The sequence below is a fragment of the Camelus dromedarius genome, chromosome 20 (genome assembly GCF_036321535.1).
Source record: "Camelus dromedarius isolate mCamDro1 chromosome 20, mCamDro1.pat, whole genome shotgun sequence".
NCBI classification, from domain to species: Eukaryota; Metazoa; Chordata; class Mammalia; order Artiodactyla; family Camelidae; genus Camelus; species Camelus dromedarius.
Window position 1 is genome coordinate 32,541,715 of NC_087455.1, and position 71,312 is coordinate 32,613,026.

At 46.4% G+C, this 71,312-nt stretch overlaps 1 protein-coding gene and 1 long non-coding RNA gene across 6 annotated transcripts; one reads left to right on the forward strand and one right to left on the reverse strand.

Moving 5' to 3' along the window:
* Nucleotides 1–16,933: 16,933 nt before the first annotated feature.
* On the forward strand, nucleotides 16,934–56,880 carry TSPYL5 (TSPY like 5). Of its 4 annotated transcripts, XM_064476945.1 has the most exons (3): nucleotides 16,934–19,173; nucleotides 55,830–55,907; nucleotides 56,489–56,880. In XM_064476945.1, the coding sequence occupies exon 1, from the start codon at nucleotides 17,015–17,017 to the stop codon at nucleotides 18,260–18,262; it is 1,248 nt and encodes a 415-aa protein (XP_064333015.1). In that variant the 5' UTR covers nucleotides 16,934–17,014; the 3' UTR covers nucleotides 18,263–19,173; nucleotides 55,830–55,907; nucleotides 56,489–56,880. The 4 variants fall into 4 exon arrangements, with proteins under 4 accessions (XP_064333015.1, XP_064333016.1, XP_010980214.3 ...); XM_064476946.1 differs by lacking the exons at nucleotides 55,830–55,907; nucleotides 56,489–56,880 and adding an exon at nucleotides 40,743–41,084; XM_010981912.3 differs by lacking the exons at nucleotides 55,830–55,907; nucleotides 56,489–56,880 and adding an exon at nucleotides 20,663–25,341.
* Nucleotides 28,026–34,949, reverse strand: LOC105090556 (uncharacterized). Of its 2 annotated transcripts, XR_837272.3 has the most exons (4): nucleotides 34,706–34,948; nucleotides 30,901–31,251; nucleotides 29,046–29,200; nucleotides 28,385–28,866 (listed from the first exon to the last, which is right to left on the reverse strand). It is a non-coding gene; the product is annotated as an uncharacterized LOC105090556 (long non-coding RNA). The 2 variants fall into 2 exon arrangements; XR_010377055.1 differs by having other exon boundaries at nucleotides 28,026–28,866; nucleotides 29,046–31,251; nucleotides 34,706–34,949.
* Nucleotides 56,881–71,312: the final 14,432 nt, after the last annotated feature.

A 71,312-nucleotide genomic window follows, 5' to 3' on the forward strand; every position in this document is an offset into this window, starting at 1 on the left:
TAAAACCTTTTCGTCCTCTTGCCAAGAAATTAATCAAGCCAGGTCAGAAGGAATTGTTATTGGACGACCTAACGTCTACTATTTAAGCTAAAAATAAAGCAGAAAAGGAAGATCTCCAAAGTCATGAAGGATAACAGTTTAAGCTAGAGAGGGAAAGCTAAAGCAGATTGTGTAAACCTTGATTTTCAACCCTGTTACCAGTGCAGATGGGCTTGTGGAACTTTTGAAATTTATCGCTCTTCCAAGCAAGTTTGAACCGAGCAAATCTGAAGTTGTGTCATGTGAAAATAATGGTAACGTTTCCCTTTAGGTACAACATTTGAGAGAATGTAAATCCCCCTTATTTGTCCTGGTCCCAGCAGCACATAGTTGGGGCACTTAAATTGGAGGAAAGAGCTGTTTACAAAGTAGGGGCAGGGTGTAGGGAAACTGCAAGGAATCGTACAAAACCCCCTCCAGACCCGAAGGGAAGAGGGGGAGGAGCTATTACTGAGCCCCTAGGAGGGCAGCGGTGTGGAGAGGGCCGGCTGACGGGGGCTGGGGCCTTTGGCAGAGGGACACAGCTGACCTGCGGTGGCCTGGCAGTGAGAAGGCAGGCAGAGGATTCTGGGAATGGAGACCCCAACCTCTCTCCTCCAACCCCCTGGTTTCAATGGGTGCTGCCCATTGATGGAACCTGGCTGGAAACCAGAGAGCAAGGAGACTTGTTAGTGTAGTCCATAGAGATCGACTCCATAGGGGGAGCAGGATGGAGAAAAAATCTGGAAGGGCCCCAAACTAAACCAAACAATGAGCCAAGGATCATATAATTTCAAACCAGCAGCAGCAGGACAAACTGTCAACAGTGTTCCTGCTAGTGCTACATGGCGATGTCATTTCAGCTGGTGAACTTACACCCCCGAGGCCCCCAGACTTGCTATCTGTGGTCAGGATTGCTTTCTGAATTGTGTGGATTTTGAGTTTATGAGATGCTTTTAGGAAACATGCCTTCCATCAACTTCCCTAATTCATCTTCTTCCCCCAAATACCACTTTGGTTTGGGGTCTCTTATAGGAGTTTTTAAGCCACAAATTAATTACCAGGCTATAGAAAGAATTCTGGCTTGCTTCCCTTTATACAATTTCTGTGTTCTTGAAATATCACAAAATTAAGATTTTTCTAAATTACAATTCTATTTTCATTCTGAGGCAGGGGATATTTTCAGTGCAAAATTCTTTTCTCTTACTGTAGCATTGATTGATGCGCCAAGAAATTAATTTGAACGAATGAACAGCTGTGTTTTCACTGTCACCAATGGTTGCAGGAACTCTGGTCACTAGACTCTCAGCTCCCTGAGAACAGGGGCTGTGTCTCATTCAGTGACTTATCTCCAGCTTCCAGCATAATGCCTGGTTCTCAGAAGGTACTCAATAAATATTTCTGGAATGAATGAACAGAGGTTTTTAAATTATGCATAGATCTGTAACTGAATCATAACAACTTCCAACCATATTCCCTAAATATGTGTTATCATGAGAGTTCAGAATCACGATAAATGACATTGTGAAAGTAGATGGGTTCTGCCCTTCACTGGAATGCTGTGAACCTACAAGCTAAGAATTAGCATCCAAGATTAGTCCTTCTGCTATGGCTGAATCATTCTGAGAGTTCTTCAAAGTACAGTCACTGCCAATTAGAAACTTTCCCAAACGGAGACCCAAAGAAAATCATTTATCCTTTCAGATTCCTTGTGACTGCAGAAAACCTGGGATTGCAAACAGACCAAGTGTAATAGTTGCCGTGGGCTCCATTTTGTTTAGGCATCTGCTTTCCTTAAAAGACAGCCAGTCTGCATCTTTTGGCCATCAAAGTTCAGCACCGAGTAGGTTGGAAGGAGCCTCTGACCTGCTCTAGGACAGGAGGATTTACCTGGTATGACCTGCTATGAGACGAGGATGAAGTGGGAGGGGCTGGAAGGATCTCGAAAAGCTTTTGCTTGTGCTTTAATTCGAAAGCCTGCATCCTAACATCTCTTCACGATGGCTTCATTTGGGGGTGTTTTTAATCCAGGGGATTAAATCAAGCCGTCATTAAGAAGGTAATCCGCGCATTTGATTTCCATTAAGAGGGAGAGGAACGGATTTTTTTCTCCCCTTTTTGTTGTAATTTTCCTTTTACTTAAATGTCCTCTCCTCTGCTTGGTGATATGACTGGAGCTTCCAGTCTCTGGCCGGGTTGTGGGTGTGCGGCCCCCTCTGCAACCACCGCTGATTCATCTTAGTGAATCATCTGCCCAGGCCTCTAGGCTGGGAGCGAGTGATGTCACTGACCACCTCCTTCTCCTCTCCAGCCTCCTCTTTAATTCTCTGCATGTTCACAACAAGCTTGCTCAGCTGAGGCTGCCCTGGAGTCTGGGAACTCACTGAGCTTCCCAAATGCCCGCTGACCCTGGGCAGGGAGCCCTGGGGTGCTCATTGGTGCAGCACTGAACTCCTTCACCCTGCTCACCACGAAGCCGTTTATAGATTCAAATAGCTAGGAGGTGACCAAACTGACACATCCAAGGCAGCCAGACGTCCAGGAGTCAAGTTTCCCGGCTCAGTCTCTCTGCTTTGAGGTCAATTATTGTAAACTATCATCTTGTAGGAATGCTCTTAATTCAACTGTTGTATAAACCGTGGGTCTGTTTCTCAGCAATTATAATTCAGAGCCTTCAGACAACAGTAATCCCTGGTTTGATCCTTTCCCCTCCCTTTCCAATTCTTTCTTCTCTCTCCTTCAACTGCTCCCCCACCTCACTCCTAACGTAACTGTTTCCAGCTGTGTATCACTTGGCTCTGTTTCCACCCCAGTTTTTTTTTTTTTTTTTTATCATAGGCAGCTGGACTCCTTCCAGGTCCCAGATGTGCTGTTTATTTGTGCTGAAGCATCTGGGCCTCGACATCGTCCTGTCCCTGCAACGTGGCAAACTTGCAAAAACTGGGACTGGCCGCCAGCTCCCAGGCGGCACCATCCCAAGACAGGGCAGAGTTGCCCTGGAGCGTGAGGAGGCCAAGGGAAGGGATGTGGGGGGCGAGGCGAACCCGGGTGATGCCAGAGCCTCACACCCCCACTGTGGCTTTTAGAGGAGCCTAGTAACACTGGAAGATGAACGTTTGGTTCCTTTTAAAGCAGCGGGTTTTGCTGCAAATCCAAATAACTCACTCTCCTCCATCAGTGAGCTGGTAGCGAGATTACTCAGTTAAAGCAAACTGTTGTCACCTTTAAGTGACAGGGCTGTAAGCACCAAAGATGGGCGCCCAGGATTTGAGGAACACCCGGCCATCTTCCAGGGTCATTGGATTGGGAGTCAAAGTCCTGGTTCTGGTGCCGACTTTCTATTGGACGAGCCTTTTTTAAAAAGTAATTTACTTACTTTTGTTAATGTTATTTTGAACCCAAGACCTTGTGCATGCTAAGCACACGCTCGACCACCTCCCTGAACAAGCCTTTTAATCTGGGCTCCTATTTCCTTTTCCATGAAATTAGAAGATTGAGTTAAATTGTAGGATTTTAAGCTTTTGTTTTAAACATTCAAACTAAATCTTAAGTGGAAGCCTTCTATGTGTGTGCGCTCAAATACAACAGTGAGGGGAAGTGGTTCTCACAGTGTCTTGTTACGTGGCTTCACTGGCAGCCGTCGCAGGGCGCGCTGGACCTCACAGAGCTCCGAGGGAGGCGGTGGCATCAGGGGTCCTCCGGCCCTCACAGCCTCGCCTTGACACCCAGTGGCACAGGGAACAAGCCTCCCCCTTCGACGCTCTCTCCTCCTTGTTCCTCCCCACCCTGTCTCCTTAACGTCCTCCACCCTGTCCTCCCTGTTATCACCCTCTTCTCCTTAGCTCCCTGCAGGGCTGGCCAGCCACTCAGGTCCCTCCTCTCTGAATGCGCCCCACGGAGTAGGGGTGGGCAGAACATTTCTAACCTCAGGTGAAACAGATCGGGCAGACAAACCTTCCAGACTAAGACGGAGCCTTTCTGCAGATTTTCTATATTGTTGTATCAAAAGGATCTCTCTTCTCTCTTCTACCTTGAGTCTCATTACTGAAAGCCCCATTTTTTCATCCTAGCTCTAATCTGTGTGGCAAGCCCTGGGAATGAGGGTAAGGAATGAGTGTGTGTCCCTCTGCCTGGACATTTCTGAGACAACAGGGGCTTCTTGGAGCACAGTCTGAAGACCACTGCACAAGCAGCAACCATCACTCCCAACCTTTGGGTCCTGAGAACTGTCCTCAGAGAAGAGCCTTCTTCTCCACCGGGATTAGAATCCTAGGACATCTCTGCACTAACAAGGACCTCTGGAGACCCCACTCTCTCACTTGCACTTTGAGGGAGGTCTGCATCCATCTAGAAGCTACTCGTTGGGAGAAAGTTCCTTAGAAGAACAGTCCCTAACTCCTAGCACGACACAGCTATCCTCACGTGGCATCACTTGCTCCCTATTGGTGGATTGACACTCTGGGCACACAGATGAAGGAAAATTTCAGTACTGAGAATCTCCCTCCATACAGGTGACTTCTTGTGTAGACCCAGGAGTCCAGCCGGTCTAGAGATGTGTGCTGTGCCACAAGGGAGGTCCCGAGTCATCCTGACCCTGTGGGATAAATGATCACTTCTCCTCTCATCTTCCACGAGCCGTACAGCACCACACCTAAAGCTGTCAGAGACTGTGTTATCCTTTCCTTGACAACAGATGAAATCTCCTTGCCACATGGGGTGTGGCTTGGCTGCTGATTTGCTTTGGCCAATGAAGTGATTATGTCACCTCCAAGGTAACCCTCAAAAAGCCTATGTGAGGTTCCGACACCTCTCCCCTAACAAAGGGCAGTATCTGAGAAGGCCAATATCGTTCTGAAACCCCGGCTGCTTCATCCCGGGTCTCAGAATGAAGAGGATATGAAAGATGCAGCAGACCCAAGACAGACACGTAACGGATGTGGAATATGAGCGAGAAATACGCCTCTGCTGTTATGAGCCTCAATCTACTTGAGTTGTTTCCTTAGGGTTAGGAGCCAGCCAGACCTAACCTTGAACTTCAGCTGTACAATCTTAGACAAATTACTTAACCTTGCTAAGCCTCAGTCTTTTCAGTCATAAAATGGGGATGATAATGGCCCTTAATGTCCCTGGGTTGTTGAGAGGATTAAATGAAAACACAAGTAAATTCCTTTGTACAGTATCTGGTACTTAGAAAACACTCAATAAATGTTACCTATTATTATTGTAAAATAGACTTAAGGCACAGAAATAAAAACATGAGTGTGTATGAAAATGATGAATAAACGAAGCAGGACAATTGATCACAAATCTTCTTTTAACATCCAGCCTTTAAAAACAACCCTTGATATTTATGGCCTTATGTTAGGAAGCATAACGGCCCCCAAAGCTGTCCAAATCCTAATCCTCAGAACCTACTCACACGGCAAAAGGGACTTCGCAAATGTGATCAGGTCAAGGCATGTGAGATGGGAATTCACCCCCGCAAGTGGAGTAGGACTGCTGTAGACATCAGGGACCTTACAGGTGAAAGAGGGAGGCTGGCGAGGTGGAGATGTGAGTCTGGGAGGGCTGAGGAACTCGGACAGTCTCTAGAAGCAGGGAAACACCGGAGTGGATTCTCCTCTGGAGCCTCCATCAGGAACACATATCTGCCGACACCTGGATTTCTGTCCACTGTGACCATTTAAAATTTTTGACTTCCAGAACTGTCAAATAATAGCTTCTGTTGCATTAAGCCATGAAGTTTGTGGTGACTTGTTACAGAAGCAACGGGAAATGAGCTCAGGCCTCAGTGCCTTTTTTCTCATTTCAGCTCTGCTGCTTCTTGTCAACAAGCAGCCTCATTTATCTGAGTTCAGACTCATAAAGGTCTGGGTAGGATTTCGTTGGATCCTAACGCACGATGACTCACAATTAAGCCCCTGCCCGTGGACACCTTTCCCTGCCATCTCCCTCCCCCATCCGACATGATCCCCCCTCGTCCCATCCCATGTACACAAACTCAAAATCATAAAAGGGATTTTCTGTTTTAATTTTAAAATGACACATTACCTTGTTCACCGTGTGTAGTTTTAGGGGGGGTGGTTTGGAGTATTTTCCAGTCATGGCTGAAGCATAAAAATTAAGGCCAGAAGGCCAGGCCCTTGGATAAACCTGAGTTGTGCCAACATGATTCTTCACATGGCTTTTTCCAGGATTTTCTTCTAGCAAATAAATTCTTGCATTATCAAGAGAATGTCGTATAAATTTTCTTGATGATGAAAGAACTGATTTACTAGAGTAACACATAAGGCATATGGTGGTAATTTTTGTAACATCATTGGTTGCGGAAATCTTGTTTGATGATGAACTGGGAGAACTGGTTGTTATTTGCTTCTTGTAGGTGCTTTTGTTTTACTTTTCAGTTGGTCTGAGTGCTGCAAGGCAAGAGGTAAGAGGGATGTTTGTCATCTCTTCCCAGAGGCACTGTCCGCTTGTTTCAGCTCTCCCCGGGCAGGGGCGGGCCGCCTCGGTACTTCAGGGCTCTCTCTCATGCCTGTAAACCTTCTGCAAGAAACCTGCGTGGGGCCTGAGGTCATTCCCAGAACCACCCCTGCTGCGGGGGCTCTCGGGTCCTCCACTGCTCCTGCTTGCAGTGGGGGTGGGGTTAGGAGGACACATCACATAGGGAAACCTAAATCTGCTGGCCAGTAGGTCCTGTTTAGCCACAGAAAGGTCAATGTTCTCTTTCTGTTCTAAATAAAACAATAATTCTGTGTTCAAACGGCTACTTGTTTTGCTTCCCATTGGCTTCCGACTCACAGATCCCATGATGCTGGGGGTGGCTAACTTTTCAGAAATCTCCTCGACTACGACCTGCCGTGTGGCTTTAGTCATTTTTCTCTTATTAAAAGAGGGATGCAGTGTGGGAGCGTTTCCCTCTGTAAGAGCCAGTGCCAGAAAACAGGTCTGTTATCTTTCCCCGTACTCGGCCTTGTAATTTCTACGCCTCCCCCACCCCCATCACGTCAGAGCCCATCGCTGTGGGATCCCCCCACGCTGCTCCCTCTGATATGTGGTCCCAGAATAGAGGAGTCTGCTTCCTCTGCAGCATCTCCCTCTCCGCGCGTGCGTAAAATCCTAGTGTACACGACATACTCCTTCTTCTCGACTTTGGATTTTTACTGTCACATTTCAGTCAGGATTCCGCAAGGGGGAAACTTACTGCCACACAATTCACTTTTATCTAACATTTTTGTCTAAATGTGGTTACACTCCTTTTTAGCTAGTGATGGTCTGAATTAGTACTGAACCACACCCAAGACCAGACGGAGCTGGCTTTTTCTGAGGAAGACAAAGCTTTAGGTTTTCTTGTCTTAGTGATGAAAAATGACCGCTTGAGTAAGGACCTGGCTGGTGTCCTAATTGTCTTTATGTGTGAATCAGAGGGGCCATATGGTCCACCTGATCCATCACGTGGGTACTGATTCACAGGGAGGGAAAAAATAACCCAGAGAGCCACAGCCACTCGAGTCTACTGTTTGTGTCAGAACTGGGGACAGCTGCTCAGTTGAGATCTGTGTGCAGAGAGCACCCAAACTGGGAGAAGTTGCTCAGATCAGGCTGCTGGGTGCAGAGAGCAGCAGGGATGTTTCTCTGAGCTGGTCTTGCAAAGCCTTCATGTTGCAGGAAGATGAAAATGTTTTTGGAGTCTAAGTTACACACGTTAAGAAATGCAAGGTGGCACTGAGTCCTATGTGTGAAAAAAATAAAACCAACGAAAAACAACGATCAGCATCTTTGAAGCTTAAAAAGGCTACAAACCTTGACAGAAATATAATCCTTTCCTTGTGTTCACCTCAAGGGACAGCCATCAATTCGTCACCTGCGTCAGCAGCACAAGGTGGAGTCCAGTGTGAGTCACACCAGCCCTCCTGACGGTCAGTGGTTTTTCTTGAGTGACAGTCACAAAACTCGCTCTTCTTCAGAGGAATTCAAATAATTTCCAGACACTCCTTCATGATTTCATTTAAAAACTGAGTTGCTGTTGTTTTGTTTGCTTGTTTGTTTTTAAAAACCAAAGGTGCAGAACGGGGATGGCACAGCAGAGCCTACAAGCACAATTGTCTTGTTTAGCTCTCCTGGGATTTTTTTTTTTTTTTATAAGACTTTACTTTCTTAGGGCAGTTTTTGATTCACAACAAAATTGGGAGAGGTACAGATATTTCCCATTTATCCCCGTCCCCACAGATGCATAGCCTCCAGCATTATTAACCTCATTCACCAGAATGGAAGATTTTTTTTTACCAAGGACAAACCTAAATTAACATATCATAATCCCCCAAAGTCCACAATTTACCTTACAGGTTCACGCGTCTCATGGGATTTTTCAAGTGAGAAATTTCACATAAAAACATGGATTTCTCCATGGCTAGAGTCAGCGGAACTGGGATGGCAGCTGCCAGCCTGAGACGGGGCACAGCGGCCTCGTCAAGTCCCCTAGACACGTGCACTGAGCCTGCTAACTCACTTACTCCACCTGCCTGGTCCTGGACGGAACCCTGACCCGAGCCACCGCCTCTGACACTGTGGAGACGCTGAGGGACCAAGTCCCTCCGGGAAACACGGCTTAACTCCACGGGGACTCGGCGTAGTCTGCGTGTGAATGGGGAGGGGCTGGAGCAGGAAAACAGTTTTTGAAGCAACCAGAATGGCGTCTGTAAACACAGCGATGTACAGGGGAAGCAAAGAAAGGAAAGAGGGGAGACAGAAAAACAAGGTGAAGGAACGCGAGAGGAGGGTGTGGTTCTCGGGAAAGGTCTGGACCCACTTGGCAGCAGGGAACAGAATGAAATTCACTAATCCACTCCTCGTGCGGCGCCCTCCACAGACAGTACCCAGGCTCCAGCCCGCTGCCAGTCACACACGCAGAGGCTGACTTCAAGATGTATGTCCACCCTCTCCTCTAAATTCTACCAACTGTTTCCTTGCATTAAGCCATTCTAGCTTCGGACCTGAACCTCCCTGGAATGGCCTTTACATCGTGGCTCTCTGTCCTGCTGCTCACCAGCCTGTAAGGTGGTGCCGTGAGTACCACGGGGCTGGACTCCGTGTCAGGATGCTGCTGGGACTCTCAATTCTGATGTTTCCTCTCTGGATTCAGTATTGCAAATCTATGTATTTTCTCTGTGAATCCGTTTTTTTGTTTGCTATTTTTTTTGTTGTTGTTGTTGTTAAACATGACAAACATTATGAATGTTTCACCACATCTGATTTTTCTCTTTGCTCTGGTGGAGAAAAGGTCAGATTCAACTCTGTGGCCAGCCTCTAGCAAGTGTAGGGGACACAATGGACTGGGATGCATTTGGGAACAGCCCTCTATACCTGCAGGTTCTGCCTCTGTGGATTCAACCAACTCGGGTGGAAACTATTCTTAAAAATTCCAGAAAATGTCAAAAGCAAAACTTGAATTTGTTGCACACCAGCAACTATTTATGTAGCACTTAAGTTGTCTTAGATATTATAAATAATTTAGAGATGATTTAAAGTATACGGGAGGATGTGCATAGGTTATATGTATTTACTACACCATCTTATCCCTTTTATTTATTGTTACTACTATTATTTTGGTGGGGAGAGGTAATTAGGTTTGTTTATTTATTTTTAATGGAGGTACTGGGGATTGAACCCAGGGCTTCAAGCATGCTAGGCTGACACTCTACCACTGAGCTATCCCCTCCCCACTCTTACTACACCATTTTATATAAGGCACTGAAGCATCTTTGGATTTTCTTATCAAGGTGGGGTCCTGAAACAAATTCCCTGCAGATACTGAGGGATGACGGTACTTCACTCTGTTTTGTTTTTTCTTAATTTTCGAGTTCTTTGTTTTCCTTTATTCTTTTTCTTGACTTAATTAGTTAATTTTAAGTGCTTTTAAAAAATCTCATTGCTACCAGATATTACACAAATACAGAATGAATAACCAAAGCAGGCGTTCCAGAAGGTAAGGAGTATCTTCAGTTAAATTAGTCCAGGTAAAAGGAAATGGAACAATGAAATCTCATGCTTATGGGCCCTAGCTGATTGCAACATATAATTGAACAATTTAACTGCACAATGCTTGATCATTAACTTAAAATTCCATTTAATTTTATCTTTGTTCATTTCCTCCATGTCTTCATAAAATTCCTAGCTTCATAACAACTGATGGCTTGTTTGATAAGGGGCAGGGGGCAGGGGTCTTCTCACCAACACAGCTACCTGGCTGGTGTATGAGATGTGCTGGGTGATGTGAGAGGATTCACTGCCCCACCCCCTTCCCAAGACCCCAAGTCCCTGCAGGTTCTGGTCACCTTCCATGAAGACCCTGGTCTTCCTCAATCTCAGAACCCTGGGTAACCCACGTAGGAGCTTAGATTATAGGAAGTGAGGATGATCGATTCCAGTTTCTGTTTTCCATGTTGTCCTTTATCAATGATCTTTTCTTCTTTTCTTTTTTTTTTTTTTCCTGGGATATCCCAAGATTCATATCCAAGTCCTATTGAGACCTTTTCTTCCCAATTAATCTTCCAAGTGAAAATCTATCAACTGTACTTCTCTTTTTAGAATATTTCTGTACTATTAATGTGTTATTGGGAAGAAAGAGAAGGTGTAAGGATGCTAAGAGTGTGTGTATACATACAGGGAGGGGAATAATAAAAGATAATAAAAATTATGGATATAATACGAGCAAAACATTCCTGAGTGGCATAAAGAGATGGTCAGGAAGAGAGAGATCTTGCATCCTACTGTTCTCTGCACTAGACAACACGTGGAGGTGCTGACTGAGGACAGCTTATTTTTGGTTTGGAAACTGACTAGGGCTGTGTGGTACAGCAATGGCTGTGGGGTAATTCAGAGAAGGCACTGTACAGCTTACATATAAGGCAAGATCAGTAAATTATGAAGGTAAATCACAAAGCTTCTGATCTGGCTGGAGACAAGGCTTCCATATGTAACCCAACTAGAGAGGAATTCAAGTGTATGATAAATTACTAAACTACATATTAAAAGTAATAACTGCTATAAATGGCGTGCACCCATGGGTCTGAGTTCAACCCATAATGGATTCATGGAAGATTTTCTTGGACAGCACGTAGTTTTGCTTTAGGGTCCCTCCCTAAATTGTAGTGAAAATGTTCATATTTGGTGATTAGAGTTTCATAAATTTCACAAAATCATAAAATGATTTTTGCAATCATAACCATATTTTATGAGGCCTTCTTTTAATAACTTCTGTTCTCTTCTAAAATTATCAATGTCATTTATTTTCTAAAGCATTCTGAAGTCACCTGTCTCTTAAGTTTCTTCAGCTTTGGAGCTGCATGGCTTAAAGCCATTAGGTACTGGGTCTGGTCTAGGTAATACTATTGCAGCGAGTATGAATTTATAAAATTCAGATAAACTTAAACATGGCAATTCAAGTGACTAGGTAACTTAACACTTACAACATTTAAAATTCAGAGAACTTCCTTAGGTAACGCTTACCCTGTATAAACTCTCCTGGCTGCCCTGAGATGGAATGAAATCCTCTGAGAGGATTTCTTGTCTGAGTTGCAGTTTTCAAGTTGGGAATTCATCCTCCCGACTCTCAGATCTCTATCTTTTCCAGGGAGGATGGTCTCTACCAGCTCCCTAAGAGTTCTGACCCCTGGAGGGGTACCTGTGAGAATGGCTTTCTCCAGATCCTGCACCAACAATGCATTCTCTAAATTTTCCCCAAGCTCCTCAACCCCAGCTCAGGAAAGGTTCCAGTCTCCTCTTTGTGTGGTGGAGATACGGCTTGTGTATCGTCACATGTTTTTCATATGGTTTATATTATAAACTCTGTGCTCTCAATCCTCCAAAGTTTGCCTTTGCAGAGCTAACATTTTTTTTTTCTTTCAGTGCTGTTGTATCTTCCCTTCTCAAGAACCAATTTTGCAATTCAAAGCGAAGAATGTGAGTTGCTGACTTCTGCTCTTGCTGGGTTGTTTGGTATTTTCCCTTCTCTAGAACAAAAGTCTTCGCCTAAAGATCTAATTTTTACGGTGAGAATTTTGTAGGGTTAAAAAGGAAATGCCAAGAAGGAAGAATACGCCGGTCAATTATTTTAAAATATTTTACGGCACTTACATGACATCAAGTGAATGACTTAGGTGGCCTACTATAAAATTTTGCTCTTTTGCGGGGAACTGGAAAGAAGCTAGGTATGTTTTTCAAGATGTTAAGTTCAGACAGTTTTTGAAATTTATGATAAGAGGCAGATTTTTCTCTCCCTCCTTGGCTTTGAAAATTCCCTATGTTGCCTTCTTCTTTTCTATGATTCTCCACAATCTGGAAGGGCTAGTTGGCAAAATTCCATACAGCAAGCGATACTCACTGTTTGATCTAACAGACTCAAACTGTCTCCTTAGGGAAAGAGAAAACTCCTGTGGCTAAAAATGTCATCCTGGATCTTAAAGCTCTACATCAGGGAAACTGGGGGGAGAGTAATTCTTGTGGCTGGGGAATAGGTTGGGTGACTGGAATGTCTTTTCCCTGGCTTGCTAATGTCTATGATTCGAGGCAATCAGACCTTGCAGTGTACTGTGTATATGTATTTGCATGCAATATAGTGTGTGTGTGCAGTCGAACTGTAATAATTCTACCTAATAAAACTGGTAAAGGGAAAAAAATTTCAAACAGGGAACTACATTCAATATCTTATAGTAACTTGTAATGAGGAAGAATGTAAAAAGGAATATATGTATGTATATGAATGACTGAAACATTATGCTGTACACCAGAAATTGACACAGCACTGACTATACTTCAATAATATTTAGAAATTTTAAAAAAAAACCTCAAATACACAGTCTTCATTTCTCCATGTTTTCTTCAAAACTTAATCTCCATTTGGAAATTGCATTAAAATGATTCATTATTAAGAAGCTGACAACAACACTAAAGAAATTCTAAAGATACATTTTAAAATATAAAATAAACCACCCAAATAAACTAGCAGTTTCATTTCTCCACATTGCCTTCCAACTTTTATTCAGAAATTTTTACTTCATTGGAATCAGAATGATTGTCTTTGTGTCACTCTTTTTCTTTAACATTTTATTTAATTTTTTACTTCAAATTATTTATATAAAATTGTTCAGGAACTTTAAAAAAGGAATAGACGAAGTACAGTGTTCAGAGAATAAAAGTGAAGAGTGGTTGTTTTAATATTTTGAAAAGTGTTTTTATGAGTTTCTAATAAATATTTGCTAACGATGACATATTTAAAAGAACCAACTAAATGCTTGTATTTTCATGGATGTAAGCCCCTAACGATTGGGGAAAGGTCAAAACACTTCCAGATTTCAGAGTTCATGACAATATATTTGTATTTCTTTTCTGATATTCACAGAATGCTTATGACAAATACAGGGCAGATGACATTGCTTTATTCCCAGACTGGGCTGTTGAAATTCACTTCTGTTGAATGCAGTCATGCCATGTATGCACCCCATAGAAAATGATTCATGACTAACTGATATACATATAATGTATTAGTTTTATGTGTATATATGTGCATATTTGTGTATGTGTAATTATATTAAATACATACATAATTTTTGAAAGTTGAAAGGTATTTTTACCCACTAGAGATAGATATTTCAATCTATCAAATCATAATTTTACACCATGGAGTAATGGTTAAGAGCATGAGTACAGGAGTTGGATTGCCTTGGCTAAAACTATTTATTCATTTTTCTATTTTTATTGAAGTATAGTCAGTTTACAACGTTGTGGAAACTATTGATTAACTGTGTGACCTTGGGCAAGGTACAGAACCTTTTTGTACAGTAATAACCTCATCCCTAAGATGGGAGAAATAACTCCCACGGAGTGGCTGGGGATTCAGTGAATCAGAACATGGTACGGTAAAAAGAATAAAATAAAAGTGAACTTCCATTATAATCACTATATGTGCAAGGCCCATGCGAGGTGCTTTGACGGATGAAAAAGAGACACAGTCTTTACCCTTACACAGTTTACTATCTAATTGGGAAACCAAGATATAGTCTCAGATGAAGGTAAATATTAATACCTGAGAAGAAGAAAAACCAACAGTTCAGTTCAGTAGCACAGGCTGGCCTCTTAAATACAGAAGCTATAGTGGCGGGGTGCCTGGGGCAGAGAAGTATCTTAAATAAGGTGTTAGCCTCACATCTGTCTCCCTTTACTCGATGCTAATCTCTTCGATATGATGAAAACACGCTCAAGCACACTGCTAAACACCGTTGGCAGTGGCCAGCCTACCTTAATCCTGCAGTGGTTCAGTCACGGGGGAGCGCAACATGACGCACATGCTGATGCCAGGTCAAGGCTCTTGACAACACTCTGAGTGCTCCGAGAAGTGGGCCAACCCATCCATTTCTGCAGGGTATAGCGGGACGGTGACTGCTTCAGCTGACTTTTTTTTCCCCCTGAGATTTACAGAGAAATCCAGACTGTGGTTATCTAGCTTGAGAGGTACATCTGTACAAGGACTGGTGCAAAACTGCATGTCTAGCTGCCAAGTGAATATTACAGTTAACAATGTCTCTCTGAGATTGTGGTCTGGGGTGATCACGGAAGGCCTTGGGGAGAAGTGATAATGAAAGGCCCTTCAACAAGAATATAAGGCTTACTCCCTTTTAAGTCAAATGTTAATTCTCCCAACTTAATTTTTAAATGCATCAGTCTATTTCACTACAGACTGTCCCTGAATGATGCTCATATCAAAAGATACTTTTTGGCTAAATTATGAGCTTAATAGATTTCCATGTATTGATTTGAGTATATAACCTTCATCTATAAACTTACTTCTGTGGGGAAAACAGGGGTATCCTGATTTCAGACAATCAATTTACAAACTTATTTTAAGAAATCTGCTTTGATTATTGGTTCTTTCACTCAAAAATTATGTATCCAGTGCTTTTCATGTATCAGACACTGGTATAGGCACATGTGAACAAAACAAAGATCCCTGCCCTCATGGTGCTGACATTCTAGAAAGGAGAGACAGTTAAATAAACCTAATAAATAATTGGTATAGTATGTTGGAAGGTGATAAGTGCTAAGGAATTAAAAAAAAGTAGTGAGGGTTAGAAAGGATAGGGATGTGTGGCAATTTTAAACAGGATGGTCATTGAGAAGGTTACAATTAAGCAAAGTGTGAAGGGAGCCAGCCAAAATGGCCAACCGTATCTAGGGAAAGTGCATTTAAAGTAGCAGGAAGAGCCAGTGCAAAGGCCCTGGGGCAGGAGCCTACCTAGTGAGTTGGAAGAATAGGAGGTCAGTGGAGTTGGAAGGGGGTGAGAGAGAAAAGAGGATGCGGGCAGGGAGATAAGTTGGGTAGTGGCAGGGAGGGAACTTGACAGATCATGTGGAACCTTGTAGGACATTGTAGTCATTGAGAAAGTTAGCAGTCATTTGTACCAGGCTGGTTTAAAGTAAGATCTGCCTGAATCAGAACAATTCCTCTTTCCCTTTGTCTCCTATATGTCAATTTTAATGTGAACACAAATCAACTGAAATCTTGTTAGAATTCAAATTCTGATTTAGCAGGTCTGGGGTGGGGCCTGAAGTTCTGCATTTTTAACAAGCTTCCAAGTGATGCCAGTCCGCAATCACACACCGAGTAATGAGAACAAAGAGGTATTGAGCACCCAGCGTTTGGGGGCTTACTTCTCCATTAGCTGGTTGCAAGGGCCTTCTTGTTCCCTTTCAGCCTAAAAGGACAACCTGGAAACTTTCATATTGGTCATAATTTCGTCACTGGCCTCACTATTTCCTGGTCCTATCCCCTGGCTAGTAAGAGCATGGTTCAGGGCTCTCTTGGAAACACAGGATAGGTTGTCTGGCTGTTTCCATGCAAGGTCTAAGAAGTTTGTAGGGCCTCCTCACTGCCCTCACTGTGGAGGCTCTGCTTCTGAACCTTCACCTGAAAAGACCCGCTCCACTCCTTGAGTGATAGTCACATAATTCTTTGACCACATCCCTGACCTATAGGAGTTCTGATTTGTAGCCTTCACTCCCGGCCCTGTACCTTGAGTGATAGCCCAGCTCTGTAAACTACGCCTGAGGCAGCGAGAGGACTCGGGTGCTGGTCCTGGGAGGAAGAGGTGCCCTGCTGATGCTGGTGTAACAGGCGAGACTAGCCGTCTTAAGAGCTAGCTCAGTAACTTACAGCTGAGGCAGGCTAGCCACTGGTGAATATAAAATAAAGGTTATGAGTCAGATAGACTTGGATTAGGATTGTGCTTCCAGTCCTTATTGTGTTATCTTAGGAATGTTCCTTGGCATCTCTGAGCCAGTTTTCTCTGGAAAATGTGAATGATAACACCTCCTTCATATACTGAGATAACGCATAATAAGCACTTGGTAAGATGACTGGTACATAATGACACTCACAAAATACTAGCTGCTATTACTTTTTATAATTACTATTAACATCCCACCACGTATAAAATCGCTTTGTGGCCTGGCTTTATAGTGCCCACCTTTACAGTCCCTGGAGTTAAGGCACCAGAGCACATCTCTCAGCAAAGGCTTTCAAAGATGAGACATACAGACCAGTAGCAGTTTCATTGTAACAGATGTCACGGGAGATAACTTTAGGCACTGAAGATATTTAATTTAGAAAGCAAATGATGGGGGGACTGACGTGATGGCTGTCTTGAGGACCCGGAGGGCACAACTGAGACCAAGAGGGAGAAAATAATCCGCAGCACATCCCCCTCGCCCAGAGAAAGTGAGTTGGGGTGAGACGGGGCTGGGGGCGCCCGCGAGGATCGGCTGGTGCGCAGCTGCGGCGGCGGAGCCAATCACCGGGCGCAGCCCGTCCTCGCGCGACGGTACAGTCGTGCAGTCGTGACGTCAGCGGTTGCCATGGAGAGGCCCGCTTGGTAGGGACCGCGAGCCGACGCCAGGGGCCGCAGGGTCGCAGCGTGGCTTTGAAGTCGAGTCCGCTACCACCATGAGCGGCCGAAGTCGCGGTAGAAAGTCCTCCCGCGCCAAAAGCCGGGGCAAAGGCCGTGCCAAAGGCCGAGTCCGCGCCGCTCCTGACGACGCCCCACGCGACCCGGACCCTCCACAGTGCCAGAGGCTCGGGGAGGAGACCCAGGCGGCACAGGTGCAGGCTGGCGCGGGTTGGGGTGGCCTGGAAACCGCTGCGCCCGCGCCGCCCCGCCGGCCCGGGGAAGAGAGTGCCTGCCAGCTCCCCCTGGACTGTGGCCTCGCGCTCCGCGCCCGGGCTGCGGGGGATCGCGGGCAGGCCCCGACCAGGCCCGGCCCAGGAAAGGCCACATCCCTCTCGGAGCGCCTGGTAACAGACACTGTCTTCGTGGGGACCGTGGGGACCGTGGGAAGGCCGAAAAATGGCCCCCGCGTTGGAAATCGGCGTGGCCTCGCTGGGAAGAAGGCCCCAGATACCTGTAGCGCAGTAGGGAGGGGATCTCCAGCCATAGCCGGTGGGAAGCCTAAGAAGGGGACCACTGGGGAGTCCGCCTCCGTTCCAGTGGTAGAGGAAAATAAGGCGGAGAAGGAGGCAGGGTCGGGGCCCCCGGCTACAGATGGCAGCATGGATACGCTGGAGAATGTCCAGCTGAAGCTGGAGACCATGAACGCCCAGGCGGACAGGGCCTACCTGCGGCTCTCACGCAAGTTTGGGCAGTTGCGACTGCACCACTTAGAGCGTAGGAACCTCCTCATCCAGAATATCCCCGGCTTCTGGGGACAGGCTTTCCAGAACCATCCCCAGCTCTCGTCCTTTCTGAACAACCAAGATAAAGAGGTACTCAGCTACTTGAATAGCTTGGAGGTGGAAGAGCTTGGCCTCGCCAGATTGGGCTACAAAATCAAGTTCTACTTTGGGCGTAACCCCTACTTCCAGAATAAGGTGCTCATCAAGGAGTACGGGTGTGGGCCCTCCGGTCAGGTGGTGTCCCGGTCTACTCCAATCCAGTGGCTCCCGGGGCATGATCTCCAGTCCCTAAGCCAGGGGAGCCCAGACAACAGCCGCAGCTTCTTCGGGTGGTTTTCAAACCACAGCTCCATCGAGTCTGACAAGATTGTGGAGATAATCAACGAGGAATTGTGGCCCAATCCCTTGCAGTACTACCTTATGAGCGAAGGGGCCCGGGTGGAGAAAGGAAAGGAGGGCAAGCCAGTTCCAGCAAGGCCGCCAGGGGAGACCAGCGAGCCTGCAGACAACAAGTCCAACTGAATCTGCATACCTCTCCCTACTACCTCCTGCTGGACCCGTGCCTGGCTGACCCCCCGTGTTTGGCTGTCTGCCTTTTCTTCATGTCAGCCTCCTTGCACTGTATTCCCTTTGGACTTCAGTTACAAGAATATGGCATTTACGATCATGTTCTTTTTGTCTCCCCATGGCTTTCTTGCTTTTTGACATTAGTGTCACACGTTACGTGATCTCACCCTGACTGTTTATACGTTAAGCAGACATGCTTCCATTGTTTGCTGCCTTTTTCTACATTGCCTGGACCCTGTTCTTGGCTCTGGCCTTCCCCACCTGTTTTTTAACAGGGATGCTCATGAGTCATCCAGCCAGAGGACTGGTGCCTCTTCAAGCTCTGCTCCTCCAGGGCCCGTGACTTGCTGAGCTTCGTGTTCCTCCTACCCATGCATGCCATCTGTGGCATTTCTCTTGCCACTGCAGAATGAAGCTAATGTACTTGGTATTAGCCATCAGCCAAAACTGTTCCATGGCTCTGGGGTTGCCAGCCAACGTGCCACCAACAGGATCTCTGCCTTTGGCCAGGGGCTCATGCTGCCCTCCTAGACATGGATGAGGTTATGGGTGAGAAGCAGTATGCCGTGTGTTCTGAACCATCGGGCGTCTCTTCCTGCCTCTGGGCCTCTCTCCTGAACCTTCATCAAGGTCTGCACCATGCCTCATCACTCTCAGGCCACTGAGTTTTGTCTAGGTTGCTACTGGCCCCAGTTGGCTTCCTGGCCAACAAGGACCTCAAGAACTGCCTGTGGACCCAGGCCTCCTGCCAGTGCATGAGACACACTTACTCTCCTCAGCCTTCTAGGAACCCTACTGGCTGCCAGACTGATGGGTGGGCTGGTATGTGTGGACACATGCTCACTGTCATCAAGCTGTGGCTGCAGGTGAGGGTGGGGACTGAACTTGCCAAGAACCTAGGTACCTTTGTTAAGTCCCTTATCCCTTCCTTACACATGACCAAAGTGCTGTCGTGGGGTTGATGGGGAAGAGAGATTTCTGATCTATGGGCCTGCATCTCCTTCTCAAGCCTCCACACCTTCCTTGCTCTTCCTTCTCACCCGCTCCCTCCTTTCCCTCTCTTCCTCTCCCGCCCTGTCCTGTCCCCTACCCCCCCACCCCTCCTTCCTTTAATTTTTGGTTTCTGTAGTACCACAGCTCAGAGAAAACAGAACGACTGTAAAACCAGGGTTTTCACACAGCTAGTGAGACAGCTGGGGCTCTGCACGCGCGCACACACACACACACACACACACACACACACACACACACACGGCTGCACGCTGGTGGAGGAGGCCAGAAGGGTCTGTGGGTCTGTGGTCAGACCCTGCTGCCAACTCCTGGGTTCACCCTGTAACTGACGTTGAAATTTCTTTGCGTGGTTGTGCATCTGCAGGAATGATAAAGCCCGAGGCAGCAGTGTTGCAGACTCGTGTTAACTCTGTTCCGACCTTTTTTTGTGCCCCTTAAGACCCAGTTGCTTCCTGCTGTTCCCTCCTCTGTGGTAGCCTCTGGCCCTCTGGACCCTCCTTCCTCGGCTTCCCCACCTTCCGCAGCCCTTTGTTCTCTTTGCTTCTACCTTGCATACCCATAGGAATAAGCTCTAGTCTCCAGTATGGGGGATCCCAAGGCCCTCTCCTGGAGCGTGAGGATGGGGGTGGGCAGAGTCTGTTCTGGATCTCCAAGGCTTATTTCCGATGGGTGTAAAAGCTGAGCTGCGCCCTCTTTCCTCCTCTCATCGCTGAGTGTGGGGAAGTAGGGCTGTGTCTACACTTGCCCTCCCCCAACTTCCCTTTCCTTATGGAAGACCTTGTTCTGAGTTCCCCAGGGGCTGGGGAGGTCTTGACTCAGAGATGTAGAGAGGGTGTTGGGCAGGGAAGTTGGAGCAAAAAGCAGAGCAAGAACGAGCCTGGTGGGGAGTGGGCCTGGAAAATCAGATGGAAATGGCTTGAGAAACCTCAGGGAGAATACGCGTGTCTCTCGGTGATGGAGGGCGGGGGTGGAGGGGGGAGGTAACTTCCCGGGGAGAGGTTGGGAGAATTAAAGGGGTTGTGGGTAAGTGCGATGCCTAGGCGAGGACATGCCCGAAGTTTTGTCCAATCTCTGTGTCATTAGTAGCCTTCATAAATCACAGAAGCAAACCCGAAACAGAATAATGTTACTTCGGATGCTCTCTCTTTTGTTCTAGGTATGGCCTTGTGTATGTGGAAGATTAATGCTATATGCTGCTTCTTTTGTCTCTAAGTAAATCTTACCACTTACCCCATTTTTGCATAATGGGAAAATAGAGCTGTACAGGTTGCTTTTTTTTTTTTTTTTTGCTATTTAAAAAAATTTTTTTTAAAACTTTTCCCTCTTTATTACGGACCTTTTCAGAAATGCACAGAAATGGAGAGGATGGTCCCAGGACCCCGTGTGCCCATCACCTAGCTACTGCAGTTATCAATTGTGATCCACCTGATTTCATCTGTATCTCGCTCTCCCCGCCTGTATTTCTTATCGAAAGTCCAAGATACTGTGCCAGTTCAACCCGGACTGCTTTGGGAGAATGGGACTCCCTTTGGTGGTGATGGTGGTGGGGTGCGCTGTCATTATCACATCAGGTCTGCTTTTTGCTTTTCATGTTAATTAATGAAGTTCCAGAGACGGGTCTTAGAATTGAAAGTCTTCAGAATTAACAAGTCTCAAAAGGAGCTGTCGGGGGTGCCGCCTTTTCCCTGCAGCCACAAAAGGAGAGAGAGACCGTTCTGTTGTACACTCTTTCAGAGACTTACCAGTCTTTGATAAGGTGCTTACTTGAGACCTTTCACCAGAATATCAGCCTTTTTTCCTGTGTAAGGTGGAGACTTGTGTGACTATTAGAATTGTCATCAGCTTGTCCTGGTCTCATAGTATAACTCTGGGCTTTAATACTCTGGAAGTATAATTCGGAAATTATTGCTATGTTCTGTGAAAATAACCTCCCAAAAGTGATCAGTAACTGGTTGTCTTACTTGGTAATTTGACACCCTGGTAATAATGCAATTATTTCTTTGTTCCAAAACAGTATAAATAGTTGTAAGCTTGCATGCATGATGGAAAAATAAAAGCCTGTATCTGTTATATTTTTTATTTTCAAAAAAGAATTGGAAGGTTAAGGAGAGGCTGGATAGTTGAGGGGACGTATACTGTGGCCTATGTGAGTGATTCTGAAGCCTCAGGCCCTTGTGTGACTAGCTGCACAACAATATATAAAATTCTGATCTGATTCCCAGGCCTTACCAGAGATTGAGATTCTTTGGTTCTGGGAAGAAGCCAGGTAGTCTTGGTTATAAAAAGCTTTCCAGGTAATTCTAGTGGAAATCCAGTGCTTCTCAAATTTTAGAGTGCCTCTGAATTGTGTGGGGCATCCTGTTAGAATATGAATTCTGCTCCAGGAGTCTGGAGTGGAATCTGAGATTCTGCATTTTGAACAAACTTCCTGGTGATGCCAGTGTTGGTGGTTTGCAAACTGTACTTTGAGTAGCAAAGGAGGTGACCTTCAAGGACCTTGCACACTAGAGTAACAGTGCCCTAGTTGTGATGTGATGGTTGCACATCAGAATTATTTGGGAAGCTTAAAGAAATATACATATACTGGCAGAATTCCACACAAATACCGACTAAACGAGAATCGGATGGATCCAGGTTTCGGTGTTTTAAAAACATCCCAGGTGATTCTGATATCCAGCCAGCGCTGAGAACTAGGGTTTCTGGTGCTGTTTATAAGATTCATAACAAGGACCATTTTCCATTCACCAGGAGAAGCAGCAGAAGACAACCAAATGCCACATAAAGCTACCAGCAAAAAATGGTTGGAAAAATATAGAAGGCAGTTGTTAAATGACAAGAAAATAAAATTAGTTTATATGATGTTGGGCTTGAATCAGTAAATGTGCAGGATTCAGGGCGTAACAGGTGCTCAAGTGTTGAATGAAAGAATGAATTTAAACCATGGTTTATATTCAAATGGCTTAGGGCTCGGCTGGTAATTGGGTTTGTGAAGGAGCCCGTGCTTGATTCAGAAGGCCGTCTGTGTTAGTTTGTTAGGGCTTCCATAGCAAAGCACCGCAGACTGGTTGGCTTAAAACAACAGGAATTTATTTCCAGTTCTGGAGGCTAGACATCTGAGATCAAGGTGTCGGCAGGTTTGGTTTCTTCTGAAGGCCTCTTTTCTTGCTTAGAAAGGGTTGTCTTCTGTCCGTGTCTTTGCGTGGCCTTACCTGTGTGTGTGTGTCCGGAAGCAGCGGGAGGAGGCGGAGTCTGTGTGTGAATTCGGGCAGCTGTTCTGCAGTGCCTGAGTGTTCACCTGGGGGCCCTGCAGGCCAGGTGTCGCTCCATCTTCAAAAAGGAGTGGCGGGGGATGAGGAACTTCATGTAGAATCTCCCGATTTTGAATGTTTTCAACCGAGCCTCCCTCCCTGCCCCCGCCCCAGCCTCTCTCTTCGTGATACGTGGGGTGCAAAAGGATGTGGAGGGCAGCCTGGCTTTCAGGCGTGAGCACCCCATGAGTCCCCCCGGGGTTACGGACTGGAGCTCTCTGCCCTACTCTGGCTCTGCTCGTACACTTGCTTCCTCGCTGGTGCGGAGCCTCCGTCTCCCAGGCCCCCTTTCACACCCCACTCTTGAGCTCCTAGGAGAACCCCACTGATTGGGATTTTCCACTGCCCCACCTGCTCATTCACTCATTGCCTCCTACGCGTGCCTGCCTCTGTCGTAGACATTAGAGACCCAGCTGTGGACAAATGCAGCTTTGAATTCTGCCCTCCTCCTAGGTTTCAGCCTCCTCTCAGCCTTTGCCTGGGGTCTTCAGTCAGTCTTTCTTTTTTCCCCTTTCCTACATGGGGCTGGCGCATGTTTTAGATCCATGTGGGGGCTAAAGGAAGCCTCCTTTCACTCTCTGGCCTCTAGGTCAGACTTCACGAGGTAGTTGAGGCTTTTAGTAACCTGGAGAGTGAGAGAGTAATTCTTGTTATGCTAAGTGTCCCTTGTCCCTTTCTCACCTTCTGGTTTTATTACAAAAGGCCTTCTGATTTCTTAACTCGTTACTTGCTGGGCTTTTTAGGAAGTGTTGTAGGTCTGTGCCACCCTGTAGGGGAGGGAGAGGGAAAAATCAACAGGCTTGCTCCCCTTAGCTCACTCTATCAACTTCTGACTGTCTCTCCATGCGCTTTTGGCTTCCCCTCTGGTCTGCTCCACTGATTTGCTACAAGGGAAGCAGGCTCGTAGCCCTGGGTGGCCTCATCTAGGGAGGGGACTTCACCCTCCTTTGCCCCTCTGAAGATTTTGGAAGCTCCTTCTGCCCTGTCACCCCTTGAGATCTCAGCCTTGGCGATCCTCCCTTACTACTGGGTAGGGCCATATCCCACCGGTGTCAAGGCAGTTAAAAAATAAAAAAGGAGACCCCACATCCAGTCTGTGGTTTCTGTCTCTGTCATTAGCATCACTTCTAATCTTCTCCAACTCTGTTTCACGATCCACTCTCACAGCTCACTTCTGCTGATTGTCTTTTCCCTGAAACTGACCTCATGTTAGTCCCGCTTCTGTACTCCAGACTAGCACCTGGTCAGGTGCTCAGTTACAGACTATCCAAGGCTGGAACCTTGAATTCCTTCCTCCTCTCCCTGCCTCCTATTAACCTGGTCCTCAGCTGAAGTTTGACAGATATAAGACAAAATACCTCCCACCTGTGTGACACTTCATAGTTTACAAAGCACATTTACTTACATGATTTCAGTTATAACAGTGATCCCATAAGGCTCAGAGAGGTTAAATGACTTGACCAAAATCACAAAACCAGTAAACAATTGAGCCAGGACCCAAACTCAGGTCTTCCGACTCCAGGCTCCTCCCACACGTGTGTGCGATGGTAAACACGGGCCCAAGCAGTTAGCTGGAACGAGGAAACTAGGCGCTTTGCACAGAACCTGTATTTAACTCCCTACACAATGGATCAGAACCCTCCGCACGGCTCATCAGACAGTCACGGCTGACCAGTCAGAGTCAACGAGCGAGCATGAAGCTTCCTGAGCATCCTACACCGCAGCTGCTGTCGGAGCTCGACTGGGGGCAGGGCTGACCCGATGGGCTGGGTGACGCAGAACGTGGCCACGACTTCCTCTGACTGCTCTGTTCTAGGGTCAGGATTGGTTCTAGACACACCTGACTGCACGTGGAGGCGGGATGAGGAGGTTGGGGGCTATAGCATCGATCTTAGAATCTGAATGATTTGGAGAAAGGGTGACAAAAAGTTCTCCCACATCAAGAAGTCTGGTGATAGAAGGTTCCAGGCTTGCTCCAGTGGCACAGTGATGTTAGGACTCTGGGTCCCCCTCTCCTGTCCCTTGAGTTTCCCCTCATGGTTCCCCAGCTCCAGGCACCACGTCCTCAACCAGCTGCACTTAAAGGCAGGCAGGAAGAAGGGGAAGGGGGTCTTCTCATGGGTCTCTGTCTTGGGGGAAAAATCTTTGCCTGGAGTCCCTGGTGGATTTCAGGGGAACTGAGTCTGGTCCCTTGGGCCTGAAATGGGGGACACTCCTACACTCTGCTTCAAGGAATCTAACACTTGTCAGCCTCTCACGGGAGTGGGGTTCTGCCATCAGGGAATAAGGAGAGATCAGGGGCCAGAACTGATGGGAGACCTGTCGCCTGCGGGTTCATCCTTTCTGGGGTGATGCTGTGGCCGTATTGCTGACCTGGAACCCCATGTAGTACCTGGAGGCACGTGCACCTGCGCTTTCCCCAGCTCTCCCCTTCACTGCTTCTGACAAGAACGCTCTACCTGTGCTCTGTGTTTTGGGTCTCACCTCCTCGATTACATGGTAAATGCTTTTCAGCCAGCAGCGCCTTTCCCCCACAGCACCTAGCTCAGGGTTCACTCAACATTTGGTGGAGGAGGTCAGTAAATGCTAGTTGAGTGACTGCATTAAGCCAATAATCTTTCTAAGATGTAAATTTGATCTTGTTAACCACCCATTCAAAACCTTCAGGAGTAAGGTCCAAAATCCTAAGAAACACATAACAAATCCTCTGTTATCTGACCCTACACTTTTTTTCTTTCAAAATTCTTTATTATGGAAGTTTTAAATAAAAGTTGATAGAAAAGTACAATGATCACACATTTAAATTCAATGATCGTTAACTTTTTGCCATAATATTTTGCCTCTGCATATGTGTGTATATACATTTTGCTGAACCATTTAAAAATAAGTTGTTTGATGTTTCATCCTAAATGCTCAGCATGTATCTCATAAAAACAAAAAATAAGGATACTCTCCTACGTAATCCCAAAACTATTGTCAGAAAATTACAGTTCCCAAATATCATCTGGTATCCAGTCCATATTTAGATTCTTCCACGGTTCCCAAGGTTATCTTATAGTATTAGTTTTAAAATCAAGATCTAATGATGTTCAGATACTGTATTTTGTTATCTTTTTAGTCTTTTTAAAACAAGAATAAACTCACTTTTTTCCCCCATGACATTGAATTTCTAAACAGGTTAGGCTAGTTGTCACATAGGCCGTCCCACATTCTGGATTTGTCTGATTGCTTCTTCCTGGTGTAATTTACCTTTTCCTTTGTCTTCTGTACTTCTTGTACTTCTTTTCTCTTTACCATCACTGTGGACTTGTGCGGTTTTACTTATTTAATGTTTTACCATCAATTACCATCATCTTTTTTTGGCTGCTCCGTTGACCTGTATTTTGCTCCAAACTAACTTGCACCAGACTCTCGTCCTTGCCCCTGATTTCCTCCCATTGCCCTGTGCACCCGCCAGCTGGTGTGAATCGCTCTGGGTTCTCTGGACCCCGGAGCTCGTTCACACACCCCTACCGGCGCACAGCGTTTGCTCAGGGGGAATACCCTGGCAGTCCTTGGGTGCTCAGATAAGTACAGATCAGATATTTTTGTGCTGTGGTTTTTAATCTCTCAAGGCTGAATTAGTCCCTCCCTTCTCTTTATTTCCAGATTTTTGTTCATACTTCAATTCGTAGGACCTAATATTGTGACTTGTTCTTGTTGGTTTACTAGTCTGCTCCCAACTGAGACTGAGATCCTTGAGACCACAGAATAGTAACTAGCGCTGTGTCTTAGTCATTTTTGCATTCCCATAGCTCAGGGGCTTGCACATAGTAGGTGCTCATTAAGCACTGAACAAGTGAGCAAATGAATGGTCCCTCAGGACCACTCATGAAGGCCTCGGTGACAAACTACAGAGACGTTGGAGTGCCCAGGAGCAGAGATTGGGAATAATTCCAAATGAAGAAGAAGCATGAACCTAATACAAATGGATTAAAGGACGGTGGGAGAGGGGAGCTATTACCTGCACAAAGCCTCAGGCGAAAAACACAGTTGCACCAAATTACCCTCACAGCATATTGGAATTCAAGTAGGGAAATGGAAGTGGGCAGGAAAGCAGGTGAAGAGTGTTGGAAATGTACCATGTGTGCTGTGGTTTAGTAATATTCCACAGCACACACGTCTGTAATCGAAAACGAGAAAGCAAAGCTGATGTGATTCTGGCAATGACTTTCCTGGGATCTTCCTCTCTCTTCATACATGGATGCGTATATATAGTCGGAGATCTCCCAAGCAGTTCCTTGAATTTAAATGACTTCAAAAAATTGGGTTAGAACAAAGGCAATCTCTGAAAGAATGATGTCACTGAACAGAAGCTGGATAAGAGATTAACCCTGCAGAATGGAACCCAGGGAGTGGATCTAGGGCTTAGGTACCGTGAGCTTCAATATGAAGTAGCCTGAATTCCAGGATGACAGGGCACCCATGGTCATCAGAGCCCAGGGCTGCTTTGCCTAGTGCTGTGGCATCAGATACTTTATGAGAAAATTCAGAACACTTAAGGGGGAGGAAGGGGCAAGACCAGGCTGATTGTCCCTCGGGAGGTGAGGCTGCAGGGCCTGGGTGTGTCATCTGGAGAGCTCTTCACCTTCTGAGAACTCAGTTTGCTGTCAGCGCCACCTCTGGTGTGGGGGGCACCTGCTCATCCAACTAGCATTCGAGGGACACTGAACTCCTCCACAGGCACGTCATTCTCTCAACGAGAGGTCTTATCTGACTCCCTGATGAGGTGGTACCCCCACCCCCACCGCTCACTGTATTCCGTCCTCTCACTCCTCTTCTCCTTCATAGGTCTTATCAAAATTCATGACTATGATTTTGTCTCTTCCTCTGGACTGTATGCTCTCAAGGATCTTTGTTCACTGTTGAATCCCAAGTGCATACACATGGGAGGCATTTGACAAAGAGTTTGGGCTGGTGGACGTGTTCATCTTATTAAGATGGCAGGTTGGATGGGCTGTACCTTGGCGTTGTCCTGTGGCAGGTGAGTATGCATTGGGACCTGGAGGGTCCCTTTTGTTGAGCAAATACCACATGCCAAGCACAGCGCTAAGACATTTAAACACATCATCCCAACAAATGTATTATTATGCATTTCCCATATGAGATAAAAGAGCCCAAGAAAGTTTAGGTAACTTGTTCGCTAATTCCTGGAGTCGGGGACAGAGCCCCTTCACCCTCATTCTGCCCTGCTTCTCAGGCTGGGGTTTGCAGGTCAGTTGGTGAGTTAGACTAATGTGGTCTCATGACTTCTGAACGGAGGGAGGAGGGTTCTGTGGCCACAGACATGCTTCCAGCTCTCCGGAGGGTGGCTATCACTGTGTCCACTCATCAGGGAGGGGAAGTGTGTGTGTGTGTGTGTGTGTGTGTGTGTGTGTGTGTGTGTGTGTGTGTGTGTGTGTGTGTGTGTGTGTTAATGTGGGGCCATATTCCGGTGTGTGTCCAGGGAGGGCATGAGAGTTGCCAGCAAGCCAGCTTTGCCCACTGGCCCACGACGCCCTGAGGCTGCCGGGCATTCATGCGCACTCAGGATCACTGCCAACTGAGCAGCGGAGTCCACCCTTTAAAAGCTCCCAGCTTTGGGCAGTTGGTGGGGAACAGACTCTCCTGGCCCGAAGCAGCTCAGAAGAAGGGGGCCTCTATTGAGGCCCTGAGCAGATGGTTTGACAGGGAGTCTGACTCACAGAAGGCACCAGACTCAACAAAAGAGTGTTGCAGCTGCTTAATGAAGGGCTGTGTTTGTGTGCAGGCAACGTAGATCAGCCTGCTGGTCCTAAGCTGTTCTTTGAGCTCCAGCCTCCCACACAGACAGCCGTCCCTAACTTGCCCTCCTCTCCGGATGAGAAAGATGGTGAAAGATCATCGTTTCTTGACATTTGCACAGGGGTGTGCTTCCCTACTCACAACAAATTCACTGAACCTTCTACTCCGCTCAGCGATCACATGGAGGGAGAGGAAGCAAGGCAGTTAACATTTATTGCGCACTTACTGCATGCCAGGCTAAGTGACTTATGTGCAAATTATTTTTTATTCTATTTTTTACAGTAGTAAGTTTATGAAGTTTGCTTTGTTATCTACATTTTCCAGTTAGTGACACTGAAACTGAACATTAAGAAACTTGCTGGGGGTTACTCAGCCAGAATTCTGACTGGTCTTTGGTTCAAAAACCTCTGTTCTCTCCGTTGTATCAAACTGCTCCTCCTGGAAGAAGAAAGGGGACATAATTACTCCGAATTTTAATGAGTGATGTGAATCAGCTCGAAGGCTTTCGGCTGCGACTAACAGAAGCTCTGACTAATGGGCCCAAGGGAAGGACAGTTACTGTTTTCATAGTTAGAAATTTGGAGGCAAGTGATCCCACAGTTGGTTTAGATGCTCACTTATTTCGTCAAGTCCCCAGACTTTCCATTCCTTCTGGTCCTTCTCTTCTAACATCCTTGGCATAGACTCAGCCCGGACTTTTTGTCTGCACACTTGTCTCATGGTCTCAAGATAGCTGCTTCGGTTCCAGGCATCATATTCTCAAAGACAGTGTCTAAAAAGAAAATCAGCACAGGGAGCAAACAGGGGCTTCTCTGGTACAATCCCCTCTCTGACTTGGGAGGAAAACATTTCCTGACATCTCTAGTGCACTTGCCTTTACATCTCATTCCTCTCGTTGGCCAGGCACAAGTCTCACATACAAATATATCCCCTCCCTGACCAATCCCTGGCCCAAGGGACTGTTACTGCCACGACTGGCTTAGAGCAACGAGGATTAGTTCCCGGGAGCTGGGCACACAGCGTGCAGGGAGAAGGGAGCATGGGTGTTGGATAGGCATTTGCTCTGTGACAATAAAGCCAAAGGCTCATCAGACTCAGACTCTGTGACCAGCGCAGCCAGAGCAGGAGCGTTGGGAGAGCAGAGGATGCTATTGACTCACAGATTTAGACAGCATGCGTGTTTAGTAGCTACCCTGTCTGATCTCAGGCATGAGTTCAGCACCCTGGTGTGTTGAAAGAACTGTAGGATGTAGACCTGCACGTACTTTATAACCTAAATGAGGGAGGAGTTAAATAACAGTAAACAGGTAAATAAAAGCATGAAATAAATTTAACAAAAGCCAGCATATGATCAAATGGCCTCTGGATCAGAGGGCAATTCAGCAGATTCTTCTCGAAGGTGTCTTATGAGTTTGTCTTACACATGCCTGGATGGAAGCCCTGTTTTCAATCAGCAGCATTTATTTTTGTATCCTCCGCTGGGTTTTTGCTACTTCCTTCCAAAGAAAATGCATAATTTTTTCAATGATTTGAGAATATATGGGGCCAAGGAAGTTATTTTTAGGTGTTATACACAATATTGCTGGCTTCCCAGAGAAAATATTTGTTGCTTCAGCAAGAGATCTGAACCAGTCTTAAACTGAAGCCTCGGCCCTGGTATCTTTACTGTGTATGGCTGACATTTTATGATTTATTTTTTCTTTTGGGGGTTCCCTGTGGATCTAAGCAGTATTCAAATGAAGCATGAACATTCATTTCAACAGTTACATTAGAGGCATTTGAATAATGCTTAGCAAAATGTCACAGCAGCAGCCAGAACTTTAATTTGGCCTCTGATTAAAGGCAGTCTTCTCAATCTGGCCTCAGTTTAGACTACTGAGATCAGAGTAATCTTTTGAGCAGATAAGCACAAACGCATACTTTGCTGATAATTGTGTGGCTCCTGTAATGAGCTGGTTAGGAATGGTTATCATTTGAAACCCGAAATGGTGATCCAGGGTACATGGGCTCTCTCTGCTCCAGAGCTCCAGCCGGAGAACCTTCCCTGTCGCCCGCTTTGCTAAGCTCGCCCTCTGGGAGACCCCCCTTTTTATTTTTGGACATTTGTTGTGTGATTCCCCCCAGAGGCTCTTACCTTATTTTTTACAACCTCTTCTTGACTGGGGGTTGGGAGACAGCAGGCAGGGTCATGCCCAGCATGACATTTCTCAGGCTGTCTTTTCAGGGGATGTTCTAATCAGAGTGGGGAGTGAGTGTTGTGCTACCTCACCCCATCCTGTCGGCTATTTTAACTGCTCCTCAGCCCTAGCTGAGCTGGATCCATGGTGACCCACGCTGATCTAAAAAGAGACGGTTCTGCAAACTCACACGATAAGTCTCTGCCCTTGAGTGCTCCAGGAGCAACTGGGAGAAATGTTGTGGGTCTCTGAGCTAAAAGAAGAGGGGAAGATGCAGGTTGCAGAACACGCTCACCTGAGAGCTGGCTTGAGGTCTGTGTTTGAAAGCCATGGCCTTCAAACCAAAGTTGGAACTCCAGTTGGGACCAAGAAGGAGAAGCAGGTATGGACTGTGGTCTAAGCGAGGCTGGTTGGAGTCACTGGCTTCGGGTACTTGGTGTTGACACCAAATGTTCCAGAATGGCTGACTGCTGAAGGTTTGCCAGAGTTAGGTCAGGGACCTAGAGGGTGGGGAAGGAGTGGAGTGGGACGTGGGAGAGCATGGCAGTCAGGTGCATCTGGATTCATATCTAAACGCCGATAGTCACTAGTCAGTGTGTGCCATCTTGGTAGGTTATTTAGCATCTCTGACCTCCGATTTTCTACTCTAAAATAGAGACAAAAGTTCTGAGTTAAGTGAAAGTTGTAAAAAAATCAGTCTCAAATTAACGGAATAAAAAATATTAGTGTGTAGAACTGAAAAGTCCAGGGGCAATCTGGGCTTCATGTAGGGCTTGATCCAGGGGATCAAATCATGTCTTTCTCCACCTCTAAGCTTTACTTTGCCCTCTATTAAATTCCTGAGATGGAGTCTCTTGGTTCATTAGGTCACTATGTACACTGGAACCAACTGCTAAGAACCGGGTCACCGCCCAGCCCTGGAGCCCAGAATGGGGTCAGTCCCACCCAAGCGATGAGGACTGACCATAGGGAAGGGATGATTTTTGCCAAATGAAAAATAAATGGTGGTTGTCAGTACCAGAGGAAGTGGGGATGGATGCTGGGCAGGAAAAACAATAGATGCCCACTGAACAGACGTCCATTCCAGGGTCCCCCTTGCTAAGGGGGCAGTGGGAAGCAGGACACAGACACCGCCGTCGTGTATAAGGGCTGAGTGCCGGCAGCCGCCCACCCTGCCTGTGTTCCCCGTAAGACAGCCTCTACTCTAGACATCTGGTTGCAGCCCGAGAGCGACGTACAACCCGTGCCGCTTTAAGCTCTCAGGGCGTCGAGCCTTCCTGCTGCTGTGGCTTCTTCTCCTCCTCCTCCTCCTCCTCCTCTTTTGTTATTATTATTCTCGTGTTTTTCCTCTGTGTTTTCTGCTGTGCCTCTTGGCTACAGATAATCTCCACAGTGACTGCTGAATGTGAACATGTGAGCCCGGGCAGGTCAAAATGCGAGGTCGGCAGTGACCGCTGACAGGTGACGAGGGCTCCATCGGAGGGCCGGGGTCGGGGCCTTTTACTCAAAGCAGTTTGGAGCCACGTGATACAGCCTCGGGGAATCAGGGGAGGGAGGGACCGTGGGATTCCCCTGGAGTCATTGGACTTTCTGTATCCCTCAGAGACGGTGAGGAGCTGTTCCCTCTGGTGGCCTGCTGGCTTCCGCTGTGGGGCTTCCATTTCTGTACCTCCAACCTGTCTTCTCTGCACCACAGGGGCTAGGCCATCATGGGTCACCCCTCACCGATGTGGGTGGTAGAGGGACCCAGGCTGGTCAGCATCTTCCAACACTGGGCAGGGCCACTGGGCTGGACGTAAGACTGGCCACACAGGTGAGGTCCTTGAGGCTCAGAGAGACAGCAGGATTTATCTTAGGACACAGGGCAGGACAGAATTAGAGTGAATGTACAATAATGTGAAAAAGATAGTTCACAAGAAATGTTCCACACAAACTTGTAATAAGCACATCAGTCAGCTGGAGAAAGAGATGGTGGTGGTGGTGGTGGTGGTGGTGGTAATGGTGGTGGTGGTGGTGGTGGGCGTGGTGATGGTGGTGATGGTGGTGGGTGTGGTGGACTCTGTGTGCTTCTCTCCCAGCTGGTCTGTGGTGAGGGAGGAGGTGGGTGAGAGAATTAAGGGAGTTTTTGATGAGTTGCATAAAACGTGGAAATAAGAAAGGAGGAGGCAGGACATGGAGGGAGCGTGGCTAATGAGATTGGGGTGGTGGGTGTCTAGATAATTTCACCCAGGGGTTCAAGGAGTGGGATTAGGAGTCCAGTGGGGAAGACGGTTCCTGCTTCAGAAACAAAGGAGTCTAGAGTCCAGAGGACATGCCAGCCTTGGGCCAGGTGGAGGAACTGGAAGGAGGGAAGCTCTGCTCTGAGGATGTGGGCTTACAGTGAAGGGAGCAGATACCAGCCAAAAAGGGGACCCTCTCCCATCCCAAGGTGCAGGGCTGCCAGGAGACTGTGCACGGTTACCTCGGACCTTCCAGCACCTCTGTTTCCTTTCTCTGTGGACAAGCTTAGCTCTGTGCTTGAGCCAGCTGTGGGAGGACAGGCGTGGGAAGACAGGGTGATGCAGTGATACTGAAGGAGAAAGCAGGGCCGGTGGGGGCAGCCCAGGTCTCAGGACCGAGGCCTGGATCAGAGAAATCTCCCCCTCCTCCTTACCTGTGGTGGTGTTTGCCAGATAGGGACTGGAGACACGGCAGTGTTACAGCCCCCACCACCCCTTGGCCCCTTCAGCCTCTGAGGGCTCAGCCTGCCCATGGCCAGGGCAGGGTTTGTGTCCTGTTCCCTGTCCTGACTGAGGGCAATTGTGAGGTCGCCCCCATCCCATCCCCACACGCACACACTTCTAAACCATACAGCACTGCATGTTCCAGCCCAGCCTAGAGGAACTATTTGTTCTCTTAAGCTTTATTTTGATTTCCATAGCACAGAAGAAAAAAAATCCAAAACAAAAAGTAAAACCATTTTAAACAACTAGGGGCTTTGTTTTGGTTATTCTTGGAAGGATGTGTAGTGGGTGGGGTAGGGGGTCAGGAGAGTTTTCATCTCTGGAGAACCTTAAATCAATGAAAAGTAAATTAAAAATTGGGTCCCAAGATTACACTGAAAAGTCTCAATCCAGAATAAACTCTGAAATCTACACTTTCAGCCCAAAAGCTGAGGGCTTTCTAATGGAAATGCTGGCAGCTCCAGGCTCCGTGGCCCTGGCCCTGGGCAGTGCTATGACACAGGTGGGAGTGGCACTCTTGGGGAGCGTGGTCTTGGCTGCTCCTGGCCGTCCCTTCTCGGGTTTGCAAGCCCCACCTCCGCCCGCCCAGCCCTTGCCCCGCTCCTCAGTCCTGGGTGTCTCCCTTAGCCTTTGGAAGAAGGTGCTGTCGCCTTCCACCTGCCTCTCCTGGGGGAATTTTCTTTCTGTCCACCTGCAGGGGAGGGAGTACAGCTGTGGGCAGGAAGGGTGCAGGGCTCCGTGGAAGATGAAGTAAAGGGTGAGGCCACAGCAGGCACCCGGGAGGTGAGGGTGGGGGGACTTGTCTGCTGGACCCCAAGTCTTATGCTCCCCCAGTGTCTTCTGCAGGCCAGCAGCTCAGAGCCTCAGCTGTGCTGAGACCCAGAGGGAAAGCTGTGTTTGGCTGTGTGAGGATGACTGTGTGGGTGTGTGTGTGTGTGTCTGTTGGAGGCAGGTGTGGACAAGGATAGTAGGGGTAGTGATTGGGAGCACTGGCCTTGCAACAAGACAGAAGTGGATTTGAATCTTGGGACTTAGTGGCTGTGTGACTTTGGACTAGTAGCTTGACCTCTCTGAGGGTCAATTTCTTCATCTTTTTTACAGTGATAATAATGCGTACCTTAGATAAAGGCTTAGGACCTCTCGTGCCCCACAATATATTGTGTGATTTTGAAATCCGTGCCTTGAACTCAGACCTATAGGCCACAGTTATGAAAATCCCATCCTTTTCCAGAAACGGGGCTTGTGCTCTGGTGGCTTCTCTGCCCATCTTCCAGTTGGCACCACAGCCTGGTGCACCACCGCTGTCAGCTCACACTCAAAACCCGTCCCTCAGCACTTTCCACAAAAATCCCCTCCCAGCAAGCACTTTGCACTTACTTTATGGGCCATCTGGAGACAATGACCGAACGGCTTCTTGTCTTCTTTTTGGTTCTTTCTCCTCACAATCTCTCCACTCCTGTCCTCAAAAATCTGAGACCGCTCAGATTTCCAAATCCTTCTGTATATGTAGAGGGATTCAGCTCTCCCCACTTCTTGCTCCCCGTATTGCAAACCTAAACTGTTAAAATTGTTCCACAACTGGCTTTCACTAGATCTAACTGTCTTTGAAAGCCGGGGACTAGCAAATAACAAATCCATCCCTATTTTGTGGCATTTTCATGAATACTCAATAAGATGAGGTAATGCTGTCTCTGCGGCGACTGGCGCGTGGTTAGTCATCTATCCCTGTGACCATTGGCACCGTTTGGAAAAGCTGCGATGAGTGTGTGAGAACCCGAGAGGACACTCACATGCTGGTGGAACAAAAGGCAAACAGTGGGGTCTACACACCCTGCTGTATTTTCACAAGCATTTCTATGACTCGGTGACACTCAGGGGAACTCTTTGTGGTGGGCAGGACAGCCTTCCTACCCACTTCTACCTCCCCGGATTCATTAACCAGGAAGGAACAAGTGTAAAACTGAAACACCAGGTGGGTTGGGGCCTGCTGGGGGTCCATCCCAGCATCTGGTCCCCTCATTTCCATGACTGTCCCCTGGATTGTTAGCTGGGGAATGCGGCTGCCGGGGAGAAAGGTGCGGTTTCCCAGCCTCCCCTGCAGACAGGCCGGACCGTGCGGTGTGGTTTTGTTCATCAGGGTGAAAGTGAAGATGTTGGGGGCAGCTCCTTTAAGATCAGAGGTGCCCACCGGTTGCCCCTTTTGTCCGTACCCTTTCCTCCGCCCTCCGGCCTGGTACTGGATGTGGTCTGCGCCCAGGGATGGCAGAGCTGTGAGCCAGAAGGAGCCTGGGCTCCCCCAGCGCCTGTGGAGTCACCATCCCAGGCGGGGACTGGTTTCCTCTGCCTTTCTACATGTGAGAGAAATTAGCTTCTTTGTTGTTTCAGCCACCTCTACTCTGGGCCCCTGTTTCTCACAGCTGAACCCCCTCCTGTCTGAGGCGGCAGGTCTCCTGGCTTTGAGCCCAGCATGGCTGATCATGGGCCACCCCCAGGGTGGTGGGTGCAGGCTCACCGGAGGGCACTGGGGTAGTGTGGGGAGATGACAGGGATGGTGAGCAAGACCTCAGAGCGTCCGGGGGCACTGTGAGCGCGGCCCGGACTCTGCCATTGGCTTGGCTTCCAGGGCCTATAAGGAGAGCAGGCAGCCAGCCCATCATTTCCAGAGTCTGAGGTTTGTCTCGAGGGCCCCCCCTCCACCTTCTCTTTCTGCACTGCCCCCCCAATATACTTTGTGGTGCTGGTCGTGCACCCTCCGCCCCCATGGTAGGCCCTACTGCCCATAGGTCCACTGTCTCCTTGCTCCTAACAAAACCTGCTCTCAGGAAAGGCTTTCCAGGTCTGTCATTCTCATAGTGGCCACAACTGCTGCCCATGAACCCTGTTAAGGAAACATCATGCTTCCTGGGTTGACTGTCCTGCTGTGTGTAAACCATCCCCTGTACAGCTGGCCACTCGCACCGCACTCTCTGCAGTGAGGCGGGCCTGCCTCTTGCCCCGCAGGGCAGTGATTACAAGGCTGCGGGCTTTAGTGACAGGACCTCCGACTTTGGCACAGCAGCCCTGAGGTCCAGGTTCCAGATGTGGGTGTTGAGAAGCCTCAGGTTGTTTGTAGCAGGTGGGATTTCTGGAAGCAGACACCGAGGAGGAGTTTGGCCTCCAGGATGTTCATAATGGATCAACGTGTGTGGAGGGAGTAGAGCTGGGCGGGGGGAGGACTTGATCAGCACCCCCGTGGGGTGCTCTGGATCACACACAGCCCCGGGGGCCTGAGTGCCTAGGCCTGTGTGTCCCCACGCTGTCAGTTGCTGTGCGTCAGCTTCAGGGAAAGGGAAGGCCCTGCCCTGGGGGGAAGCAGCTCTCCACAGCTAGGCTCGCCCAGAAGGAGCTGACCTGGAGGCAGCAAGTCCTTCCCCGAAGTGGGGTCTGGGCCTGCTTCTCCTGCTCCACCACGTTCTCCATCCGCAGAATGGGGCTGATAACAGTACCAGCTCCACAGGGTTTAAGTTAGATCACTGGGTGCATGTCCTTTGTAAACTGACATCAGTCATCTCTACGGGATCTAAGCCCCCACCCCGCAACGCCAGCCAGGCAGCCCTGGACGAGGGATCCCTTCCCGGCCGAGCTGCACTGGGAGAAAGGCCTGGGTAAGTCACCAAGCTCACCTGCCCTTCCAGGTAGGATCAACCCCTGCGAATATCAGGAGTGCTAAATCCAGGGCTCCCAGAGCTGGACACTGTGAAGATGACCATTTTATTGAGTCTCTGCTGCGCCTTCATTCAGGTGTTTCGTGTTAAATGGCCGTCCGGATTCAGAGTAAGATGTTTTCTGATCAAAACCAGTGAAATCAGATATGAAAGAAGTCCAGAAAACAGAGGAGTGCTGAAGGAAGCTGAGCTTTATTTCGTCCTGAGGTCTCTGAATGTGTTTAAGGCTTGCAGCTCCCTGTTCTAAAGCATGAAGGCTCAGCCTTCCCCTTCTGTGTCAGTCAGGATCTCAGAGCCATTTCAGACCCAAGCCTGAGTTGGGGTGGATTAGTGTGATGCCTGTAGCAGACTGTCACCGCGATGGTCCCCGGTGAACCACACCTCCTGGTATTCCCTCTGTGTGGTCCTCTCCCACACTGGCTCTGGGCTTGGCCACATGACTTGTTTTGGCCAATGAGACATCAGCAAAGGTAACACATGCCAAGGTGTGGTAAGTGCTTGGGCACTGGGATTTGCTGAGGTTTGGACTTGACTCCTTGAGGATGAAAGACCAGGTAGGAAGAGAAGCCCTGCCCTCCCAGGCAACCCTCCTGCTGAATAGAGCCTCGGCGAACCCAGGAGAGCCTCCCAGCTGCCCTACAAAATCACGAGAAAGAGTAAATTGCTGTTATTATATTATTTTTAATTGAAGCGAGATTCACATAACATGCAATTAACCATTTTAAAGTGTACAATTCAGTGGCATTTAGTACCTTCACAGTGTTGTGCAACCACCTCCTCTTTCTGGTTCCAAAACATTTTCATCACCCCAAAAGCAAACCCTGCACCCTTTAAGTAGGCATTCCCCGGTCCCTCCCTCTGCTTCCTGACAACCACCAATCTGCTCTCTGTCTCCATGGAGACAGACCTTTTGTGATTGGCTTCTTTCATTTAATGAAATGTTTTCCATATTCATCCACGTTGTAGCAGGTGTTGGTACTTCATTCCTTTTTGTATTCAATAGTTGTACATGGATATTCCTAGTAGCACTATTCACAATAGCCCAAAGGTGAAAACCACCCAAATGTCCATCAGTGACGAATGGATAAATAAATTGTGGTGTGTAAATACAATGAAATATTATTTAGCCATAAATTGCTGTTATTTTAAGCCACTCAGTTTGGGGTTGGCTTGTTACTATAGCGATAGATAACTGATAGCGTTTTAAGGTGGTTGGATTAATAACAAGAGCTATCAGTTCCTAGATGGCTTCTCTATGCCATGTGCTGTGTGAAGCACTTTGCATGCTAATGCTTTAATCTTCACAAGAACCCTGTGATTTAGGTACTGATGGTGACCCCACTTTACAAATGGGAAAACTGAGAGACTTAACCCAGATGATCTGATTCCAGGGCTTATGCCTTACCCACTCAGTGCACACAACCCAGCGCTAAACGACTGCTCTGGGAGATGTGAGGGCTCGAGCCCACAGCAGTCTGTGCCTCTGCCGTGAAAGAGACACGCTCTCAGTTTTCTATGCAGTTCGTGCTGAGTGTCACTGGAAGAGAGAATTGACAGAAATGAAAGCCAAACGTTTAAAGTCTGCACAATGTAAAATTCTGACCTGTGAAGCCTAACTTGGGAACATTGAACTTCGTAGAAATAAGGTCTATAAAGTAGCCATACAAAGGCAGAAATTACAATCATAATATTTCTTATAAACAAAGCACACTGACTGATGAGTCAAAGCTTTATTGTGAAATTTGCATGGGAAAGAAGCCCCGTGACAATAACTTCTGTCCAATTCAGTATGAGCAAAAATGGAAAGATTTGGAAAGGGTTTAACTGGGCTATTTTTTAAAAAATTGATCAAGGAATTAAATTGACTAGGTGGAGTTTGTTCCAGAAAATGCTTTCAGTACGAAAATGTATCCATGATGATACGGTTGTGGTTAAAATGGTAGTATTCTTAGGAGTCGAAATATCCTCGGGGCAGAATATCTTTCAGAGTCAACACATCTTTTCTCTTTCACAAGGAGTTTTTGAAGGGTGTAAAATGCTACCACCATGTGAGTATGCGTCACTCTGAGGGGCCAAGAGAGATTTCTAAGACCCTTTGGAGAGTAAGTGCACTGGGACTTGGTCAGACTCCCAGGTTCTGGGGCTGTTTATGATGCCAGGTGAGGAGGTGAAGGTCCCTATGCAGGAGAGAGTCTGCTGTCCCCCTGGAGGCACAGGCTTTGGGCAGGGAGGAGAGTGGCACAGGGAAAAGCCACATGAGTCACCTTGTGGCCCAATGTTTAGGGGACTTGATATAAAGTCCCCATATGAAGGGCCTCAATCCTTAAGGAAGGAAGAGCAGCAGCTCTTTGGGGGTGTGTCTTCGCAGGTAACCGCAGAGCCCCCCACAGCAGAAATATAAACCCAGCAGCAACTCCCAGCTAGTAGCCGGGGTATGGGAGTAGGAGTTACTTGGGATCCACTTGAAAGGGATTTGGGCTGGCTGGGGCCGTGTGCGGAGGGGGAGACATTCATACATTAGTCCCTATGTGTAGGCCTACAAGTTTTTCAGGTCTTCTGAACATTTTATTACCTATAAATATAGAAAGAAAATTTCCAATCTAAAATGAATACATGAATAGAATGTATGTAAAGGTCATCTAATACTGGATTATGTATAGGTCTCATATGGTTACACATGAATATAAAAAGTTTGGATCATAAAAATAAAACAATAATTTATTCTTCACAAACCCAAACTTATGAAAATTAAACATCCTGTTACAAATTTATAACAAAAATATAGAATATATAATATAAATAATACATATCATATATATATATATATATATATGATTCTGCCTATTTATCTATCAACCCATGAACACTGTGGTATGTTTTATATATTTGACATGACATAGGGGTGGTCTAGGACCTACAAAGTTCTTCTTGTGCCATGAGTGGGGGTGGGGGCATGACTTGAAAGTGAGGTAACAATATTGGGTGGGGTCTGGAGCCAGTGATCTTGTTAATTAGCCCAAGAGTTTGACTTTTCTTGAGGCTAGTGTGACACAGGAAACAAGAACTGTATACAATATTATTAGAATTTGAGCAGGAAATAATACTTGAGTACACAGGCAAGAAACAGCTAGGCTTTAGGATTTAAAATGTAGATTGTGTTTCAGTGATATACCAGGTGCCAAGTGGGGTTAAAAATAAAACCCCCAAACCACAGAGTGGGACCTCTGTGTGAATGGAGTCCTCTGGACTTGTGCAGCGTGGTCACAGCCCTGCCACATCTCTTGGACTCACAGAAACTTGGGCCGCAGGATGGAACTGTGGGGATTGTTCACCTGCATTCCGCTCAGTGGGGTCCTATTCCAGACACAAGGGAGGTGCCGCCATCACAGCGAGAGGGAAGGAGAGAGCTTCTGGAGAGAGGAAACCTGCAGGCTGAGCCCCCACAGATCGTCACCTCTCCTTCCTTCCTCGCAGGACGAGGGCTCGGAGCCTTGGGGAAAACACAGATCTCTGTTCCCAGAGAAGCTGAACAGGTCTGGGCAGCTGGCCGTGGGCTGAACGGACAGATTGAAATGCGAGGAGAACTAATTTGTTAGGAATCCCAGAAGCCCCTTCTGTCACTGGACATTTCTTATGTCCTAGAAGCTTTCTTTACAGGGGCCTTCTTGCTCATGAGCACATCCATAAACTGAATGCCTTTGTTTTTTAAGGGGAGAGAGTGTCGATCAAGGGCTGCGCTGTCACAGCTCATCCTGCTGAAGCGGAAAACAGTTGACTCCTGTGACTTCAGTTTCAGAGAGGATTTGCAAGTCCTCCTGACTCCCAGCCTCGGCCGCTGATTCCCCTGAAGCAGGCACCTCTCCCTTGGATGCTTTAGAAGCCGAACAGATAATGGAAACACTTCCCTGCTGAGAAATGGGTCCTTCACGAACACCGTCCTTCCCGAGTAAGAAAGCCTGGATGGAAAACATTTGGCCAGTGTGTTCTTACGGACATTACTGTAATCACTCGTAGGGCATTGGTGGGAATTTGAATAAAAAGTCTTCATCTTCTTTGTTCTTGTACCAGGTCACTGTCTCTGCCCATTCTAACCCTGCCTGCCCCTCTGCCTCTGCTCCCAGAGTTAGAATCCTAGAATAACAGGTCTGATAAAACATGGCATTGCTTATCTAACCCCTTATTTTTTTCCCCTGGAGAAACAAAGCCCAAAAAGATGAACAAAATAACCAATAGCTGTTCAGTTTAGCATCACAGCTGTGGCCAAGCTGGGTCCATTGAAGGAAGGGCCATTCTCACCAGGGCTCAGGACTTGTGTCTGCTGTTTTTTACCTAAAGGAATGGGGCTGCAGACCCTCTGATGACACCCAGTTAGCCCCAGACTCCTATTTGGAAATGTGTGAGAATGAGCTGTATTCTAGCTTCATGGATACGGACTGACAATCACCAAGCTCCATTGGACACACAACTTTGCTTTGTGGACCAAACGTGATGCTGAAAGTTGTATATAAAAATTTTTGGTTACTAACTACATATTACAAAAACAAACGGAAAGTTTAAAAAAGTAGAAAGGAATCCTTTTTGTGAAGCAAGTTGGCATTTCTTAGCTTGCCTTTAGGATAAATCCAGATCTTCACAATCCACGAAAATTTCTATGTTTGGATATCACCTGAAATCTTGGATTAAGTAACTGCTCCGTGTCTTCGTTTTCTCACCAATCACATTATTCTGATTTTCCTCGGCATCCCCGGGCTGGACAGTTGTGAGGTTTTCACTTGCTAGGCTGTAAAGGAGGTATGAGTCCCGTTGCCTACTACCAATATCGTCAGCAGTTTCCATTCTGCTCGGAGCCTTTTGCTGATGTCAGCTGGAAGCTCCCATCCGGGACTGTCGAGCATGGATTAGAGCGTGTGGGAGGGTCCTGGCAGGTAGTCCTCACTTCAGAGGAACTACTCACAGTGGAAAGACACCCAAATGTGAGTGTGACAGTCCAGTTCAGTTTAACTTGTAAATTAAGCGCCTGCTGTGTACAGGGGCTGTATTGTGCTCAGGGAATGGAGAGCTCAGGGATCCCTGCCCTCATGTGATCACTATGGGCGGGCCCCCGTCTGAGCCCTGCTTGGAGGCAAAGAAGAGTAACTCTCCACCTTCTGATGCGGTGTGGCCCACCCAGGGCAGAGCCATTTTCCACTAAAGTATCTTTGTTGCATTGAGGTGGTCCTAGCAGAGCTGGCCAAACATGAAAAGGAGCAGGGGCAAGAGACATGCAGAAGACAGGTGGAGAAGTTCACGGTGACTTGAAGCTGGATTTTGTTACACAGAAGTCTAGATGTTTCTTTGGAAGAGTTGTGATCCAGCTGTCACTCTGCAAAGAAACTTCTCCCCAGCTTTTGTCCTGCACTGGAAGCTGCGAGCTCTGAAGGTGAGCTCAGGCCCTCACACCCCTCCCCTCAGCTCCCACAGCACCAGTAACCATGACAAGTTGCACCTGGCCATGGCGACAGTCTAGTTTTTCAGAAAAGCCAATCTGGAACACTCACCACACTTAAAAGGAGCATTGACAGATAAGCACCCTTCAGGATGGCATTTCCAAAAACCCATCTCTAATGAGGTGTAGCTAACAAAGTGTGTGCTGCGATTATTTATTCCACCAGCAAGTCCCAAGGTGATGGAATCAGTTGCATGTGAAATTTGCTTTGACAAACCATCCCTGATTATGTAAACCTTCCTCTGGGTTCTGGGCTGCAGAGCTTCCACTCTTGACTGGAGCTTCTGATCAACTCTTCCTGCAAGTGGCAGAATATAGATGAAAGTCATTGTCAGGTCTTGAGTCACGCACCATCTCCTGGGACTACACTCAGAGAAACAGGCTGCTGAATAGTGGGAAGGTTAGGGGGCTGGGAGATGCAGGGCAAAATGCTGTGGCTTCCCTGGGGAGAAGCCAGTTGCTGGAGACCAAGAAACAGTGATGTGGGTTGGGGGTGGGGGTGCATAGAATTCCAGGTGGTAGTGAGACCAGGGTTTCAGGGAACCCTGCCAGATCAGGGCTTTATCTCTCAGCCCGTGCCTCAGTTTCCACAGTTTCAATAGGTAAGAACTCATACCTGCCCTTGAAATTCTGAAACCTCAGGCTGCTTGTAGTTTGTCTGACATTATCTGTCATGTTTAGACTCGATGGGCTCAATTTTATAACATAGTGATGTGTGATTTTTCAGGACAGAGGGCCTGGAACAAGTGGGTAGTTTACTTTGACTCAAGATAGTAAAGTCTTTCTTAAAAGAATGCATAAATATCATACAATCTGTATCTGTTAGGATTAGGACAGCTGCTAGAAACAGACAACAGAAATAAAAGTGGTTTCAATACTATAGAGGTTTATATTCTCTCATATAAACTAAGTCCAAACACCTAGAATATGTTCAGACCTCTAGCTTCCATGGCCCAATATGGCTTCTGGGACACCAGCCATCACATCTGTATTCTAAGCAGGAGAAGAAGGAAGAGGGAAGAATCCAATTTTTAAAGGAGCCCCCACTTTGACTTTTATTGGCCATCATTAATTGCAAGGGATGCAGATGCATTATTTTAGCTGGGGACACTGCTGCTCAGAAAATATTGGGCAGACAACAGGTATGCTCTGCTATGTCATCTTTTAGGGGTAGCCTCTGAAGCTTAGGCAGAAAGAATATTGCTTTAGAACATAGACATAACTGCATTTGCATCCTGACTCCATTGGTTTTTAGCTGTGTGTCAAGGGGTAATTTATTTTGAATTTCTGGACCTGTTTCTTTAGCCATAAAAATGAAGATTCTGATCCTATCTGATGATTGTTATAAGATAGCTTATGAAAGCGCTCGGCACAGTGCCTGACACTTGAGCAGCAGGTGTTCAATAAATGTTCGTGCCCTTTCCTTCCTGTACATTAGGATACATTCTTTACCCACTTGGAGGCTTTGACCACCAGCTCCTTGGCTGAGGCCCCTGAAGTTTCCCTGGCAGGATGCCTAAGAGGGTGACAATCATAGTTTTATAATTACAACCACAGAGACACCGGCAACAATAAGAGAGGGTATGTATCCTGCAACTGTCTGCACAGGCACCGTGCAAGGTGTTTTACCAAATCCTCTCACTCAGCTCTGGCTGTGTTAGACACCATTCGTCCTCTGCCAGATCCTGGGGTCTCTTGTGTCATAATGACGCTTCCAGGGCTTGCACCTGTGACTCTCATCAGAGGTCTGCCTAAGGGCTCCTGGGCTGGTTTGCCCGCAGGGCAGAGTGCCCGAGTGCCCGGAATATACCTCCCTCCATGCCCTTAGCCCCTAAACAACCAGCGCAGGTGTGCAAAACCCCCACTCGCTTGTGAGTGAGACGGTCTGATGTACAGCATCCTCCCAAGTGTGTGGGAAGATCAGGCTGGGAAACCATACTTTGCTTTGCCTTTGCCCCATCCTCGCCTGCTTCCCCAACTCCCGTCATGGGAGCATGTCCTAAATAAACCACCTGCACGTGAATCCTCCTCTCAGGGTTTGCTTCTAGAGAATCTGACCTAAGATATACCCCAAACTCCATGAAGCAGACCCATTAGTAAACCCTTTTCTATTTTATAGAGGGAAAATCAAAGTTTAGACAGGTCAAGGTCACACAACTAGTAAGGTGGTAGAATTGTGAACCCAGATCCCCCTGGGAGAATCCAGAGCAGCACCCGAGATCCTGCCTTCCAGCTGCACATCTTCTCTCCATGCTGGCCCAGAACTGCATGGATCAAGTACCAAGAAATCTGGCATGTGGAATTCCTCAACCAGCCTGCGGGTAAGGTGGGGCCTTATTGTTTCCAAGGGGTACTGACGAGAGCATCTAAGTTAAGTCCTTGATGAAGGGTCATCGAGGGTGTCCTGGAACTCTGACTCTTTTGACTGAGGTTTGGGGAGGGAGCAGTGGAGCCGCTGAGCTGCTGGAGAGGATGCGGTAACATCTGCTTGGCCGGCTTGAGCAGCCGAGTCCAGCCTGGTGGTCCAAGAGGGACAAAGGCCATGGCATTCATGCCTCTCAGCCAAACCCTGCCACAGCCTGCCCTAGTGCTCTCAGCACCCAGCTGGCATGCCAGCATCAATTTTGCCTGGAAAACTTGGCTCAGTTCTCACTCTACTGTTTCCAAGCCATTTTGGCTTTGTCTTTGAAAGAGTGACACCTTGGGCCTTTCCACTCCCAAGGGGCTGGAAGCTCATTCCTTTCCCTCCCTGGGGCTTGAGGAGACTGTCGACACCATTTCCATTGAGGGAGACTGGGAAATAATGAAATTAGCAATAATAATTCAACAATTATAAAAAGTCTTCATTAATTGAGAATGCTTGATATCAGTGAAAACAACAAAGCTGCTTGAAAGTGGATCCATTTAAAACATTGACCAAAAGATTGTGATAAAGTAGTGGAAAAAAAAAAGTCAAAACCCAAACTCCTATAATTGATTTTCCTAGAAAATAAAACATTTTATAAGAACTTTTAGAAAAATTAGTTTTATTTTCAGATATTTTCTCTCATTCAGTAAGTTGTATTTTCATTTTGTCAATGGTTTCCTTTGCTGTGCAAAAGCTTTTAAGTTTAACTAGGTCCCATTTGTTTATTTTTGCTTGTATTTCCTTTACTTTAGGAGACAGGTCCAAAAAATATTGCTGCAATTTATGTCAGAGTGTTCTGCCTATGTTTTCCTCTGGGAGTTTTATAGTTTCTGGTCTTACATTTAGGTCTTTAACCCATTTTGAGTTTATTTTTGTATATGGTGTTAGAGATGTATTCTAATTTCATTCCTTTACATGTAGCTGTCCGGTTTTCCCAGGACCATTTATTGAAGAGACTGTCTTTTCTCCATTGTATGTTTTTGCCTTCTTTGTTGTAGATTAATTGGCCATAAGTGTGTGGGTTTATGTCTGGGCTCTCTATTCTGTTCCATTGATCTCTGTGTCTGTTTTTGTGCCAGTGCCATACTGTTTCCATTACTGTTGCTTTGTAGTATAGTCTGAAGTAAGGGAATGTGATTCCTCCAGCTCTGTTCTTCTTTCTAAAGATTGTTTTGGTTATTCAGGGTCTTTTCTGTTTCCATACAAATTTTAAAATTGTTTATTCTAGTTCTGATACCTACTGAAAAAAGAACCTACTGAATGGGAGAAAATATTTGTAAATGACATGACTGGTAAGGGATTAATATCCAACATATGTAAACATCTCATACAACTCAACATCAAAAACAAAACAAAACAAAACAAAACTGGTTTTAAAAAATGGGCAGAAGAGCCAAACAGACATTTTTCCAAACAGGAAATGCAGATGGCCAACAGGCATATGAAAAGATACTCAACATTGCTAATCATCAGGAAAGTGGAAATCAAAACCTCAATGAGATATCACCTCACACCTGTCAGAATGGCCATCATCAGAAAGAACACAAATAACAAATGTTGGTGAGGATGTGGAGAAAAGGGAACCCTGGTACGTTGTTGGTGAGAATGTAAATTGGTGCAGCCACTGTTGAAAACAGTATGGAGGGTCCTTTAAAAACTAAAAATTGAACTACCATGTAATGCAGCAATTCCACTCCTGGATATATATCTGAAAAAAAAACACTAATTTGAAAAGATACATGCACCCCAATGCTCATAGCAGCATTATTTACAATTGCCAGCATATAGTAAAAACCTAAGTGTGCATCAAAAGATGAATGGATAGCGGCCCCTCTTTCTCCCCCTTCAGAGACGGCCCACATTCTGTCTATGGAATGTGTACCTACTTTTAATCTGAGCACCCAATCCCCACAGTTTGTGGCCTTTCTCTTGCCTTTATGCAGTATGTATCTCTCTAAATAAATCTACCTTAACTCAAAAAAAAAAAAATGAATGGATACAGAAGCAGTGATACAAACACACACATACAATGGAATACTACTCAGAACAAAATTTTGCTATTTGCAGCAACATGGATGGATTTGGAGGGCATTGTGTTAAGTGAAATAAGTCAGACAGAGAAAGACAAATACTGTATGATATCACTTATATGTGGAGTCTAAAAAAATACAACAAACTAGTGAATATAACAAAGAAGAAGCAAACTCACAATACAAAGAACAAACTAGTGGTTTCCAGTGGAGGGAGGGGCAAATAGGGATGGGGGCGTGGAAGATACAAACGACTGGGTGTAAGATAGGCTCAAGGATGTACAACATGGGAATATAGCCAATATTTTGTAATAGACATAAATGGAAAGTAAACTTTAAAAACGGTACAACATTTTTAAAAAATTAAACAACAACAGCAACAATTCGTTTATTTTCTGTTAAACAAACGTTAGGTCATAATACCAACTATTAACTAATTAATTCTTTAAAAATGAACAAAATAAACATTTTTTTTACATATGAAAATTTTCCAACAAAATTACATGATTGCCTGATATTTAATTCTTCACATTTAACTTTTGTAGCACAATCCAAAAAAAGAGTTATTTTTTACAAAATACTTGAGTTTTTATCATTTCCCCCAAAAACCCCTTAAAAACCTTTGATATTCAAATGGGTTTCTCACATGCATCACTAACCTTGTGCTTTTTCTCTCTTTGTTTGGTAACTTCCTACCTTCCGCCCATGCTCCTTGGTCAACTAGGGAGCCACTGCTCAGTTGACTGAACTGAGCAGTCTCCAACATCAGTTTCATAGACTTTATGAAATCCCTCATTTATTGCAAGATTTGCAGTTTTATCTTGCCACCCACTTGCATTGCATTTGCAAGTATGGTCAGCTGCTGTGGGCATCAGACCATCAGGAAGGGGCAGACCTCCCCCTTCGGCAGGAAGGAGTTCTTATATTCAGTGTAAGGCAGTTTGGACCCGATTTTTTAAGTACTCTATTTCAGCAGTGATTTTCTCTGTGATACGAAACCTTTTGCTTTCTGGTGCCACTCCCTGTTTCAGGCACTTGCATGGTGAATATTCCAGCAGCAGGGTGCTCTCTGTGTACCTGTCCAGTGTTTCAAAGTCTCTGAGGCACTCTGACGTTCCATTTGACCCTCACAACGGCCCAGTGAGGAACCATCATTTTCTGGACGACCTTTTGGGGAGCCATAAAGGCTAAGTGACTTGAGAAGCAGAGGCAGGGCTGGAACCCAGGCCTGTTGGTGGTCAGTCCTGGCTTTTTCTCTCGCTCATCCACAGTGCTGGTTGATCCAAGAGGGGAACTAGAATAGCCTGTTTAAGAAAGAATTTGATATTTCTAAAAGATGCCTTGAAGTTGTAGTAGGAAATAATCAGAATTCCTGAATTAATTTTAAGGTTTATTGCTACATTTATTTTAAATTAGTTATTGTGGAGGGCTGGGGGTTTTTTGTTTGTTTTGTTTTTGTTTTTTGTGTTTTTGGTGCTTCCATGTCCTGGAAGTTCTTCACCTGGCCCTGCTCACCTGAGCACCCAGCAGAGCAACCGCTGATCCCGAATGGAGGCCTGGAATGCCCAGAGCCCTGATTCTGTCCTGGTCCCTTCTGCTTAGCCAGGAGGCCTATTTAAGGCAGAATCTGCCACCTGGCACTCCTCAGCTCTAGCTCCATATCCAGGCTACAAAGCCCCGTCAGCCAAGCTCGTGTCTAGACTTCGCCCAAACCAAAGTCAGTTCCTTTGCTTGCAGTGAGCAAGAAGCTCTCTCTCTCTCTCCCTCTGGTCCAGAATTGCTGCTTGGTTCACCTTGGCAACATCATTTCAATTAGGGTCAACAACCCTCTTAATTATGCACCATTCCTTCAGCAACAAGGTAACGCTTCATTCATCAGAATTTTATCTCCTAGTTAGACCACTAAGAGTCCCTTTGGTCTACTCCACTCAAATTATCAACAAGAATAAATCCAAGAGTTCAATATTACTGTAGAGCCGGCCATTCATTAGAGCTCATTTTTATTAGTCTCCTGCAGTTTGGAGCTGCCAGGAAGTGGGCAGTCTGCTGCCAACCAAGGCTGAACTGTTACAGCTAACCACACAGGCACGGTGGCCAGGCTGGCTTTGAGGCAGGCCAGGGATGGGGGAAGCAGAGGGGAAAAGACCCAGTCCCCCCTCCTCTAATCACTTCTAGCAGGTGAAGCGTTCTCTTTAGCATTTCTTTCCAAGGATGTGACCAGAGAGGTCAAGGACTCCCAAGAATCATCCAGTTTTTTCTTCTTCCTCTAAAGCGCTGGTGCCCATGTGCTAGCCTTGGACCTGGGAAAACTGAGGGGTTATTGCAGTCAGTCCAGCTGCCACAAGTGCATCCAGCACTGGAATGCAGTGCAATTTTTCAAGTGTTTTCAGATGCCTCTGGGATGAACAAAACAAAAATTCATTTAAGATCTACAGAATTCACAGTAATTGTACCAGCAGCTTTATGAGGGGCAACTTCTCAGCCTCCAAAGATTCTTTTTCTCTGAGAACCAATTTCCTTCTCCCAGTGGAAAACAGCCCCTGGTCCCCGTTTATATCACCTGCAGCCCCTTCTTCCCAGTCACAGCTAACTGGACCCAGGGCCGGTGCCTTGTCTATGCTTAGCGGACCAGAGTCTCCCTTCTAGGACTTGGACTGGAGATTTGGGGTGCAAGTGATTGGCACACAGGTAATCCACAACTGAGAACTATGGGCTGGCAACATCTTCTTGTTTTAAGTACGGAAAATGGGATGCTGAAGGACCGATGTTGCAAACCCACAGAGAGAAGGAGAAATCCAGGCAGTCGCAGCTGGATCCAGACCTCTCTCCAGCTCCAGCCTTTCTCTTCCCAGAGGCTTGGATGCCACTGGCTAACCTGGGAATCCTTCCATTACGTTAAAAGTTGATTAAGGTAACTTCAACCAAAGAAACATTGACAAAATAGTGATTTCTTGATATTATATATTTCCTCATACCATAGATACTAAATGAAACTGTTATTATGTGGGGATCCTGATTTTTATATATTATAAAGTTGTCTTAATTCTGAACAGGAATATTTTAGAAGGATGGTGGTCTCAGCTTTGCCTGAAAATTCTCTACAGAAGGAGATGCATCACTTACAAGAGAAAATTCATGCAAAGCACTCAGCATCCTTCAGACTTCATGCTCAAATGGGGCACCAATGATTTTCATAGACTCATCACCAGTACTCACGATGAAAATATCCTTGTGAAGTCTATGCTGTATCCAAGTGTCATGATTTGGGCATGACGCCCTCATCTTCAGGATCTTCCAGCCATGACATACTGCCCCGCTTTCAGAAGCAGGAAGAGCAGGCACTGGGATTGGTTGTGGATGTGAGGTGGTTTCACAAGCATCACCTGGAGGATGTGCTGAATTAAAAATTCTCAGATCCCTCCCATACCCACTGAATAGAAGCTTGAGGGGAGGAACCCCAGGAGCTGCAGCTTCAACAGGTGCGCCAGGTGATTGTCATCATCAGGGAGTGTGGACCTGTCTTGAAGTGGACAAGTCACCGGTCTGAGCAGATGTCTTAGGTGCAGAAATCATATCATGCTTTTTAATCTTGGGCAGGGGGGCTTGTTTTCACAATGACCCAGCATCCAATTGTCCACCTTGTCCCTCCCTAACAGCAATGAGATTTTCATTCCATTTTCTTCTTCTTCCCCACAAATCATGAGTGCTTCTGGGAAGCTGACCTCCCCTGCAGCCCAGATCCAGTAATTGGCCCCGATTAAATTAAGCCAATCAAGACATTCAGCTCCCGGTTCTAGTGTGGACACGTGACCTAAGCTGATCTCGTCTAGAGGGGTTTCAGGCTTGTGGCTTGAAAAGGATGCTGCGCTGTAAGAATGTAAGGCCTGGAGCTGCTGCAGCTATTTTGTCACAATGAAGGGGGAAGGTTTTCAGATGACTAACCCTGTGGAAAACAGGAGAAAAGGAAGAGAATCCAAGCCTTTACTGGCATTATTAAGGTGCCAATACTCGACTTACCTCTGTAATTACCGGTTGTGGGGGCCAAGGTCCTCGGCTCCATCTCCTTCACTCTCCCAGTGGTTTGCCCGTGCCTCTCCTGTCCCAGCTAGCTGTTTACGGGGCTCCATTCCTAGGTGGTGCATCCTCAGCTTAAAGGACCTTTATTTAGTCACTGAGTTCAGTAGTCGGAACTTGCTTATAGAGATACTTCACAACATCTTAAAAAAATTAAGTTTATTTCATGTATTGATGCAAACTGATCAAAGGCATTTGATCCTTGGCTTATTCCTAAACAAGAGGAAATGAATTTGAATTTCAGCAAGAGGCATTTGGTTTAGAAAGAAGGAAAACTTTTCTTCCCATGAAGGTTGTGAGGTATTTAAAGGGGTCGTCCAGGGAGGTTTTCAGAGCTTCCTATTCTGCAGGTTAAAGAAAAAAGAGAATTTTGCCAGACAATTTCAGAGTTGTCCTTCAGTGGAGGGATAGATGCGTTATCTTCACTTAGGCTCTCTTCTGCTCCATGCTTTCATAAAACCAAGGCAAACTTTATTCTGGACGAGATTTCTGACCTCAGTTATGAAATGCACCACCCCAGCTCTCCTAGAGTTACTGGGGTGACACTTCGCCAGCGTTCTCAGGGGCAGGCCCGCCCGGACGCCTCCTCCCAGGCTGCTGAGGGATGAAAGAGCTCCTTCCCACCCATGCCACGAGTGACCAGATGTACCACTTGGCTGGCCAGAAATATTTTTATTGCAAATGAGGCTGTTTCCACTGACCACAGTTCCAAAGCCATTAAGACAGAAACAGAATAAAAGATCATATTCTGGTTTGTTTGATTTTCTGATGTGGGCTTGATGAGACAGACATGATGCCAGGGTCTTAAATCTTTCCCACCAAAACGTCCCACAGCATCCAATGCCTGCTCATTTATATGATGAATATAGCAGTGGAGGGAACTGCCAAGAAAAAGACTTTTTTTTTCTATACAGGGTGCAGCAAAGACCAGAGTGCTCTTGGTGTGTGGCTGAGTCAGGTCACCCAGGGCCTCCCCCAAGTTCATTCATTCGTTTATGAGTTATTATTCACTTACCACGCTAGGCAGAGGGTAGTCAGAGTTAAACCAGACACTGTCCGTGTCAGTGACACCCTCTCAGGCCAGGGACAGAGTACCCCAGACTGCTAACTAGGATTCGAGATGTGTGAACAAAGCACCGGGGGAGGCGGGGGTGGAGGGAGGGAAGGGTCTGCTGGGTGAGGCTCCTGAGATGGAGGAGGTCAACCTGCTTGGCTCCCAGTGGACACGTTAGCTGAAGAGACCTGAAAATCACTCTTGTCTGGAACTTGAAGCTCTGCCACTCAGTCCCAACTCGGCTGGTTTTTACCTTAAGCCGGTCACTAAATTTTCCTGAGCTGGTTTCCTCCTCTGTCAAGCAGAGCTTACTTAAACCCAGCTCACGGACTGCGCGCAAGTGATTTATAAACCACAACGTGTCCCTGCGGGTGAGTTACCCTGGGAGGCAGGAGGGGTCGGGGTCAGCTTCACCTGCCGTGAAGCGGGCAGTCCGCTCGCGGGAGGCCAAGTGACAGGAGCGCTCTTCCTCATGGGCACATGGGCTGCTGCTGGGCTCTCCTTTCAGCTTCAAACAACAGAAAACACTGGTATTAGTGTCCCAGATGATGGTGTCAACCATTTCCAGGGATGGGAGTCACAACTCAAAATTCCAATCCCACCTCCCTGGCCGAGCGAAAAGACTCAGTTCATCTGCTTGGTGTTTTTCTCCGCTTTCTGTAAGCTCAGGAAGATCTGACAAACCAGGCTGTGTCACCATGGAGATGTGAGCCTGCCGGCACTCCCTGGGGCAGCACAGCACAGGCATCGGGGGTGCCCGACTCCGTGGGCCGACTTCAGACACCAGGCAGGTCCCCATTTCTCACTTTCCTCAAGGCCCCTGGGGCTTGCTTTTCCCATCTTGGGGGTTAGGGGGAGCCTGTTTACTAGTGTGTCCATTTCCCCTAATGAGGGTAAAGGCTTTCATCCCCTACTTGGCTATAAAGGCTAAGATTCCACTGTCCCCAGGGAGAGAGTTTTGCACAGAGACATAAGCCATGTGCGTGATGCACTTTGAGAAGGATGCTGAGAGCTGGAGGAGGATGAGAAGTGGGCCCTACAGTGCTTAGTGTTTGGAGACCTAGGGAAGGGTCCCCTGCCCCAAAAAGAAGGGAGCAGAAAGGCTGCTGCCAAAATGCTACTCTCTTCCCATTTCCTCTAGAGCTCGTCCTGTTAATGGTGCCTGAGATGTATGGCTGCTGAGTGTCTTCTGTCAGAAGACGGGTGTGATGAGGCTAACATCTCCATTTTCCAAAATGGGGGGGGGGAGTGAATTTGAAGAAATATTTGGTTTACTGCTGATCCTCACCTAAATTCTGGAATAGACTATTTGGTAGAGGATTGCAAGCCCATTTCAGAGGAAGGCGGAGCTCATGAGGTGCAAGCAAGGGCTCGGTTAGGAGCTAACAGCTTGTAGCCATCACCTTCCGTCCAGTGCTGTGTGCAAGAGAGGCAATAAAAAATGTTAAGTAATTGAATGGAGACTTGAGGTGACTTATAATAACAAAAATATATCCTAAAATGGATAACTAGAGATATGAAAGAAGAAATACTGGAGAAACAGATTAAAAAAGAAAAAAAAACAGAAATAAATATTTTAGTATCTGGAGTGATTGAAAAACTTCAAATAAACATGAGATTTAGCTCCAAGATTCCTGGAAACCAAAGCAAAAGAGTAATTGCTAGGCTTTCTTTATCCAGTCACCTGTTGATGGACATTTAGGCTGTTTCCATGTCTTGGCTATTGTAAATAGTGCTGCTATGAGCATTGAGGTGCAGGTGTCATCCTGAAGTAGGGTTCCTTCTGGATATAAGCCCAGGAGCGGGATTCCTGGGTCATATGGTAAGTCTATTCCTAGTCTTTCTTATTCTTTCAATGTTTGGCAAAAAAAAAAAAACCCCAAAAAACAAACAAACAAACAAAAAACAAAGCATAGAATTGCACTTGAAAGATGATTTTCTTTTTTTTTTCTGCACTAAATTCTATGTGAAGTTTATTGTCTGAAAATTGTATTTTGCAAGAAACAGCAAGCAACACAATATGTTTCAAAAGATCCAGAGATGTTCTTCAAATAGACCTTTTAATACTGATTGTCTAGAAAAGCCAAGGACTGCATATTGAATCATAGCTCAGTTAAGACATTTCTGCAGGAAACTATTAAAATACTGGCCAGATAAATTTCTTTGGAGGCCCTAAAGGAAACAAATAAAAAACACATCCTTGGGTGCAGCTTGCTCAAATATTAGATATAAGGATGGAGTTCTAGATCATATGACACTAACACACCAGAAATGTCCATATTCTGTACTTGTGATGAGGGAGAGGGCTAAATGCTTTAGATACCAGATGTGCAGAAGCAAACTTGATACTATGTTTTAAAACCTTAGGAATTTGATAAAAATTCTCACCCAGACAAGCAATGTGATATAGAAAAATAAGAGCCTGGATAATATTCAGATAGACTGGTTTTCAAAACTTGGCTCAATTACTAAGTGACCACCATGGCTAAGCTGCTTAACTTCTCTCAGCCTCGGGATCTATTTGCTAAAATGTAGATAATATGCCTTACTCTCAAGGTTGAATGAAAATGAGATAATTTAGTATATTGGTTACCATTAGTTTCAGCTACAAATAGCAAGAAAAACCCAAAACAGTAGTGGCTCAAATAAGACAGAAGCTCATTTCTTGCTTATGTTCTAGACCAAAGAGCTTCTTGTTGTAAACCAGTCTCCTAGCTTGTTGCTCTACCATGAGTGGATTCCTCAGATCACCTCATAGTCCAAAATGGTTGCCAGAGTTCCAGCATTACCTCTACATTCCAGCAGTCAGGCAGGAAGGAGAAAGAGAGAGGGGCATACCACTTCCTTTTAAAAACATTTTTGTTTATATCCCTTTGGCCAGAATTTTGTCACATGGTCTCACCTAACTTCAGGGATATTGAGAAATGTCATCTTTATTCAGGGCAGCCCCCCCCCCCCAAAAAAAAACAAAAACAAAAACCAAGACACCCAGTTAAATTAGAATTTTGGATAAATAGTGAATAAGATTTTTTTTTTAGCATAAGTATGCCCCCACGAAGTATTTGAGACAAAATTTAATAAGAAAATTTTCATTATTTATTTGGAATTCAAATTTAACTGAGAGTCCTGTATTTTCTCTGGCAACTCTAGCCCAGTTAGAAGTAAAGGGTCCCATTACTGAGGTGGGGGATAAGAATGAATAGTGGCGGACAGCCAGCTGTCTCAGCCACAGGGGCAGGTGTGAAAGTGTGTTTCATAGAATGGCTACCCAATAAATGTGGGTCCTCCCTCCCTTCGCCTATGAGGCAGGCGAGGTCAAAGCACAGTCACAGGAGTAACTGCTGGGAGAGCCATACTTTATTTCTGAAATAGAGCTTCGAGGCCAGTTTGAGCACATGCGAGCATGTGTACCTGGTTAAGACCCAAGACATGTGTGCATTTATGCATGAAAGAGATAATTTTGGCCTGAAAATGAACAACACACTGCCCTTTTAAATTAAAAAAAGTGCTCAGTCTCACCTTTGCAGAAAGCCCATTTCTGAACACATCTGTAAGTTAGTGGACTCACCAACTGAGTTGGCTGCAAGGGAAAAGGCAGAAGCCTGCAGGGAAGGGTGGGGCAGGGGAGGTGTTCCGTCTGTGGCTTACCTGCCCGCCCTCCGCTGCAAATATTTTCCCTTCAGTCCAGCTCATGTGAGATTGTTCTTTCTGATCATACTTAACCAAACATTTCTGCTTCTTCTCAAGACTGCTCCAAGTTCCAGACCATAAAACCATGTCATCAGGATAATGGAGGAGGTCCCCAAATGCTGTGGCAGAGAGAACGTGAGTCCATTTCAGCTAATAGTGAAAGTAGATGATTTGGGTTTCAGGGGAAATGAAGTGGAGCTAGGACACAGTCCTCTTTTGCAGCATTTAGAACTCAGATTTTCTGTATCAAAAAACCATTCTGACCAGCAATACTGGGTTTCAGGCTGTGATGAAGAATTATTTGCCAGTAATCCACTTTAAGAAAGGCAGATTTGCCCCGGACTTAAGTTTCCTGGTTGGCGACAGTCTCTGAACTGGTCTACCTGTTGCCATTCTCCTTGCTTCCCCTGAAAAATCCATTCTTCACAGAACAGCAAGAGTGACCATTATAAAGCAATGGCTTTCACTGCTAGACTAAGCCCCTAACCAGGCAGAGAGGCCCTACATAGTCTTTCTTTTTATTCTTTGATGATATTGTGGTGGGTTGAATGGTGGCCCCCGAAAGGTATGTCCAGATAGTAATCCCCAGAATCTGTGATTGTTACCTTATACGGAAAAAAGTAAATATTGCCATATGTGGTTAAGGATGTTGACAAGAGAAGTTTAACCTGGATTATCCAGGTGAGTCCTAAATGCCATCATTTACATCATTATAGGATGGACGTGGAGGAGAAGATGCCCAGAGAAGAAGAGGAGGCACTGTGACCCGGAGGTGGAGGTGGGAGTGATGCGGCCCCACGCCAAAGGATGCTTGGAGCCACCAGAGGCTGGACCAGGCAATGCAAGGATTCCCCCCTAAAGCCTTTGGAGGGATTATGGCCCTGCCACCTTGATTTTGGACGTCTAGTTTCCATAACTATGGGAGAATATATGTCTGTAGTGTCAAGCCAGCCCATTTATGGTCATTTGTCACAGCAGTCACAGGAAACGAATGCACCTGCCATGATGACTACAAGTCTGCTGATTCTTGTCATTCAAGGCTCAGTTCAAATGCCACCTCTTCAGGCAGGCCTCCCCTGATTGCCCAGTCTTCAGTCGGCTCCTGTTACTTCCTTTGTCATTCTTCGGGTGTTTCTAGAAGGAGGGAGTGATCAAATAATTCCACTCTACTACTAGGAGGAGTAAGACAAATACGGAGAGCTGAGGAAAGGGGGCACATAAAGGGGACTCACCTGCCCTTTCTCCCCAGCCCAACCCGCCTCTCGCCGTGTGAGGGGAGTCTGCCCAACAGCTGTGTAAGCGGCATCGGATGTACTCATGTCCCCATTACATTTATAAAATTGCAGAGACCCTGGCTGCATTTTATCCCTCTCTCCTTCCTCTCCCACAGCCTCATCCCTCCCACTGTGTTGTACCTGGAAGCCGAGGGAGCCTCGGTGAGAAATGATCACTCACTTACAGCCACATAAAATAGTGGTTCAGAAGGATGAAGATGGCAAAACGGGGCCAGTGACTATTAACCCTCAAAACTGATGGTCCATACTGTGTGTAATTGGACATAGACTTATGCCGTGATCTGCCACTTAGCGGTGGTGATTAAGTGAGGGTTACAAATGTATTTGATCTGGGTATTTTCCTCTTTGCTGCAGGCAGCTCACCCTAATCATTCTTGAAGAAATCGTCTAAAGAGAAGCAATATTCCTGATCTGGTTCCCAGGGATGGCTGTCTGACAGCGCCATCATCAGTTTCGGCATTTGTGTGTCAGAGCCAGCAGATGTTCTGCAGATATCAAGTTCAGAAGAATGGCAAATTGGGTCCACGTAGTTCTAGGATATGTATATATTTTTGTAAGATAAGACACAGCAAGAGATGGCCCAGGGAGCAGAATCCGCATCAACATTGCGAGGAATGAGTTACCAGCTCTGTAGAGCTGACCCGTAATTTTCATAGACCATTACTTTTAATGAGAGGACACAGATCTTAGTGATTCGGAGCTTTGTGGAAAATGAAATATGACCACAAATCCTTTCACACTCCTCCCATTGAGAGATGAGATCTAATTCCTCTGTCTTTGAATCTGAGTTGGCCTTAGTGTTTTACTTAACTAATAAAATATAGTGAAAATGATGTTCTGGCATTTCTAAGGTTAGATCTTAAGACCTAGCTTCTGCCTAGGGATCCTGGAACACGCATGCTCAGAATGTTTCACCCTGGAGTGAGGTGTCAGGCTGTAAGAAGCCCAGATCGTTTAGGTGCTCCAGTCAGCTCCAGTCAGCATTGTCTGCCAGCTATTTGAATGAGCCGTCCTGACATCTGCCCCAGCCACGCCTTCAGATCACCGCAGCCCCAGCTGGCATCTGACGGCAATTGTGTGAGAACCACCCTGCTAAGCTCAGTCCCCCATCAAGCCATGAGAAAGAGTAAACTGTTGTTTCAAGCCATTAAGTTTTGGGTGGCTTGCTATGCAGTCATAGATAATTAGAACAAAATTTGGTACCTGAGTGTGACGCAGCCATAATAAGGACTTACATCATGGGATGTTGATTTGGAACCAAGCAGCAAGAAGATGCCAGGAGGTCCTTGAGGAAACTATGAATGAAAAGGGGACAGAAAAGGCAGAAACTTATTGGAGGCTGGTAAAAGGCATCACTTGTTCTGTAATGATGGATAATTTGGTACTCCATTGTCTATGGTAATACAAAAAACCCAGAAAATAAACCTACGGCATAGCAGATTTGGCTAAGGAGACTACCAGGTAGGACGGTGAAAGTGCCTACTGGTTCCTTTCAGGCAGGAATAGTAAGGTATGGTCTTAGAGAGATGGGCTGAAAACTGAACCATTCAGATTCAAGTAAACTGAGATGAAATATAAAGAAGCCGACTTGCTGGGTTTTGAAATCAAGCTGATTCTCACTCTCAGCCTCTCCAGTTAGAAAAAGATTTTCAAAGTAAGACATGGCATGAGGGTATTGACCCATCTCAAAGGCATACATACCCCTGACCTCCTGGGGGCCATAGAGGGGCCCCTCCAAGGCTCAGCTCCTGGTATCTGGTGGGTTTGTTTCAAGCCTCCCAGGGGACCTGCAGAGAGGGAACATCTCATCTCTCTCAAGTACAGATGGAAAACAAAGCATCTCAAGTATGTCTTGGTTTTGGCTCCAAAGACAACTTCTGTGTGGGCAAATCTTTTCCTTCGTGTGTTCTATTACTATTTATTGTCCATGCTCTAAAACATTAAAAAAACAAAAAGCTAAATAAACTTCCACAGAGTTCAAAATGGCAGACTGTGGTTACAGCCAATGTCCTCTCCCTTCCAACACTGGCTCGTCTGCCAAGTGATCTCATACATACTTGGTGAAGCTGTGCTTCCCCACATCCATCTTCTCCTTCTTCTCACCTCCCCAGTTCCCACCCGCGTGAGGTTCTCAACAACATGGGCTGTGGTCAAAGGCCAAGACCTGGGGTGAAGTCTACCCTGAACGCTCTTTGGGTCTTGGCTGAGGGACCTGACTTGTATCTGTATTTGGAAGCTGACTTGCCTACATGGGATGGGGACCCAACGTGATATTTTGGTCAGTGACGGTATAGAACACTCTCCTTCCTTATCCAACTGATTGTGTAGCCTGAGTCAAGAATTGATTTCTCCCTGGAGTAACAATACAATGTGGGTGGCAGCCATGGCCAAGTTCAGTCCAGTGTAATGTTCATCAGCCTTGGTCGTTGAGGGTCCCAGCTCTGGGCTGGGATCTCCCAGAGGGCAGGAACCAGACCTTCCTCCCCACTTTTCTGGCACCTGGCAGGCTCTCTGACCTCTGGGAGGGGTCAAGAGCATTTGCTGAATTCAACGTGGGCACCACCCAGGCAGACAACAGCTCTCAGCCTCACCTGACTATGAGGAGGATTCTTCTACAAAGAAGAATAATGGTAATGGTAATGATAATTTTTTAAAAAGCTAATACTATTTATTGAGCCCCGACACTTTGTCAGGTATGAGGACAAGTACTTTACATGCATGACCTCACCTGAGACTCAGAACCTCTGATGTGTAAATATTATTACCCTCATTTTACAGATGAAGGAATGGAAGCTCAGAGTCCAGGCAACTTACAACAGCCTGGCTGATGGATGGGGCTTGGAGCTGAACATAGAATGGTCAGTTTTGAAGACTGACTCTTCTTCATGGCATTTTGTTGTGGATCCTAGGCTAAGACTACTGGAAGGGCCCAACCCTGGAGAGCATCCCTGGTACCAGGGGACAAATCGATACACGAGGTGGGGTGGAGGGAGGTTCCTGTCAGGTGTCACTTTTCTCTAGGGTGTACCTCCAACTCTCTCTCCCTAGGGAAGCAGGAGCCAGGCTGATGCAGTGGGAGGATGGGTTTGTGTGTCCAAGCAGCCAAGAGATAAACACCGTCCTAATTCCCACTTAAAATAAGCAAACCCGCCCCAGGGCTCACATGGACAGAGCAGGGGACCGAGGGATTTGGTAGGTCTGTTTATTTCAGTCTGTGTTTGACCTTGCACTCCATTTACCAAGCAACTCCCAGTGAATGCAGAAACCTTCCCCCTGCCTCAGGAACATTTCCATACAAACAGAAACACTGCCCAGATGACAAAAATTAAGATGTACTCTCTAGCTTGCCTTGCCTGTATTATTTAAAACAATTACTGTATGATTTTGCTTTCATATAGCCATGGAAACGCCGCTGAAAGGATTTAATACAATTTATTGTGTGAAGCTTAAGATGAAATCTGTTTCCCCAGTGCTGGAAAACAAAGCAAGCCAATTTCTCCCCAATTCTGTACAAGGTGTGATGGATGCAAATTGTGGACCTGTGACCTCACACAGCAGGCAGCCCAGCTTTCTGGGAAAGCATTCTGGAAATAAGTGGACCTGCTTCCTGTAGATGTATCGGAAAACAAAGCCAGTGCCAGAGGAATGATAATCTCCTTTGATGTGCCCAGAGCTGATTTACTATTTCAGAAAGGGAAGCAACGTTCTAAATAGCAGGACCACAGAGCTTTGCAGTAAACACCACAGAGAAATTTCCCCTGCAAGGTCACCCCAGGAGCCTCGCCACTCAGAGGCTCCATTCACAGGTATCTCCGGCTGCAGTGACGGGATCCACCAAGGAGAGTAGCTTGATGCTGGGGTCTGATGAAGGTGGGGCTCACTTCCAAGCATCTCGGTACCTACAGTGTAGTTTTACTGCAGTGGTTCTCAACATCGGCTGCTTAGAACCCCCCCGAGGGGCTTGGAGAATTGCTGATGCTTAAGCCCCAGACCTTATTGATTAGATTAGAACCTGTGTGGCTTGGGTAGGCACTGGTATTTTTAAAAAGCCCACCAGGTGACTGGAATGTACAGCCAGGGTTGCCAACCACTGCCCCAGGGCTTGATCGTCTTTAGGCTGAACTCTTTCATGCTTACTTTCTGGTTCCCAGAAAGAGATGCAGTGACTGATGATCTGTAAACCTATAAAGCTTATTTTTGCATAAATCTGCAGTCTCTGCAGTTCAGTTCTTTCTCCCGCATTTTAGTCAGTGGTGGGAAGAACATGAATTGCAGCCGACATTGGGGAAGCTGGGCTTCTCTGTACTATTTTTGCAACTTCATAAGCATCTATAATAATTTCAAAACAAAATGTTAAGCATAATTGAAGCTCAAAGACTTGGGTTCAAATTCTGGATTTGTTACTTGTAAGGTATGGGACTCAGGGAATTGATTTGTCCCCTCTGGCCTTTTCCTTTGCAGCATGAGGATGATTGTATCTATTTACTGCATGACCTAAGGAGATAGTGAAAGTGTAAGATCTAGATGTTAGCTGGGGTCCCGCGGCCCCATGAGCGCTCGATGAGATTGTTCAAACCCTCAGTCTAACGGTCGTGGGGCATCTAATTATTTTCTCAAGAGTCATGGGAATTTCTGAGCAGCTCAAAGCCTTGCAGTCACCTTATGCTGTGAACTCCTGCTGCCACTAAATTAGTCAGTCCAGCCACTGTCTCACCACCCACTTGGGTTGTCCGACCCAAATGTGCAACTCAGCCATCTCCCTTACCTCCCCACAAACAAACCTTTCATGCTGGCATTTTTGAGTAGAGGTGACTTTACTGAAGTTTTGGGAGGAGGAAAGGAATTACACACACTGTGGCCTCAAAAACGACCCAAGACAGTGTCACGTGGTCCAGTTTCTCAGGTTTCTGGCCACCGCCACGTTGATTAGTCCTCACCTCTTCTGCTCTTGTCTTCCCTCCTGACTTTTCTCTTCATCCCTAAGTTTCAGCACATTGTTAACATGGAACATTTAGCTATCTCGTTTGTTTCCTCAGACAACATCTTTCCTCCAAACATCTTATTAAAATATTTCCTGACACATCCAGCCCCTCTAAAGCTCCATAGAGATTCAGTAGGTCAACAAAAAGCCAGCTCCTGACTCTTACCGAGTGTGGCCATAACAGCAGGATCATGCTTTCAGCTCAAGCTCGCAGTCTACGGCTCCCTCCCACCAGCCACAGGCTCCTCCCACCCACCCACCAGAGTCTCCTCCCACCTCCACTGGCCCCTCCCACCCACACAGGCTCCTCCCACCCACCAAGTCTCCTCCCACCTCCACTGGCCCCTCCCACCACACAGGCTCCTCCCACCTCCACTAGCCCCTCCCACCCTCCACAGTCTTGCCATCAGCCCTGTGAAAGGCCAGGTGTCAGAAGTGGAAAGGGGTCTAACTCAAACTTTCTCTTCTTTTTCAGGTTCAGATTTGAAGACCACAGTCTGGATGTTGAGGCTTAAAAAATCCAGCCTTTAGGGGAGAATTTTAAAAAAGTGTTTATGGAGGCCTCTTGTATCTTGAATAAAGAATGACATTTTGAGGAATGTAAGCAAGTCAGAAACCTATGAATATTTCCTCTGAAATACACAAGTTTACAAAAATTGGAGTAAAACACACCAGGCAAAGTGCCCGCTACCAAACCCCGCACGTTCAATGGGAATTTGGAGTCGTGTTGCTGTCCATAGGCCTCCTACCAACAAGCCCACCCTGGAGGGCCTGGGCCCCGGAGACCAGGAGGGGCTGGTGCTTTGCAAACAGTCCCCCTATTTGTCCTTCCTCCTGGGCTGATGACAGGAAATTAGGAGTTTTGAAGCAGATAAGTAAAAGACAGAAGGGCTCCAGCTGGTTCCCACTGCCAAGGAATAGCTCCAGAAAGCCTCTGGTCCCTCCCCTCTGTTGCAAATGTTTCTGTGCATCCTGCCAAACCCAGGGTGGCTTTGCAAGGAGGCATCCTTGACAATCCTCTCCTCGTCCAGGCAGAGTTGATCAGTCTCCTCCTGTGCTGCTCTGGGTGCCCTTAGTACTGCCATCAGAATCGACTTCCCTCTAATTGCACATTGGGTCTCCCACTTACCCCATCCTGCCCTAGCTGGTGAGTCACTTGAGGCAGGAAACACACCATTTCTAACACATGCCACAGCCCTGGTGCAGAGAATGCATCTGTAAATGCTTGTAAAAGTCAGTGGATGAGCGAGGGCTCCCCAAATGGTGTAAAGTTTGACTGTGTTATTTCTTTTAATATCATGTAAAACACAGAATGGCACTATTTTCTGCTCCTAACGCTTTTGTGATCAGTTAGTCAACAAGTTATACTTAAGACAGCTGTATCCTAAGAACTGGGTGAGGAGGAAGCAGTGGCGACTACATTGTTGAAGATATTTATAATCAACAGCAAATAATAATGCTGTGTCACTTTGTTAGAGCCATTCTTTAGTGCTCGGCCATCCTTTAGAGCTCATAAAGTGCTTTGCTTAATTTAAAAATATCCTAGCAAGGATAAAGAACAGCACACTTTATAATTGCTTGTCAGTAATTACCAGCTATCCTGTGAGAGGGAAGGATTAAAATTCAGATCTTTAGGACTTCAGACTCTACTGTCATATACTGTCCTTGCAATAATTCATTTCTGGAGAGGGAAGTGAAATCCTTCCAGCAGGCAGAGATGCGTCCCTTAGCAGCATAAGGCAGGCCTCAGTTCCTAGCTGCCCTGATGTCCTTTCTCCTCTGGGGTCCTCTGAACCTAACCTGTGGCTTATCTAGACCTCATAGCTTCCAGGTCCGAGCCAGCTCAGGGGATGGAGGTGGACCACGGGCAGCTGCTGGGACACTTGTCAAACCCCTGCTTATTCAGTGCCGCTGGATTGAGACGGCCTGGCTTTATCTATACCTCATAGAAAGTCAGTCCATGCACATTTATTGAGCAACTTCTGGGTCCAGGCACGATTCTAGGTGCTGAAGTTTCCGAGGTGAACAGGAAAGCCATGGTTCCTATCCTGATGGTCTAGTGGAGTAGATGGACATTTTCCAAATAAAAGATTATAAATGTGCAAATTGCTGTGAAAGAGAAGCCCAGTGCAAATCAAGGGTATGATAGGACTAGTGGTGGATGTTGAGAACAAGGTCACCAGGTGCTTTGTTGTGCAAACTGTAGTCTATGTGAATGGCACCCCCTGGAGTTGGGTGTTAGGTAGCCTGTCTTTAATACAGCAGTCCCTGTGGAGGAGGAATAAATAACCTGTAAACTGAAGAGGATATAAAAGATTGGGCAGGTGAAGAAAGGAGGAAGAGCTTCCCAGAAAAAGGGATTGACATGTGCAAAGGCCCTGAGACAGAAAGAAGCCAAGCATGGCCAAAGGATGGAGGAAGGCTCACAAGACTACAGCAGAGAGTGTGAGGGACAGAGCGGTGGGCGCTGTGTCAGGAGAAGGGGAAGGCTCAAGCAGGGCTTCTCAGGCATTGCAGGGAGTTTGCATGGTATTCTAATTGCAATGAATAACATTTTAAACTGGTTGGATTGATGACATGGTTGGATTTAGGTTATTTTGGCTGCACTGGGGGAAAATTGAGGTGGAGGTGTGCAGATGGGGGGGGATGTAGAGTGCTCAGTATCAGAGACGATTTGCAAAGTGCCTGGTGCACACTGGGTACACAAAAAACCCTGACTTCCTTTTTCTTCTCTTGTAACTGTGACAGGCCTCGCAATTCCCAAAGCACTGGCGATTCGTTATCTTCTTTGATCTGCATAATAGCCCTAGGAAGTGAGGTGGGCATTCCCCACCTCACACCTGCACGACTGAGGATTAGAAGGGCAGCGTGACTTCCCTAAGATCCAACAGTCAGTACCCCCTGGAACTGGTTGTCACATCAGATCAAGGAACTTAACTGATTCCCACTCCTACCACATCATGCAGTGCCCATACTAAATCATATAATTACTTACGTTTTCAATCACTAAGAAGTAATTTATAATTTCCAGGAGTCATGATTTGCAAGCAGAGAAAGAAAGAAAGAAAGAAAGAAAGAAAGAAAGAAAGAAAGAAAGAAAGAAAGAAAGAAAGAAAGAAAGAAAGAAAGAAAGAAAGAAAGAAAGAAAGAAAGAAAGAAAGAAAGAAAGAAAGAAAGAAAGAAAGAAAGAAAGAAAGAAAGAAAGAAAGAAGAAAGAAAGAAAGAAAGAGAGAAAGAGAGAAAGAGAGAAAGAGAGAAAGAAAGAAAGAAAGAGAGAAAGAGAGAGAGAAAGAGAGAAAGAGAGAAAGAAAGAAAGAAAGAAAAAGGAAGGAAAGAAGAAAGAAAGGAAGAAAGAAAGGAAGAAAGGAAGGAAGAAAGGAAGGAAGGAAGAAAGGAAGGAAGAAAGGAAGGAAGAAAGGAAGAAAGAAAAAAGGAAGAAAGGAAGAAAGGAAGGAAGGAAGGAAGGAAGGAAGGAAGAAAGGAAGAAAGAAAGGAAGAAAGGAAGAAAGGAAGAAAGGAAGAAAGGAAGAAAGGAAGAAAGAAAGAAAGAAAGAAAGAAAGAAAGAAAGAAAGAAAGAAAGAAAGAGATACCAATGAAAAAGTTGACACTTTCCTTAAGAACAGCTTGGGTCATCCAAACTTCAGATTAACTAGGAATGCTATATTTCATCAGAGTCACAGTGGCCCTCTCTTCTTTTCATCTTTATTTACCCCAGCGTGGCCCACTTAAAAGGATCCAGTGTGCTCCGAGTCTCAGAAGATATCTATTTGGTCATTAATCACCAAACAGGGGTTAAGACATAAACAAATCAACATTATTTATACTGAATGAGACAAACATTCCTTTCAAAGACTTTCGTTTCCTCTGGGAACATGGGCGACCTGAGCCCGAGCCACCAAATATGGATTTTCTTTCCCCTTTAAGGAGATGCCACTTCCTTGCCAAACCTCAAACACAACATCCCGAGTGGAAGGAGGTCTTTCGAGCAGAACAGGGGAAATCTCAGATTCAAAAGCCTCTCGGTCCCCTGCAACCAGGGACTTCATCTGAAACTGTCTGTGGATAGCGTGTAACGTTCTGCAAATCTTCTACTGAAAAGAGATTTTCATCACAATTGCATTATAATGTTTTTCCTCAAGATCTTTCCTTGTCTGGGAGCCAACAGCTGAAACCTTGAACCAATGGTTCCCAGACCTCATTTCCAGAGCGCTTAGTGAAAAGGAGGGTCAGGCTAATGTTGCCTTTGCCCTTGACTCTGGGCAACGCCAGATAAGTTGGGAGTTTGGGATCTGAGGACTGTAATATGCGATTGGCCCTCTTCCCTTTTTTTTGGCCAGAGTTTTGTCAGAATTAATTCACTTGGATTTGTTGTTTTGCTAGGATCTCCATGGAAATGACTAATTCAGAACATTACAAGCATAGTCCACATGAAAGCAATAAAATTTAGATGTGGACCAATATGGCCCTGTGGGAAATGGGGAATGGTAAACACAAGGAGGGGAGTTTTTCAGCAAGCTGGGGGGTGGAGGGGTGGAAGGTGCCAGAACTCAAAGTGGCTGTGGCCCCAAGGCATGGTCAGTGAAAGGCTGGGCTTGGGCACTTAGGAGAGACTGCTCGGGAGGACACCAGGCTTTGCTGTCACCACTGAGAACCCCGCCCCCTTCCACAGGCGCCCCTGGCCAGACATGTAAGGACCAGGTGGCTGTATCCGCTGGGTTAGAGCTCAGGTCCGGACGGAAGCCCAGCAGGGGAGACCTGGCTGTGGCTGCCACCCAGAACAGCAGCAGAGGTGGCACCTGGGGCAGCCGCAGGGCCTGTTGCGGGTGTCCTGGGTCTCCGTCCACACCATCCCCACCTCCTCCTGCATAGTTTTCCCTCTTTTGGTGGCACTTGGCGATGCCATTAGCAGTTACCACACCTGCAGAGGATTATATGTGTGTGCCTTTAAAAAAATATCCTTTAGGGTTCCTTGATTGCAAGTGACAGAAAGTGACCGATTAGCCCAGGGAAGAGGATTTATTGGGAGGCAGATCACACTCTCATAAAATAAACAGGACTGTTGGAGCACCAGGCTAGGAGAGAGACAGGAGGCCAGGCACCCTGGGGGACTGGGAAAGGGAAGCTGGGGAGTCGTGTTTTATCAGGACTGTGCACTCGGGATGCCAGCACGGGGGTAGAGGGGCCCACCTTATCATGGCTCCGTGGGACACCCACTCAAGACTCAGAAATTGGGGAAGCATCCGTTCCTGAGCTTAGTCCTATCTGGCCCCTGTGATGTTGGGCACTGAAGGAGGCTCGGGGGAGAAGAATATCTGATTTCCTCCTCGGAGGGGAGGCGCGTGGATTTACCCACCAAGACCAAAACCAGGAGGAAATCAGGGCTCTGTTAGGGCTGGTGCCTGGATGCGCAGCGGCGGCAGAGAGTAGGGGAGAACAGGTTCACTACACTTCTCAGTCTCTCCAAAGGGACCTTGAGCCATTCCGCGCAGAGGACCAGGTGTTGTTTTTCTTCTCTCTGTGTCCCCCGGGGCAGTCCTCTGTTTAACACCAACATCCCCAGGCAGGGGACAGACCTCTGGTGGACTACCCAGGCGGGCTCGCTGCTGCAGCTTCAATGCTGGGAAGGGAGGGGCCCTCAGGGAGGAGGAGTGAGGTGCCCAGGGCTCCCTTTCCCCCTCCGGAGTAACTGTGGGCTGTAACCCCTCCTCTATCCTGCTGCTTCGGAAATGGGGAAACTGGCCGCAGAGGCCTCAAGGAACCTGGGAGGATTGTCTCCCAAAGCCCTGGCGATTGCCCATCCCAGCTCTTCAGGTGAATCTCCAGGAGCAAGCAGAAGGCTGGGAAGGGCAGGACTGAGCGCAGCTGAGAACCAGGGAAGACAAAGTGCTGTGTGCCGCCCCATGGTCCCCTTCTGCCCCAATGACAATGACCACTGCCTTTGTCCCTTCCCATCTTCCCCTCCCCTGAGCTAACACCCCAGACAGCATATATTTATTTCTGAAGCAATTAGGGGGAAAAAACCTACAATCAGCACCTCCTAACGATTGGTGGTTGAGTTACAGTTTTAACCAGGCTGAGACTTACAAGAAAATTGTTGGCTCTCTAGGAAGCAGTAAATTGGAGATGAGGTGGAGGTAAGGGATCACTGTTTAAGTAACAAACTGCCGAAAATATTTGACTCTTTAAATTATGTTTATGTATATTTTGTTTGAAAAAGTAAGTGCTACTCTACTATAAAAGAGATAAACAAGGACCTATACTGTATGGCACAGGGAACTACATCTAATATCTTGTAATAACCTACAATGGAAAAGGATCTGAAAAAGAATAATTGCATAGATGTATAACTGATTCACTTTACTGAACACCTGAAACTAACACAACATTGTAAATCAACTATTCGTCATTAACAAGATAAAAAATGGATGTTAAAAAGCAAAGCAAAGCAGTGGCTCTAATGACGGGAAAGCCACATCATCTCCCCAGAGCCATCATCTCCATCTTCGCTAAAATGGCAAGTGGAGGGGGTGAGCTGGAAGTGTGTCCACGCCCCCCAGTCCGCCACAATGGATGAGTGGTCCCACTGCTCGGCGAGGATGCAGAGAAGCCCCATTTACGTGGGCTGCACTCAGGATGGAAAGGCACAGCTCATCTCCTAGGTGATTGTCATGCAACATCAAGGTAACCTGCTTCTGGTGCCTGTTCTCCCCTGTAAAGGGCTCTGATAGATGATCCCAGAGATGCTGCAGAGCAGAGAGAAGTGGGGAATTTTAATATACATGTAGGGACATTTAGGGCCATGTCAGCATCTTCAAACTGGGCTGGCACAGATTTACAGCTCACAAGATGATGCCTTTGGCTCGTGTTCTGCTTAAAAACAATATGAAAATCCATTAGGAATCCAAAATATACTTCGCAGAAAAAGAGGGACGCCTGGTACAAGTCAGGTGTTGGGTGGATCTGAAGGAAGAACAATTACTACGGATATTCATCTTGGAGAGTAGAGTATTAGCATATTAAAGACTCCTCGCAGAGCTGACATAGAGAAAAAGGTTTAACTATTTATAACCTAGCACTCCCCAAGCCTATTTGAACATGAAATATTTTCTTTTCATGGAATACACATTAATTGCTGGCAACTCTGCAAAATCTATTTCCACATATACTTTTGCATAGGATGGGAACTGACCGTAGGGTTGAGACAATTGGGCAGCTTGCAAAGAAATGACTCTGTTAATAAGGTCATTGAATATTCTTTAGGTGCTCACCATGGACCAGGTACTGTACTGGGTCTAAAAATTCGTAAAAATACATTTCTTTCCTTAAGGAGCTTATAGTCTTGTAGTGAAAACAAACAAACAAACAAAAAACACATGAAGAATGATATAAATTTGCCTTAAGTATTGCTATGGACTGAAGTGTGTCCCCCTCCTCCCCTACTAGGGACTAAATGTTTGTGTCCCCCAAAATTCATCTGTTGAAACCCTGTCACCCAATGTGATGGTACTGGGGGGGGGGGGTCTTTGGAGGTGATTAGGATCAGACAAGGTCACGGGGGAGGAGCCGCATGACTAGGGCCTTTATAAGGGTCCCGAGACCTCGCTTCTCTCTGCACTGTGAGGATGCATTGAGAAGCCGGCAGGCTACCACCTGGAAGAGGGCTCTCCCCAGCACTCAGCCACGCTGGCACCCTGACCTCAGGCTCCCAGCCTCCAGACCTGTGGGAAAAATGAATGTCTGCTGTTTAGTAGCTACCCAGTGCTTGAACCAAGACACTCCCAAAACTCATGTTGAAGCCCTAACCCCCAGCGTAACTTATTGGAGACAGTGCCTGTGAGGAGGACATTAAAGTTAAATGGGGGTGGAGCCTTAATCGGTTAGGACTATGGCCTTAGAAGAAGAGGAAACAGGAAGAGAGGCATCTCCCCCTCGGTACACACTGAGTAGAGGCACGGTGAAGACACAGGAAGGAGGCGGCCAGGAAGAGAGGTCCCACCAGAACCCAACTCTGCTGGCACCTTGAGCTCAGACTGCTCTTCTGCAGAACCACAAGAAAATAAATTTCTATTGTTTAAGCCACACAGTCAATGGCATTTTGGTATAGCACCCCAAGCTGGCCAATACAACCATGGTATGTGTTTGAGCAGGAGCAGGGAATGTGAAGTCAAAAAGTGGACAGCCATGAGCAAGCCGAAAGAGAAAAAAAAAAAATACCGTATGATATCATTTATACGTGGAATCTTAAAAAAAAAAAAGGACACGAACTAATTTACAAAACAGAAATAGACTCAACAGACATAGAAAACAAACTTATGGTTGGCGTTAGGGAGGGGATGGGGAGGGATGAATTGGGAGTTTGGGATTTGCAGATACTAACTACTACATATAAAATAGATAAACAGCAAGGGCTTACTGTATAGCAACAGGGAACGATATTCAATACCTTGTAATAGCCTATAATGAAAAAGAATATGAAAAGGAGTATACACACACACACATACACACACACACACACACAACTGAATCACTATGCTGTACACTGGGAATTAACACAACATTGTAAACCTACTATCCTTCAATTAAAAAAAAAAGGGGGACAGCCAGGGAGGTATCAGAAAGGACAGCCAGGGTGGACTGGGCTGGTTCCTTGCAATACACTGCCCTTGCCTTGGACCCTCTGTGGACTTTTGAAAGCCAAGTCATGTCTCTGGGCTTCAGCTTCTTCGTCTGATAGGTCTAGATAGCTCTAATGTTTTGTAATTATCCGGCCCTTGTATTTGTTTCCTAGGGATGCTGTAGTCAATGACCACACACTTAGTGGCTTAAAACAATGGAAATTTACTGTCTCACAGCTCTGGAAATCAAGGCATCAACAAGGATGTGCTGTCTCTGAGGCTGTGGGTAGAACCCCTCCCGGCCTTTCCTAGCATCTGCTGGCTGCTGGCAGTCCTTGGAGTTCCTTGCCCTGTAGCTGCATCATTGCAATCCTGCCTCCCTCTTCACATGGCCTTCTTCTTTGTATGTATATCTGTGCCTTCAATTTCCCCTGTCTTTATAAGTCATTGAATTTAGGGCTCACCTTAAGCCTAGTGCCCTTAACTTGATCACATCTGCAAAGACCCTATCCCATTCACATCACTTGGCAGAAGTTCAATATGCCTTTTGGGGGGATACATTCAACCCACTACAGCCGTCCATAGGTAGACAAGATCAACTTGCCCAAGGCTTGTTGAATCACTTTTAGATTATGTCGCAAAGCAAAA

Excerpts from the sequence above, each read along its gene's own strand:
- TSPYL5 (XM_064476945.1), top strand. The coding sequence starts at position 17,015 with ATGAGCGGCCGAAGTCGCGGTAGAAAGTCCTCCCGCGCCAAAAGCCGG.